The 72,089-nt window shown below is 37.8% G+C and overlaps 3 protein-coding genes and 1 long non-coding RNA gene across 6 annotated transcripts; all 4 read right to left on the bottom strand.

Annotated features, from left to right (window-relative positions):
* Nucleotides 1-21,250: 21,250 nt before the first annotated feature.
* LOC132272569 (uncharacterized) lies at nt 21,251-22,495 on the bottom strand. Its single transcript, XM_059773693.1, has one exon. It carries the CDS (start codon nt 22,493-22,495, stop codon nt 21,251-21,253), a length of 1,245 nt encoding a protein of 414 aa, XP_059629676.1.
* A 3,042-nt stretch (nt 22,496-25,537) lies between these two features.
* On the bottom strand, nt 25,538-28,059 carry LOC132273814 (uncharacterized). 2 transcript variants are annotated; one of them, XR_009470263.1, is made up of 3 exons: nt 26,108-28,059; nt 25,947-25,999; nt 25,538-25,852 (listed from the first exon to the last, which is right to left on the bottom strand). It is a non-coding gene; the product is annotated as an uncharacterized LOC132273814 (long non-coding RNA). The 2 variants fall into 2 exon arrangements; XR_009470262.1 differs by having other exon boundaries at nt 25,538-25,999.
* Nucleotides 28,060-34,616: 6,557 nt separating this feature from the next.
* Nucleotides 34,617-35,634, bottom strand: LOC132273813 (probable E3 ubiquitin-protein ligase ZFP1). The gene has a single exon (XM_059774888.1). The coding sequence runs from the start codon at nt 35,419-35,421 to the stop codon at nt 34,741-34,743; it is 681 nt and encodes a 226-aa protein (XP_059630871.1). The 5' UTR covers nt 35,422-35,634; the 3' UTR covers nt 34,617-34,740.
* A 1,325-nt stretch (nt 35,635-36,959) lies between these two features.
* Nucleotides 36,960-62,779, bottom strand: LOC132273811 (protein PSK SIMULATOR 1). Of its 2 annotated transcripts, XM_059774887.1 has the most exons (14): nt 62,449-62,779; nt 62,315-62,373; nt 61,465-62,049; nt 57,712-58,037; nt 57,501-57,593; nt 57,328-57,418; nt 51,826-51,919; nt 44,192-44,289; nt 43,826-43,895; nt 42,885-42,979; nt 38,559-38,675; nt 38,295-38,371; nt 37,889-37,933; nt 36,960-37,803 (listed from the first exon to the last, which is right to left on the bottom strand). In XM_059774887.1, exons 3-14 carry the CDS (start codon nt 61,774-61,776, stop codon nt 37,281-37,283), a joined length of 1,941 nt encoding a protein of 646 aa, XP_059630870.1. In that variant the 5' UTR covers nt 61,777-62,049; nt 62,315-62,373; nt 62,449-62,779; the 3' UTR covers nt 36,960-37,280. The 2 variants fall into 2 exon arrangements, with proteins under 2 accessions (XP_059630870.1, XP_059630869.1); XM_059774886.1 differs by lacking the exon at nt 62,315-62,373.
* Between the last annotated feature and the right edge of the window lie 9,310 nt (nt 62,780-72,089).

Here is a 72,089-nt window from a genome sequence, read left to right as displayed (position 1 = left end):
CAATGATTTTTTCAAGGCTCTCAACTGAGTGTTCAGTTTCAAGCTTGTGATCTCTTATCCATCCGACTACAGCCTTCAGAGCAGCTATGGTCTTCTTCCAGTACTTGGGATTAGGGAAGGGAATGTGTCTCTCTCATTTTTTGTTTGATGGAATAGATTGTAGAAAGGATAGATTGTAGAAAGGATGAATAGAGTAACCTCATTATATAAAATTATAACATGGCAACAAATATTTTGGAAGGTTTAAAGTGAAAATTACATATTTGTTGGTAGTTAATAGTTATCCTTCTCTCTCCCCTCTTCCCCCCAATTTTGGGTGGATAGCAAAACACAAAGGAGGGAGGGATGCTTCCTTCCTTTCTTCCCTTCTCTCCAACCAAACACAAAAAAGGTTTTTTTTATCCCCCCATCCATCCCTCCTCAATCCTTCCCTCCTCAATCCTTCCCTCCAACCAAACATACCATAAAGACAACTCCTACTATTGCCATGACATTTTCAGACTCCTACTATTTAATAGTCTTTGACTAAGAGCTTTTCAAGACACTATTGACTGCCTCAATTTGACTAGAGATACTATTGATTATTTGCATCAGAGAGAACCCTAAAAACTTAGATCTCTTGGTAAGATGCACAACAAGAATTTGATCCATTCTCCCGTCTCCAAATTATATGTATGTTGTTTGGAATACTATGTTTTGGAATATAGAAACATAGCATTCCAAATCATCTCCAAACTTGAGATTCTTTCAAGGCTTTAAATGGGAGAATCTGATGCCTTCTGAAGGCACACATTTGGTAGCGATTTGGTGGCTCACTATTTCTTCTGAGAAAAGCTTCTCATGTTCTGATGTCAAACTTCACAGTTAAAAGTGATTCCTCTTCAGGGATTAACTGGATTAAGAAGAGAGATGCTCACCTTTAAAAGGAGGTTTCCAAAAACTCCTCCTCTTTGGGTGCTTCCTACTCTCGGGTCCACAAATTGCTAATTTATAAGTGAATTCATGTCTATAAGACAGGGAACTTCTGCATAAGATTTTTTTGGGAAACTACAACCACTAAGATTTACAGAAGTATTATTCACATTAAGTGCTTTTTTTTTTAAATCAAAACGCTAGAAGGAAAAAAAGAAAAAAGAAGAATAAGGTGTTTGTTCTTAATTAGTTGTTGCTTTCTGTCATGACAAACGCATCGAACCCAAGATAAAATTAAGAATCACGACAGAAAAGTAAACACACCACACAAAGAACACAAAGATATATACGTGGTTCGGCAATAACCTACGTCCACGGTTGTCGGGTCATAAGCGGGTCGCGTTGACACCAAAGTCGAGCCACAACATTACACTTTCTGGATCTGGCTATTTATGTAAATATGTTTCATGTATCTAAGTTAAATTATTTGTACATTTAGTTGCAACTTGGGCAGCTTGAAGGATTAGTGATCAATTTATCTGCCTCTTCGTTTGCTCTTTCCCTCATAAAATTCTTTCTTATTTTAATAATAAAAATTAAAAAGAAAAGAAAGAGACACATAAAAAAGCTATCATTGGCATGTGCATGTCATTGAAAATCCAGAGTCTAAAAGAACAGTACCACAAACCCGGAAAATTTCATATTACCACATCTATAAACAATAACCACAGACTCACCAATGAGAGTAACTGATGAAAAAGGAAGAAGAATAAAACAAAATCTGATAACAGACCTACTTCTAATTGCATCCATTTCTTCAACAAGATCAACAAAAACTTCATTGTTGGCATGCAAGATGCTGTCACACCATCCATTTTGCTAAATTGATTGAGGTAGCACAACCCAAGTAGCTAAACTCTATATTTCCGAATAACTTATTTAATGATAAATTAAATTGGACATATTGTGATATAACATCTTTTTAGATGCACTAGTTATACCAACTCAGAGCCAAAAGAAAGTAGTTTACTTGCTACTATCGCGACACAAAAGGTGCACTATTACATGTATGGCCTGCCCATGGGAGTGCAAGGAGGGGGAGACTCTTGTGAGTGCAAGGAGGGGAAGACTGGAGAGTCCTAACCTTTGGCATAATTTACACAAAATTGATGCTACGAGACTTGAATCCACATGCTAAAGCTTATCAGCCCAAACTTTTACCATTACACCAAGTAATGTCCTTTTTTCAAAGTGAAACTACAATGAAACATAAAATTAATAAAAAAACCTTCAACTAAACCATAATCCTTGACCGAAATTCAAAAAAGAAACAGTTGGGATTGCGTAAATCATACCCTTAAATGTGGATAAAATGATATAGTTCATTTTCGTCATCCCATTTTCAGAAACGTTTATCACAGGACAGCACATGAGTTTGTTACATATTCTAAAAATAGCACATTTAAAGCTTGTTATAGCTCATTGTTTGTGTAAGAAACTGAGCTCTAGTCAATGTATCAAACTCCTTCAATAAATGAACTAAGCTCGAACAAGACCGAATGTGGTTTGATTAAGCCCGGTTCGGTTATGAGAATTATGATAAACATGGCAAGTTCTCATATTCCACCTTTTCCACAAGGCTCTTTCGAGTATTAATACTGGAAGAATATGGAATAATTTAATATTTTCTTGCGAATGATGAATATAATTACTTATAATTATGTGGACAAAGTTTCTTGGGAAATGGAAAGGACAAAGTATTGGAGGAAGGAAGAGGAAAGACGTATGAGAACAGATGATGCACAAGAGAGAGAAATGGGCAAAGGTTGTGAGCTGTTTTTTTCTTTTTATTTTTGGGCGGGGGGAATTCAAGTCTAAAATCTACGCCTTGTTTTAACAAAGATGGAAAAAGAGAGAAAGATTGTTACCTAGTACTAATATGGATTTTGGAAGATGAAGATTAGAAACAAACCTAAAATTTGTCATTATTTTTCACAAACTAGCTGTTGTGTCCTCGGACTTATCAGTTCGAGCTTGCCAATGATGTTATTAAGTTAATATGGTGGATAATGGGTTGGTAAGGAAATTGAACCTAATTATATTAGATTAAAAACTGAATAAGGGACCAAAAAAAAAAAAAAAAGGCACCAATCTCAACAAGATGAGACAAAGTTCAAGTTCTTACAATTGCAAGATTTTCAAATAATGCAATATCTCTCATTAATCAAGTCAGGAAATAATCACCGTTCTGAAAAGGAAATTTTTAGACCAGAATGCAACAACTCATCTCCATTCCCATTAAAGATGGCATTTCAACCCGGGTGCATGCTAAAAAAGTTTTACCCTCGCAAACAACTTGGAAAAGGTAATGTGTCGGTGAAGCAATTACAGGTGCAACCTATTAATTAACAGCAAAGAAGTTAAAATGACGTGAGTGATCAGCAGACAATAAACAGGAAGATGACTAAATGAAGAAAAATACATGCGCTAAAACACCATTCCTAATATGAAGCTCATATATGTGGGTTTCTATGCAACTAGTACCACATACGACACTCAAAAGTTTCAATATCATGGTGCAAATCTTGCAACTGTTGGCCTTTCTAAAGTTAATTCAATAAACAAACAAAGGGATCTATTTGCTTTTTGCCTTTTCTCTATGTTGTTATTCCCAAATCATCGCAAACCTAAAATGGCAAGAAAGAGAGAGGTGAGCTTGACAAAGTCTAGTAAGAAACATTCTAACTAATCGAAAATACTTATCATATATAATAGTTATTACAATTAGATTAATTACTAATAAGTCAATGTCATTCAATAAATCTTATACATTGTAACCTTGTAATAAAATTGTATATATTAGTTGACATTTACATTACTTGGACAAATCTCAACCTCAAAATTACATATGCTAAAACACAATTTAATTAAATTTACTTATCACTATTTTATGACTTCAAATTATTATTATTTCATCTCAAAAGGGCCTGAAAGTGGACCAAATTTCTAGGCTGGGCGGGTGGGATCCATGGCCCAAACCGCAACACAACAGACCAAACCAGAATTTGCTCGCGCTCCATGTGCCTATGAAGATGCAAGAAATTTTCTCTCTCAAATTGACAGAATTTCATTACACTTCAAATATTTTTTTCTCCTCTCTCCTTTATTTTTGTCTACTTATAGGTTGTTTACAGTGTTCTAGAAGATTCTTAACTAACTTCCTCTATTGGGCTCGTCCTTGAGGCCTTTATAACTATAGGCCTGATCACCTTTAAGGGCCTCTAACTTCACTCTTCAGCATTGGGCTTGCTTGTTGGCAGCTTGATTCGGGCCCAGGTCATTTACTAGGCCCATTCTTCATCATATGGGTTGAATCCGGCCCATGCTGTCTTTGGTATCCTCAACTGCCCCCATAATCACTCCCTCATTAATTAGGGTGTGATTATCAATTGAGCTAATGATGACTTGATGGTTAATAATGATTTGACGGCTCGAGACGATCACGTGGGGCATTGAGCGGTCGGCTTCGGAATAAATTTCTTTGAAATTTGAATTTCTTTAACTTCCTGACGTCTCGGTTAACGTGACCACTTCCCTTTTATATATCATTCATTCACACCTACGGCCTTCCTTATCGCACCTATCATATTTCGCTGTCAATCCATTCACAATCCACTCTCTGCAGGTAAATCGAATCTTTTCTGGCGAACCCCATCATAGGTTTTTCATCTTCAGTTTTCCTGCAACATCCTTTGCAGCTTTCCATCCTCTCAAGGTCAGTGTCACTTGTTTCTTCTTCTTTAAATCTTCGCATACCTCCCCAAGGATAGTAGTCTTTATTACCATGCTTATAGATCTGGATGTTCTTCGCATGAAACTCCATCTTCCCAGTAACATCATTATTAGGGCCTGCCCCAGGGATGTGAATATTCGAACCAGCACCGGCCTTTTTCCCGGTGAAATATTGTTTTCTCACTTGCACCTAAACTTACTTAGATTCCCTCTACATCCCTTTTTCAGCTATGTCTTTAATAGGCTAAAACTTTCTCCTCTCCAAGTTAACGCCAATTTTCTTAGGGTTCTGTCAGTTCTGTTGCTTCTGAATCGTGACAGAGGCTTAGATCTTGATATTATAGATCTTCTCCTTTGTTACAAGGTCAGCAAAATTCAATTGAATGAAATGTATTACCACTTTTATCCCTTCGATAGAAGATCTTTCTGTACGGAAAAGCTTGACTCGGGAAGGGGTGGAGGAAGAACATTATGGGGGTTCGAGGGGGGCTTGGTTTGCTCCGGCGGCCAAGGATTACTCGATCCCGACCGCCTTTGGTGAATGCTCCGATTCGTCTTACCAAAAATATAAAACCCATAAGAATGATTGCCCCTGTGAAGTTTGCATTCCTTGTTACTGCTCTTTTCTTTGCCACTCTTTGGGTATTCCTGATAATGACCTCGATTACGGCATTTGCAGGGATCGGATCACACGCCTGGAATAATACGTTCTGAATGACGTCCCTTCTTGTGCTGACCTACTTACTTCTGAGAATCTTGAGAATATCTCACTCCTCGGCAGGACCATGAGTCAACTCAGAATCCCTTATTTTGGCAAAAGAAAAGACCCTTCTAGGGTCGTTGTGGCCCCAAGTCCGGCTCTTATCCCAGCCTCGGCATCCTCTTCTGCCACCACATCCGATACAGCTCCGAACGTTGTAATTGCCAACAGCTCTGTTGCCAACGACTCTCGCATTAACCCAACCGTTGCCCCTCGGGTCGGCAATCCCTCGTCTATTACTACATCTGCTCAAAACAAACAACAAGGGAAGAGGCCCCAACCAGACAGTAACCCCGACCCTGATGATGTTCAATTCTCAAGAAGGGTTCGGATCCTCAGGCCGAATGTGTCCTATTCCTCTCCAAGCAGGTCCATAACTCCTTCTGGGTCCGACGTGGTTACAGCCCCCACTTCTCAGAACATAACCACAGCCCCTTCTGGGCCCGACTTAGCCATCGCCTCTCCTTCTGAAGAGGCTCCTTGGACCCCCCGATTCGTCCAAGCGGATGGATCGTTTGTTAAGCTGAATGAAACCATGTTCAAAGAAGGCCAAACCGCTATGGCCTATTACAAAAACATGTGGTCCCACAAAGACGTTGAAGTTGCCAAAGCTCTGTCCCAAAAAGAAGTTTTTAGTCGCTTCCCTCTGGCCGCTATGGAGGTAATTCTTTTCTCTTCTGTCGGTTGCGGTAGGAATGCCTTCATATTACAACTTCTCTGGACACCCGTTCGGCTTAATTAGTACTCATGCATTATTTTGCAGACTTTGTTTGGTATGATGGCAATGCAGAAGCAGGTCGAGGCTGCCAATGCTAAGGTACGAAAGCTCGCCAAAGATGTTGAAGTAGGTCACAAAGAGAACAAGATCATCAGCACCAAAAATGCTGAACTCATGGTGCAACTCAACAGCGTTGAGAAGGAGAGGGACACCTTGAAAAAAGATATAGACTCTTTACAGGATGAGAAGAACGCTCTCCAGCTTGAGAGGAGCGTTTTACAAACCGAGCAGGAAGGTCTGAGAACTGAGAAGGAGGCTCTGAAAACTAAGAAAGAAAACCTCCAGCGTATGCTAGCCAATGAACAAGCCGAACGAATGGCTTTAGAAAAGAGGGCTCTTGTAACGACCCAAATCCTCATGGATCCGGATCATTAAATGGGTCCTTACCCGACCCGGAATCGTCCAAAGGTAATACGGTCCTTTCACGTTAAATTCAATGATCATGGTCCAAAAAGGGTAAGATGGTAATTTGCTACAATTCAAGTAGTTTAAGATTCAAAGGGTATAATAGTCATTTACTTGTATCAGGTAATAAATAAAATAAGGTCCGGGACAATATATTCTTTTCGGTGATTAAAATATAATTAATGCATTTTATTGGGTCATAAAATAATTATTCGCAACATTAATTTGGTGCTAGAGAGTAATTTGGGAAAGCTAAATAAAAAAAATTATATGTGGAATAGGAACCGGTCGATGTATATACATTATACGTCAGCTGGTTTAGGTTATGAATAGTGGAAAAACCCACTGCCGAGGTACCGGTCGACGTGTAAGAAGCTACACGTCGACTGGTTTGGAACGTGCACAGTGAAAAGCTTACTGTCAGGATACCGGTCGATGTGTGGGAAGCTACACGTCGACTGGTTCACGCAACTCGGTCGACGAATGGAATTTTACGTCGACTGGTTTGGGTCATCCTCACTCACTGTCACCGAGATACACTAACTTTGAAAGCCAATCACCCACACCACTACACTCACACACATACGTAAATACATTTCAACATCCACAATAACAATAACTACAACGTTAACATAATTTACCACACATTACCAAAATACACTAAAGGATTAAATGATGGTAAAACTTAATTACATTACCCCACTGGCCATGTACGTGCTAAAATCCAAATATTTTACATGTTACAAAAGTAATACATCCTAAGTCAACAATCTTTACAAAATAAGTTCAAGCTCTACAAAGATACATCCAAAATGCTTCCTAAGTGCTCTCAAGCATGAGGTGGATTATCATCTGCCAACTCCTTGCCGTGACCTTAAAAAAATTTAAATATGGTGGGGTGACCAATTTGCTCAGTAAGTGGTGCCTAAGACGCACCTCTTGAGTCCCCCTGAATCCAAAACAGAGAACAGAACCATAGAATCGAGGTCATACAATGTCGAGAAATTACAACATGGTTTCCAATCTCAACATAAATAATATGATGCAATGGGGATGCAATGCATGCCGATGTCGCTCCCTATTTTTTTCACATTTAAAATCATCACTTTCAAATTGTTAATATAACTCACCATTTGGTGACCCCGCAGCGACACGAGAGAAGGATTAGCTAGTGTCCCCGACCCTTGGTACCCCCGAGGAATCATTATGGGGCCCAGCTAGCTCAATCACGCTAGGGCTATTCTCTAGTTCCCTCTAGGCTATATTAACACTCCAGCCCTATAACGACCCGGTTATTTGCCTTCCTTTCCTTTTTTCCTGAAATTTTATGAATGAATTTTTTTCGTTTAATTTTCTTTTCTGAGCTCTGTTTCGTGTCGCTTAGTGTCATCTCGAGTGCTCAGAATTAGTTCCTGAGACTCTTTTCTGTGGATTGACAACTTCCTTTAAGGACCGAGTCATTTTCACATTTTTTGTTTTTCGACATTATGCGTTATTTCGTCCTTTTCCCTATTTCGTCTTATCTCCGTTTGTCAGTTTTTGGCACAACCTCACTTTTCAAGCTCGGAGTTGGTTTTTGACTTCGCTTATCCTTATCGTGAGTGGTTTCCACGAAATATGTATCTTTACTTTTGCAAGAAAGTACTCTGGTTGCTTCCGGTGCCCATATAAGGGCATGGATGCATAAATCTTTGGAATTAATTTCATTTCTTGGGGTGTTTTTCATAAATATCTTTTGAAGATATTTTATTTCAGGGGCATCTAAGAAAATATCTTTTGGAAGATATTTTCATTCTGGGGCAGTTTCGCAGTTAACCCTTTTTGTAGGGGCATTGTGCAGTTAATGAAAGTTATTGCAAAATGTCTTGTTTGAGCCTAGATTCTCGTACGGGATTCATTTTCACATTTCGTCGAGTTGTGTACTCTTGGAATTTCCTCCTGATCGATGTTTTCCAGTTTCAGGGTTTCTGGCCCCGGTTTTCGCCAAACTTGTTTTGAGCATAACTTTCTGCTCGGGACTCGGTTTTTGACGCCGTTTCTTCCATTGTTCATATTTTATCATTTTGAATCTTTTTTGTTCACAAAGTTTTGCCATTTGAACGCGTTTGCTCAAATTTTACTTTTTCAGACCCGGTGGGGCCAGTTCAGGGCACTTTTTGAGATTTCTATAAAAGGGGGGTGAGATATTTCATTTTTCATCTTCTCCCTTCTTCATGCATGACCTGGAGCTCCCATGGCAGCCCAAGGGGTGCTGCCATCTTCTCTCTCCTCTTTTGGTTCACTTTTCCTTGATGGAAAGTCTTCGGCCTTAACGTTTGTTGTTCCCCTTGCCGTGCTCTACCTTTCCCCCTTATTAGAATTCAGTTTTGACCATTTCTTGAGTTTGGTTTTGAGGTCAAGTTATGATTTTGATGGGGGTTATGTTCACGGTGTTGTCCCCGACAAAACCTCTCGGTATCGTCGAATTCGGAGCACTTTTATTTTGGTGGGCCTTTGGGATTTTCATCTCAAATTGAGGTAGGGGATGTTTTAGGTTTAAATTCTTGTTATATAGCATGCTTGTGATGCTTAAACTACTTGTTTGAATGATTAAATATAAAATCTAGAGATTTTATTATTTATTTTTCTTGTACGGGATCTAATTTTCTCGGTTGCTCATGACTTAGTTTAAACATGTAGCATGATTTTATATTGCACCTTGATATGCTCATTGTCGTGTATTAAAATTGAAACATCTGAATAAGTATTAAAGATTTTATTTAATATTTATCTTAGGTGAAAGATTAATTCACATGGCCTTAACTAGCTTAAAATCAATATGTGTTAGCATATTAAATTAGGCCTTTGCATGCTCTCCAACATAGTTGAATTTGAAAGTAATTGGAGGTGTTTTAAAAATTAGTAATTATTAATTAATTTGATTAATTAATTTGCTCCGAGTGCACTATTCACTCCATTTGAATTCCGACTTGATATTCTTGATCTACATACCATAAAGCTTCACATATATTTGATTTAGAATATTCGGTGAGGTTTTGAAACCTTTCATTTAATTAATTTCCTTGTTTAAGATTTAATCCTCATGGTGATATACAACTTGGAATTGAATTGTGGCATGCTAGAAAATTAAGCTTAGGTATAGTTGTTCACATATATTAAATTGGAATTAATTGCATGAGAATTGCAACTTTTAATTTATATTTAACTTTAGTGAAAGTTTAATTCACATGGTCTTAAATTGAATGAAATAAACTTGTAATGTGATATTACATTAGTTCTTGGCATGCTTTCCAACATAGGTTAATTTGAGAGCATTTGGTTAAGTTTGAAAATCTAGAGATTTTAATTAAAAGAATTAATTAAAATCTATTTTGTGGTCCCATTAGCTTAATTAAGGTTTTAACTTGATGTTTGTATTGGCCATGACTTGTTAACTAGTATATATTAATTGTGGACCATTTGAAGTTGCTTTAGAATCTTGGTAATTAAATTAGCATGATTTAATTTGAGTTCTACTTTGTTATTCCAATAACCTAATTGAGTTTTAGAATGGATATAGGTGATGACCATGCCATGTCCTTTAACATGTATTAAATTGAGGTTATTTGAAATTGAATCGGAATCTAGAGAATTTAATTGTGTTTATCTATTTAAATTCTATCAATTTGCTCCATAATCTAGTTGTGTTTTAGAAGTGGTTTCTATATTCAAATCATGGACTTGGACTTGTTGTATATTCATTTGGTTATGTTTTGAACATTGGATAACATAGTTGCTATGTTTGTATTCATAAGAATATGTTTTCTTTATTGAATATATTATTGCCTTGTGTAATGATTTGCACACTTCGTGTTTAACATCTTTCATGCATAGCGTGTAACGAATCGCACACTGAAGATTCGACATTCATCATATCATATTAGTTGTGAATTTAGAGCATGTATTGTATAGGTTTCCAAATTTGGTTGTGCTTAGTAGATAGTTGATTATCTTGCATATTCCTATTGATATATGCGTTGTTGCAAAACTTGTTGATTTTGGAAACTTGGGGATGTCGTTGTTTGACTATGGCTAGGACGTGGTTCTAGTACGGGAGATAGTCCCTCTATATGGTCTAGTACGCACATAGGGAGGTTACCCATGGGCTAGTAACCCTAAAGTAACTATGTTGTTGGTCTGATCTGGCGTGACGTCCGAGTATCCACTTTGTTTGATTTCGCACTTCATTTTCAAGTTGATAACTAGATGATGTTGTAACTTGTTGTTTCTTATTTGTCGTTCCATTTTAAGTTACAGGATGTTAACTGTGCAAAATTGTGCTTTATGCTTTGTATTAGAAGTTCTAATGTTGGTTAAATTGCATCGATATTGAAAATCGTGTTTTGACGTTCTAATAAAGCTTAGGATTGATCCTATTGATTCATTTATAACATAGACGTTAGGTGGCATGAACCACTACTATTATTTTGTGCTTTAGATTCTAAGTTGATGGCTTTGAGAACTTAAACCTTGTTGCATTGTATAACATGCTATTTTGTTGTTGAATTGCATGGATAATGTGATTCTTGTTAACTTGTATTCAAATATGCTTTTGTTATGTTGTATGGATTACTCTTGACCTAGTTCAACTGTATTGAAAATGCAATTCATGTTAATATATGCTCAAGCATTCTTCTTGTCGTGTTCTTTAGATTATCCCAACCATGATTCGGTTCATACACGTATGTATATTATGATTCTTGTTGCTTAGACTCTAAAGTAGCTTAGGATGCTCCCCGAGTCTCACTTGGACATAGACGTTAGGTGGCATGAGCCCCTTTAATATGTTTCACCTTAAGGTGATAAATTTGTAAAATGCTAGGTCGATACATGCTCATCTCCTACGAGTAGCTTTATGTTACTCACCCCTACGATACTGGGGCATATTTCAGGTACGTAGACTTGGTTCGTGAAGCCTAGCATTCCTTGGATGTCGAGTAGCTTTCAAGTTTCCATTTCATGCAAATGTTAACATGAAATGTCATTTTGTAGACTTATATGTCAAAATATGTATGTTTGATTCCATGTATGTAATGTGTACTTAAGTACACTCCTTTCAATGTATTTGATATGTATGAGATGAGGTTGGAGGCCAATGACATGTATATTGTATTCTATACAACTTTTTAACTTCATGAAATGTTATGAAAAACTTGAAAAATCGCAAGCCATTGCTTCACCACGGTTGCATCGGGTGTGTGAGTTCCATTTTCATTCTTTTATAGGGTCTTATTAATCTTGTATGAAGTGTGGCCAAGGGCCAAACGGTCATTTGATCCCGTTTTGCATTTTTGGATTCCATGTTTTCCATTCTAAGTCCATTTTTGCCTTTTTGCCCGTTGGGGGGTCGGATTTTGCATCGGTGTTATTTTTAAGTCGTGGACCATTATAGCACGTCTAAATAGGTAAGTTACGTTTGCGTGCATAATCGTTTCCGGGCAAAACCTCATCGTTTGCGTTTTGAGCCTCTTGTGAATTCATTTCGCATTTTTTTTTGCATATTCTGATCTAGGGGCATTATAGACCTTTCACATCAGTTTTATTTTCTTATTTTGACATGGTTGAATAGAAAACATGATTTTAGGGGGGGTTTCTTCTTCGTGTTTTTCCAGAAAATGTCGTCTTGGTACCGAAAATCCCTTGTGAAGTTTCAGCTTCCAGTTTTCATTTAGCAGCTTTATGACCCTCTTGTTCAGTTCTGATTTAGGGGCATTTTGGGGATTTCACAGTGAGTTTTTTTCGATTCCGTTCGCTATGTCGGGTAGAAAACTCGATTTTAGGGGGGGTTTCTTCTTCGTGTTTTTCCAGAAAAACTCGTATTGAACTCCGTTTCAAGCCTCAGTTCTGGGCAGATAAAAAAAAATGTAGCAGCAGCCAAGGGCTGCCACCAGCCATGTCTTTGGGCGCCGGCATGCACGCCAGTGGGCTCACGCATGGGCGCTGTGTGCGCCATGGCCCCTCGTTGGGCCGCCGCGACGTCAATTCTTCTTTTGGGCTTTTCTCCTTCGTCCGGACTCCGATTCAAGCGAATTTTTTTTTTGAACTTGACTAATTTTTCGCTGTCTTTCCAACGGTGTGCTCGGTTGCATCCGGTTCTTCCTGGATAATTACCAGTTTACCCTTTTTGCTTTAAGTGCTCATTTTTCTTTGTCATGCCGTTTCTCCTTCATTCGGACTTCGAATCATGCGATTCTTGAGTCCATCTTGATTAGTTTTTCGTTGTCCTTCCAGCGGTGTGCTCGGTGCCACCCGAATCTACAGTTTAAAAAAATAACTATTTTGCCCCTGGGGGCTTATTTGTCATATTTTTGATCTTTTGCTTTCGCATCAGTTCTTGTTGAGTTCTACGACCTCATGGAAGGTCACTTTGACTTCTTAGAGTCTTGTTTTCTATTTTCGCTTCCGCATTCGAATCCGTTATCGGATCATCCTTACGGTTTATCACAAGACACGCTGGCCTAAAAATTAGGGTCGTCACAGGCCCTTTGGTACCCCCGCGGCGACCGGGTTTTCTCAAAACCGATTTAAAACAATTTTTTTTCCCAAAAATCCCCTTTTTTACTTTATCCAAAACATTACCCATCATGAAAACCAATGACTTACATGCATTTCTCATACTTTTAATCCTTTAACAATAAAGGATTTTCACATAACACAACGAAGCATGCCTTCATCGATCATTCATAGCATATAACAACGTAATAAGCATAGAAATTCATCATATAAGCATGCTTTCTACATAATACAATTAATACATGTCCTCACATAACCACATATACACAATTAAATCATTTTTAACTATAATTAGCACAAATAAGCATGTTAAGTCACAATTCAAGTAATCTGACTCACAAAAGTACAAGAGTGTGGATTAGGAAGCCCTTACCTCAAGTTTGTGCAAAATCCTCAAAATGGATTCCAAATTTTGAAATCCCTATGGAAGTCCTTTGCTGAAATTGTTGGTACTCACGTGTAGAGCTCGTCATGCTCTCCGTTTTGCCTCAAACGACACATAAAACTTCCAAGTAGAGAGAGCAAGGAATCAAAGATCAAAGCTTAACACAAAATAGAGAAGAAAAAGCAAGGAACTAGAGAGAGAAAGGGAAACTTACGGGAGAGAGAGATAAGAGACCAAAAATGTGGTCTCTAGAAAATGAACGGGATAGTGGTGGGTCCCGCCACCACTTTTGTTTTTCTATTTTTCTCTTTGCTTTAATTTACACCACATGAATACATGTAACACACCATCATACAAATGATACATAGCTCACATAATGCAAAATGTAGGAAACGCAAATGGACTCAACTAAATTCCCGTACGAAAAATGTGAAAAGACAAAAATGCCTTCACGGCGATGAAATTTCCGAAAAATTAAAAAATGCTGAAAATCAGAAACATCACAGCTCTTGATGAATGCAACGTTCTGCTCGGTGTCATTAGCCGGGTTAAAAGTGGAATAAGAGCTCTTCATACCCGCTTCTCTTGGACCGGAGCTCTTAAATACGCACAAGGGTATAGGGATGGCTATACCGATCGATCTCCTCCTGAAGGTTATGTTAATTCTTATGCAGGTCCTGATGATTATGACAAGGAGTTGAACATTAACCCTCCCGGGGTTTATATTGATCCAGAGTCTACTCCCGCTGAACACATCTTTGACGAGTGCCGAGCGATTGTTGCTTCCGGGGTCATTTTTACCCCCTCGGCTGTCCAGCCTCTAGATGTTCCTCCTTTGACAACTGTGACTCCTTCCGTTCCTGCTGCCGAGGATGAAGCTCAGCAAAACGATATAATCATTCAGCTCGACTCTCCCCCTCGCGAGGGGAGTACAGTCAATGAAGTTGATGGTCAATCCCTCTGTGGTCAGGAGACCGAGGGAGTAGGCAGGACCGAATAGCACCTTGTAAACATACCATTTTTTCTTTTGCATTGTACTTACTTTATCTGAGTACTATTTGTAAATGTATTCTGATCAAGAGTTCAATAAAATGAATATTCTTGACCAACTTTTGTCTCGTAGTACTTTTACCATCTCTTTACTGCCCCATCTTTTTTTTTTTCATTTTTATGCAAATGTTTTGGCATCCAGCTTGTTATGCAACTTGCCAATTTTTTTTTTTTTTTTTTTTTTTTTTTTTTTTGCAAGTGTTTGGCGTTTGGCTCATAGTGCCAGCTGCCACTTACCTTTCTTAAGTGCCTGGTGCTCGGCTAGAATGCCACTTGCCACTTGGCTCTTATTTTTTAGCAAGTGTTTGGCGTTTGGCTCATAGTGGCAGTTGTCACTTACTTCGCTTAAGTGTTTGGCGTTCTGCTAGAATGCCACTTGCCACTTGGCTTTTATTTTTTAACAAGCGTTTGGCGTTCGGCTCATAGTGCCAGCTACCACTTACTTCGCTTAAATGCTTGGCGCTCGGCTAGAATGCCACTTGCCACTTGGCTTTTATTTCTTAGCAAGTGTTTTGCATTCGGCTCATAATGCTAGCTGCCACTTGCTTCGCTTAAATGTCTGGCGCTCGGCTAGAATGCCACTTGCCACTTGACTTTTAATTTTTAGCAAGTATTTGACGTTCGGCTCATAGTGCCAGTTGCCACTTACTTCGCTTAGTAAGAATAGTGCTAATTATGAAATTTTAAGCAAAACAAACTTTTTTCATGAATCTTGAAAATTTTATACATTTACGAATTACGCAAGTCAAAACGAACATTACTCGGAATAAAACTCTACTCTACTGGTAGTACTTTTTCAGAGAGGTGGCATTCCATGGTTTGTTGACTAATCTTCCGGCCATGTTTTCTAAAACATATGCCCCCTTTCCTATAACTTCTGCAATTTTGAATGGTCCTTCCCATGGTTGTAACGACCCAGCTTCTCATGGATCCGGATCATTAAACGGGACCTTTCCCGACCCAAAATCATCCGAGGGTAATACGGTAATTTTACGTTAAATTTAAATATCATGGTCCAAAAAGGACAAAATGGAAAATTGCCACAATTCAATAATTTGAGACTCAAAGGGTATAATAGTCATTAACTTGGATCACATAATAAATAAAATAAAGTTCAGGGCAATATAGTCCTTTCGGTGGTTAAAATATAATTATTGCATTTTATTGGGCCATAAAATAAATACGTGTAACATCAATTGGGTGCCAAAGTGTAATTTGGGAAACTAAAATAGAGTTTAATTAAAATGCAGAAACCGGTTGACGTATGTATACTATATGTCGACTGGTTTGGGTTATGAACAGTGGATATACCCACTGCCGAGATACCGGTCGACGTATGGGAAGCCATACGTCGACTGGTTTGGGACGTGATACCGGTCGATGTATAGGAAGCCATATGTCGACTGGTTTGGAACGTATGCATAATGACCCATTCTGCCAAAATACCGGTCGACGTATGGGAGGCCACACGTCGACCGGTTCTGGGAAATTTGCACTTCCACTTCCCACTGTCCAGTGATAACTCAATTACACCAACATTTGGTAATTAACCACCCTGCCACTACATTCACGTACAAAATTAAATACATTTCAACACTAAATTGTAATAATAACAACCATGACAAACTGATTTTGAGTGAGTAAAACTTAATTACATTACCCAATGGCCATGTACATAATAAATCCAAATATTTTACATGTTGCAAAAAAAATGATGCATTTTGATTCTACATCTTTACAAAATTAAGTCCAACTACAAAAACTAGCAAAAAGACATTTCCTACTCCAAGCTAAGTCTGAGTGGGATTACCCTCGGCTACTTCTTTTCCATGACCTGAAAAATGTAGAATATGATGGGGTGAGCAATATGCTCAGTAGGTGACACTTAAGACACGTCTCTTGTGTCCCCGTGAATCCAAACATAGAATAGATCAATGGAAGTAGGGATCATACAATGTCGGGGTAATACAACGTTCCAACCAAACACTAATACAAATAATGCAATGCCATGGAATGCAAATGCATGCCAATGTCGCTCCCCATTTTCTTTTCACAAAACCATCTCTTTCAAACTGTTAATGTAACCCCCTTTGGTGACTCTGCAGCACCGATGGAAGGATTGGCTACTGTCCCTGACCTTTGGTGACTTCGCAGCGTCATTATGGGGCCTAGATAGCTCAACCACGCTAGGACAATCTCCCTAATTCCCTCCAGGTTACATTAACCTACCGGCCCGTTGGTGACTCCGTAGCGACCGGGTTTTATCAAAACACTTTCATCAATACATTCTATCCCAAAACTCCCCCTTTTCATTTCAAAATCAATTCTTCAATCAATTCTTCCCATTTCTTGCCCAATGTAAATGCATAAATGCATTATATCATGTCAATGTTCATCATTTCACAATTAACTCAAATTGAACTAGCAAAACACAATTCATGAGAATTTCCAAGAAAGCTACAACATGCTTTCATACAATATCATCTAGCATAATAGGCATGTAAAGAATCAACATATAGGCATGCTCTTCACATAGACCATTTATCACACATTATTGCACAAAATTGATAAGTATACATCACAACTAATCAATTGGCTAGAAACTATACAAATTGAGCATACCAAAAAATCATTTAAGAGAGATTAACTCACAAAAGCATAAGAACTTATGGATTAAGAGCCCCTACCTTGATTTTGAGCAAATCCCTTAAAATAGGCCAAGAATTTCGAAAATGCGAGGAAGCTCCAAATCTAAAATTGTTGGTATGGATACGTAGGCCTTGCCATGGGCTTCGATTTGCCTCAAACGGCACTTCAAACTTCCAAGAATTGAGTGAGTAATCAAGATCCAAAGCTTGCTTCTCAATTTGAAAGAAAAAGGAAGAGGAAATGAGAGAGAGAGAAAAGCCATGGGGAGAGTGAAAAATAGGTGAGAATTATGGTCTCTAGACCACTTAGAGGTGTGAGTGGGGGCCCCACAATTTTATTTTCTTTTCCCTTTTTCTTTATTATTTCATTTTACACCTCATACACATAAATGCACCACATACAAATACCACTTAACCCACATAAATTAAAATGCACAAATGCAATTGGGCTCTACTACAATCCTCGCACGCAAGACGTGAAAAGACGAAAATGCCCTTGCGGCGATAGAATCTCTGGAAAAATGAAAAATGCTGAAAATCAGAAACGTTACAATGGTGACTTCATTTTCTTGATAATTCCAACTTTTCTTTTTAGAACCAAATCATCAGGTGCAAAGTCCCTATGCCTCACCTTTTTGTTATGACTGTTCATAACCGTCTGTTGGTATGACGCGAGCCTTATTGCTGCTGCATTCCTCTTCTCTTCAAGCAGCTTGAGGTTGAATTCCAACATGTGATCATTCTGCTCTTGATTCCATGCTAAGCTCTGAACAGTGGGAACTTGATGCTCAACTGGTATTACCGCCTCAGTACCATATGCCATGGCGAATGGGCTTTCTCCGGTCGGTCGTCTCAGAGTTGTTTTATATGGCCACTGGACATTCGGGAGTTCATCCAACCACTTCCCTTTCTCTTCTTCCAGCTTCTTCTTTATGCAAGCAAAGATCATTCTATTTGTGATCTCAGCCTGACCATTCGCCTGTGGATGGTTGACTGCTGCTAACTTTTGATTAATTCCATATTCTTCTAGCAACTCTCTCACTTGCTTCCTATCAAGATTAGTCCCATTATCCATGACGATTGACCTCGGCATCCTAAATCGGCAAATGATATTATTCCAGATGAAGCGTCTCACATGAGTCTGAGTCACACTAGGATACAGTTCTGCCTCCACCCATTTGGTAAAGTAGTCTGTTGCAAGCAGGATGTACTTATTTTGCGATCTGGCGGTCGGTAATGGGCCATACACATCCATCCCCTATTGCGCGAAAAGCCATGGTTTGGCCATTACGTGCAAATCTTTTGGTGGTTGGTGGATCAGTGGTTCGACGCATTGCATGCTAACTGATCAGCATCTTCATTACGCTCCCTCGGCAATTGAATGAACTTGATCCGATCGAAGCTTCTAGCTTCTTGCATAACAACGGAGCGGTATGCCTCCATTGTCTCATCCTTTATTCAATATTCCCCAGTCACTTGCCGAATTATTAACTGCGAATCACTGAAGGCAACTAAAATTTTGACCTTTAGCTTCTTGGCCAACCTTAAGCCAGCCAGCAGCACTTCATACTCTGCTTCATTGTTGGTTGCTCTGAACTCAAGCCTGATCGCTTGGCTTAGCGTAGTGCCTTCTGGTGTTTGTAACTTGATCCCGATTCCTGCCCCCATCTGATTTGAGGAGCCATCAACGAAAAGCTTCCATGAAGATTCTTCAAGGCATTCATCTGGCTCATCTACATCACATTCCAGTGAAAAATCAGCCACAGCTTGCCCTTTAATAGCCGTTCGGGGTTCATAAGTTATGTCGAAAGAACTAAGATCTATTGCCCACTTCGTCATTCGTCCGGACAAATCAGGCTTATGCAGGATCACCCTTATAGGAAATGTGGTTAGGACGACTATAGGATGAGACTCGAAGTAATGCTCAAGCTTCCTCTTTGCGTTTACCAAGGATAAGATTACTCGTTCGGCCTTCAAATACCTTCTCTCTGGCTCGGTCAACGTTTTGCTTACATAGAAAACCGGGAATTGCTTACCCTCGGCACATCGTATCAGCACACTACTGGTCGCAATGTTAGAGACTCCAAGGTACAGGAAAAGCTTTTCGCCTGGCACTGGGGCGCTCAGGACTGGTGGGTTCCGCATATATTCTTTCAGCTTGATCAGTGCTTGCCTTTGCTCATCCCCCTAGGACGTTTTCCATGAAACCTGATTGTATCGAAGAATGGTTTACATCGGTCGGATAACTTAGAAATGAATCGACTCAGTGCCGCTATGTGTTCGGCGAGAGCTTGGACCTCTTTGATAGTACTTGGTTCATCATTTTTTAACAAAGCTTCCGCTTGGGCTAGACTAACCTCAATTCCTCTGTTGTTGACCACGTGGCTAAGGAATTGCCCAGATCCCACGCCAAACGAGCATTTAGTTGGATTCAGCCTTATTCCATACTTTCTTAACACACCGAACACTTCCTGTAAATGCTGTAAGTGATGGTCCTTCTGTCTGTTTTTGACCACCATGTCATCGATGTAAGCCTCTACAGTCCTGCCCATTTGATCCTTAAAAATCTTGCTAACCAACCTCTGGTACGTGGCTCCGGCATTCTTAAGTCCGAACAACATAACCTTGTAGCAATAGATCCCTCGTTCGGTGACAAAAGAGGTCTTTTCCTCATCGCTTGGATCCATTGGGATTTGATTGTAGCCTGAATATGCATCCAGAAAGGTCAGCCGCTCGTACCCGGTTGTTGCATCCACCATTTGATCAATTTTTGGAAGTGAAAAACTATCCTTCGGGCAGGCTTTGTTCAGATTAGTGAAATCAATGCAAGCTCTCCATTTTCCATTCTTTTTTTGCACTACAACCACGTTCGATAACCAGTCCGGGTACTGTACTTCTCTAATGAACCCAGCCTCCAACAATCGATTAACTTCGTCTGTAATGATCTGATTGCGTTCTGGGGAGAACTTTCTCTGCTTCTGCCTCACAGGTTTGACGCTCAAATCTATAGTAAGGGAGTGACAAGAGACAGAGGGGTCGATCCCCGGTATGTTCGAATGGCTCCAAGTGAATACATCTGCGTTCTGGGAAAGAAAATCAATCAACTGGAATTTTTCTTCTTCGGCAAGGCCTTAACCTACCTTTGTGGTTCGATCTGGCCTCAAATGATCATTTTGAACTTCAATTAGGGGCTCCTCGGTTAGCATTGGAAGCTCTTCCTCCCCTTTTGTATTGGGGGGAGGTTCCTGTAATTGCTGTTGTGTGCTAACAGATCGGATGGGAGTTTTGCCCTTCCCTGCAGCTTTCAGAGTCACCGAGTAACATTCCTTTGCTGCAACCCGATCCCCATGGATCTCAATCACTTTGCTCCCGTCCGGGCTCAGGCATCTCATCACTTGGTGCAGTGTCGATGGGACTCCCTGTACCCTATGGATCCACCCTCTCCCCATCAACAGATTGTAAGAGAGATGGATCTCTACCACCACAAAGCTTTCGACAAGCTCCCTTTCGGCTGCCCGGACCAGCAACTCTACTGTGCCGATCGGTTCAACTCATTTTCCATCAAATCCCAACAACGGATTCTCAGTACATTTGAGTTCATCTGGCTTGATTTCCAGCCGATCGAAGGTGACTCTAGGCATGATATTGGCACTGCTCCCTGGATCAATCAGCACCCTTCGTACCAAACACTCTGCCACTGTCAAACTAACGACCAGGGGGTCTTCATGAGGAATCTGAACTCGCATCATGTCTGTTTTATCAAATCTTATCTGTGTTGATACATGCTGTTGATGCAGAGCGTGCACACTGCCTATTCTCCTCTTCAGTTGTGCTTGACGAAGACGCGTTCGGAGCAACTCCTCGGACTCAGTTGTCTGCTCAAGTCGGCAATGAATTGCATTTATTATCCGAACGGGCTGAGCATTATGATGGTTCGGCTTTTGGGTTCTTTTGACTTGTTCTGCCGGTCAACTCTGCTCCTGTGCTGGCCCTTGCACGTATCTTGCAAACTCTCCCCTAGCGATCAGCATCTCCACTTGTCTCCTTAAGTTTCTGCATTCATTAGTCTGATGACCAAAATCACAATGAAAAGCACAATGTTTAGATTGATCCCTCTGCTCAAGAGGTTGTCTAATTGGCAAGGGAGGGTGAAACTTATCTTTGTTCTCTTGGTACAGCCTTGCCAGTGTAACTTTGAATGGAGTAACCAAAACATCCTCCCTAGGTCCTTTCTCTGCCTTCCAGGAGGTCTGACACTGCGTAGGAACTTGCTTCTGTCGTATCTTCACTTTGGACTTCTCTTCCGTGGAGATGATAGATGTCTTCCCAGCATTAGCTGCTTCTTCCTCTTCTAGGCGCACAAAACCATCAGCTCTCTCATTTAGCTCGTCCATTGTCTTCGGCGTGTTCACCACCAGACTGGTATAGAACGGTGTCCCTCGGGTCATTGCTAACTTGAACGTTTGAACTGCTGCGGAAGGATGACACTCTATCACCATGCTTTTGGTTAGGTTAAACCTGGTAAGAAAAGCTTGGAGACGTTCATCATCATGCTGTTTCATGGTGAACAAACTAGAGATATCTTTTGCCGGGCGCTTATTCCCATAGTACTGGCCTATGAACCGATCACACAAACTACGGAAACTGTCCACTGAGCCCCTTGGCAGGTTCTTGAACCAGTTGAGCGCTGGTCCGGCTAAGCTTGTAGGAAAACATTTGCACATCAAAGGATTATTCTCTATCTTCAGTGCCATCTTCAACTGAATGTGGTATACATGATCAATTGGATCGGTCGTTCTGTCGAACAGAATGAAAGCAGGCATAGAAAACTTCCTCAGGCTTGGAGCATTCAGGATCTCGTTAGTAAACGGCGAATCAACCATCTGCGCTGCCGAACGGAGGGCCTCATTCTCTTTTTCAAACCTCGTGACGACTCTTTGATCTGTAGATCTTCTTTCCGAACTCCTATAATCATATGTAGCCATTGAAGGCCGATAAGGTGGATCGAATGACCTTTCCTTAGTGAACTTTTTCTGCCACGGTGAGTTAATCTTATGACAATCAAACTCCATATCCTGTTCGCGATTATGCCTTTCCTGATGCGGATTAAAAGCTGTATTTTCTTCCCGCCGGATATGCTCACGATGTGGATCGAGATGTACAGATCCTTCTCGATCCTCAGCTCGACGAGCGTTTGGCGGTAAATTCTCCATCCTAACCTCCTCGTGGTGGAGATCAACGTGGTTATCTTCCTCTTGCTCGCCTTGATGTGCTTTATCGGGTCGCACGCCTCTTTCACCCACCGGAGGCGGTCACAGCGCAACCGGAACCTCTCGGTGTTCCATTCCAGCTCTCAACTCTGCATCTTCTTTTCTCAGAGCCTCGATCATGTTCATCACGCTTCATCTGCTGGCCATTCTCCACGGGATTCGAACTCTCTCCTCCGATCATCATTCCGGATCGTAGCAAAGTCATTAACCGCGAATTTCTGATCAGATCTGAGCTTTGCTAATGCAGACGCTCTAGATCTGGATTCTAGCTCAGTTGAATTTCGATCGCGATTAACCAGATCTGAGTTGCTCCGGCGACGAATCTGCCAAATTCAGCAATCTTAGCAACTTTCGACCGCACAGCTCTCCAAAACAAGCACAAATCAAAACTGCGTAGATCGAACGCCGACTTCTCCGATCACGATTTCACCGACCATGATTCTGCCTTCAACGATCAGGCTTCGTCTTCATGCATTACACTACTAGATCAAATCAATCTGAGCGAAACATCAATGAATTCTCATCGATTCCCACAGACGGCGCCATTGAAGATGTAAGAAATTTTTTCTCTCTAAATTGACAGAGTTTTATTACACTTCAAATATTTTTTTCTCATCTCTCCTTTATTTTTGTCCACTTATAGATTGTTTACAGTGTTCTAGAAGATTCTTAACTAACTTCCTCTATTGAGCTCGTCCTTGAGGCTTTTATAACTATAGGCCTAATCACCTTTAAGGGCCTCTAACTTCACTCTTCAGCATTGGGCTTGATTGGTGGCAGCTTGATTTGGGCCTAGGTCATTTACCAGGCCCATTCTTCATTATATGGGTTGAATCCGGCCCATGCCGTCTTTGGTATCCCCAGCCTAAATAGCGCGTGGCTGTCGCTGTGCTAGGTCTCTTCTTATTCCCCAACTGACGCCCCAATAAGCACAGTAAGCCCTAGGTTCCGATTTCAGTCAAATCCAACCTCCATTATCCTCACATCCTAATAAAATAATGGACTTATTAATCTTAAGATCACTTTGCTTACTGGGGCGTCGCTGTGAATTCAGGCGAATGAACCACCAATCTCTACAACCACCACAACCACCATCCCCATTGCCAACCTCCCTCACCAACACCTCATAACCGAAGGTGATTTGGTGGTGGACTGTTGGTAAGATAGAGAGACAATAAGGCTTGTGATTCGGGATCTTAGGAGAGAACGAGGTCTAGTGTGATTCAAGGTGTAGGTTGGGGCTTATGCTTTGTTCGATGGAAAGGAAGAGAGGTGGAAGGAAAATAGAAAAGAAGGAACAAAATTCTTTTGTTTTTGTTTGGTAGAGATGCGACAAGAAAAGAAAAGATAATAAGATGGATACACCATCCTTCCTTTTTCACAAATTTTCATCCCATGAAATATGAACAAAAGAGAGGAGGGGGATAATTGGGCCTATTAAGAAGTTTTAAATTTGACGGGTTTAATGAAAAAAAAAAAAACCCTCTCCTACCTTTTATCCTACCGACCAAAGTAAATTAATAATTATTCTCTTCTCTTTCATCCAACCAAATAAAAAGAGGGAATAAACACGGTCTCTTTTCTAGGATTTCTCAATCATCCTTTCTTCTCAATCATCCCTTCTCCTTCCTTCCATCTAATTTTCTTCCTTTTTCATTATGTTTAAAATTACATTTATACCCATATTTTTATGATGTGTTATGTACCAATGTGACCTTTTTTGTCCAACAAAACTTGGGACAAAGCTTAGCTTTCCCCATATATGTACATACATAAGATAAGATTCTTCTTCCTTCGGCAGTAATGTCCATCCATCAATGGCCACCTTCCCTTTCTATCCCCGCCGCCGCCATCTTCTCTCTCTTACAAGATACTCTCTTCTCTCTCTCTCTCTCTCTCCCAGGAGTTTCTCTCTAATCATACAAATTGAAAAGGCTTCAACACTGACCTCTGCAAATTGAAACCCTAAAAATTTGTCCATTTGATGTGTGTATACAAATCGAAAAGTTGAGAAGTGAATCAGTAATTTCCTCTCCAATTCTCATCAAGACCAAAATTGAACCCTAGAAATCGACCAATTTAAACCCTAATTTATCAATCTCTGATTTTCACAATTTACAATGATTCGGTCTCAGACACAACCTTTGCGGTTTTTTTGTGCTGTTCTTTCAATCAATCCCTCTCCAAACACCAACCTCAACAAAATTGATAGATAGAGATGGAGATGAATAGAGAGAGCTGAATGTTGAGAAATTCAGTTCTGTTATTTTACTTTCCCCCGTTCAGTCACCCCTCAATTTAGGATTTAAAATTGATAGAAATAGAGATGGAGATGGAGATGGAGATGGAGATGGAGATGGAGAGAACAAAGCAGCTGGGACTTCTATTCGGTTAGGGTCTGTGAACAAAATCTCTTCAGATCCAACACATCTCTATCACACAAATGCAATTGCATGTTTGATTAAAGATCAAATCTATATATATATATATACATATATATATTAGACATACTGTCTTTAAGTCCAGCAAGCATGGTATTGAGAGCAGGATTCAAAGCAAGAAGACAATGAAGAGGTCATGTAACCACAAACCCAGATCGAAGGTGGCGAGGAAAGTAACCTCCAGATTGATCGAATGGTGGCGAGGAAGGTAAAGAAGTCTGATACAATTTAGGGTTAGAACTCATTAAACATAGTAACACTAAAAAGGTTAATTTTGTCATTTAAAGTTTATGCTTAGGTCACGTGACTGACACACTTTAATGTTAACACTCCATGGAACTTTAACAGTCGGGGTATTCGCAAAGAAATGGGACAATTTAGAAAGTTAACTGCACAAATAATAGTTCAGAAGAATTTTTTGAGAGAGAATAGTTCAGGGGTTTTATGCAATTAATCCTAAAAATGGTAAACAGCATTAACTTTTTACTTTCTTGGTGTTCACCTTGATTTTCTCAACACAAACCATTATTGAAACAAAAAGAGAAAAAAATGATAATACAAACTTATTTAACTTGTTTACATACAATCAATAGGAGAAAAAAGATAAACTACAAAACAAACTTAGTTAAGTTGGTTACTTCAAATGAACTCCATGTTTCACAATATTTAAATCAAACAAAACAAAATACTTCCTACAATAGAGAAATAAAACAAAAGCATCATTTAAATGACAGTATTACTAGGTTGTTACATAAAGGAAAATCACAAAACCTGAACATACATTAACAAGGAAATGACCTTGGTTCCTTTTCATAATTAGCACTTTTCATCTATCATCCCATTTTCATCAAAAGGATCCCTGAGCATTTAAAAAATAAGAAGAAAACAGTAAGAATCCCTGAGCATTTAAAGGAAAATCACAAAGCCTGAACATCCATTAACAAGGAAATGACCTTGGTTCCTTTTCATAATTAGCACTTTTCTCCCATTTTCAGCAAAAGGATCCCTGAGCATTTAAAACATAAGAAGAAAACAGTAAGAAAAATATGACAATTCCTTTGTGATGAGAAATGGAAATAATTCAACTAATTAAGATGGAAAACTAGACCTTTACCTTTAAGCAGACAAATTACTAATACCCGAGAGTAAGTTCAGCATCTTTTCCTGTTCTCTTAGACTTCATGCAGTATTCATGGGCCTCCAATAATTCATGGCAGTATGCATGAACTAAATGCAAAGGTGAAATACTCAAAATATAGCCAAAATTGATGCAATATTTTTTCAAATGAAGGACATGAAGATGGAAAGATTTCAGGATTTACCGAAAGAATGTAATTTGTGTTTAGGTCTCTAATAGAATATGAACTATAGGGATAAAACAGATAGTCTTATCAGCAGAGGATTAAAACGTAGATGATGGTTACTGAAACTTGGAGAAAACTTCCTGATACATGTGTAATCTAGCTTCCACGCTATCATCAACCCCCCAACAACCCCAATAAAAAACTTTTCTAATCCAAGCGAAGAAATAACTACTATCAACTTACAAGAACATACCATGACAAATGATGAAAAGAGAAAAAAGAAAGAAAAAAAAAACATAAAAACGAATACACTCCGACCAATGTATCTTCACCAAGATTCTGTAATAACACAAGTTCATGTTTGAAAAAATGCTTTTATGGTTCATAGCTAAGCAAGGAGGGGGAAGAGTATACAAACTAGAAGAAGAAGAACACAACGTACTAAAGAGTTGATCCTAGCTGATACAAATAGTGAACTCCTACAGCAGCCAATCTCCATGGATTATGCTGAAGAAATGACAAAGAAAGATATTTCACATCTTAAGCACCTAAAAAAAAATAACATCACTAAGTAAACCAAGGCACAAAATTACAGAAACATTAATAGGTATTTAACCAGTTTTAAAACATTATACGAATATGAGAAACATCCATAATCAATCAGAACTGTGGAAGTACTATTGTAGCATAAACGCAGAGCAATTAGAAACAAATAATGTTCTTTCAGCAATTATTAAATCAAAACATCACAATTGCAGTTCATTGGATTTTGCAAGCTAAAATATATCTCATAGACCACCAAAAAAAAAACAAAAAAACATTTATTTGACAAATCATAAGATGATTATGAATATGCACATACACAAACAAATCAACATCAATGAAAATGCAAACAAAAAATTCAGAAAAAGAGAAAGGATTAACAAAAACAAAAACACCATGATCCCAGCAAATAAGACAAGGGCCACAACCACCTGAACCACAGCACTGCAATTTCTTATTCAAAGCCAGAACCCTGCACACACAGCCCCAGATGCAGAACGACCAACGGTCAACAATTAAGAAGACCAATAAATCCTGCAGCTGCAATCCCAAAGAATCAGATACATTCCACATAACTTGTTTAGCAGCTTGGGTAGGAGCAGAGGAAACATCAACATGGAGTCTTCTATTTCTAGACCACCACATATGCCAAATAGTAGTGGTAAAAATCTGTTTCATAACCTTGCTTCTCAAATTATTACCAGCTGATTTAATTGAAAACCACTTAACCAACTGCTCAAAACAACTCACACAATTCCAATTCCAAAAGAAAATATCAGATAACCATTTCCATATCAGTGAGCAAAGTCACAGCTGAAGAATAAGTAGGAGCAAGTATATTTTTCATTAAAGGAAAATCCTTATAACGAAAGCTCTGACAAATTATTAAATCAAAACATCACAATTGCAGTTCATTGGATTTTGCAAGCTAAAATATATCTCATAGACCACCAAAAAAAAAAAAAAAAAAACATTTATTTGACAAATCATAAGATGATTATGAATATGCACATACACAAACAAATCAACATGATGAAAATGCAAACAAAGCATCAATTTTTTTTTATAAATACAAACACAAAGCATCAATGAACTAATGCAAAGCCTTTTTGCACACATCAAGAAAGCTTGCAAAAGTAAGAAAACCCGTTATACAAAATCTATAAAATTTGCATTTTCATAAGCAAAAACTACTATACACATGATAAGAACGGAAAAGTATTAGGATAATTCTTACACATCATTCGATTCTTGAGCTTCAATAAGAACTTATCATTATCTTCTTTCTGCAACTTACAACCACCTCATCATCAAATTCTACCATTCATCATCTCAGATTCTAATGCTACATTTCTCTCCTGCATATAACAAACTTATCTTTCCTTTTGTTAGACAATGATATATGTTGAATAATGTCTATTATCATCATCATCCTTGCCTTGATTCCACAAAAATGGGGTCGGCCACATGAATTCCCTCTCTCCAATATTTCCTATTACTTGCCATTTCCCCTACTATGTTTAAACTTGGTCATTTTTAATAACCTCATCCCATGTTATTTTGGATGCCCTCTCCATCTCTTACCTTCTATTACAACTAGTCTTCCTCGCTTCACCGGCGCGTCGCTAGGTTTCTGGTATATGTGTCCAAACCATCTAACCCAACTCTGTCTAATTTTCTCACCTATGGGTGCTACACCTAATTTAAACAACAGCATAGAATTATATAAAAGAAACAACAGATAATATAGGGAACTAGTAGTTGGACATGGAAGGTGGATATAGCAGTGATCCACTCTATCATCAGCACTATAATCTTCATTGGAGGACAAGCAACAATTTCCAAAGAATATTATTGCTGCAATGTACATGCAGTTTCAAAATATGATCATTCACAGGTATTCAAACATCAAATTTACAAATTGCTTGGGGTTTAAAATAACACTTGAAATAGGACTTAAAATTAATTTTGACAAATGACGCAAGTAGAAATTGACATACTTTGCATTATCCACTGCTACACACATCTAATAAATTCCACAACTTCACATTCTTGATTATTCATGCCATGTAAAGTGCAATTTCTTTACCAAAAACCACAATACAAGTGTTTGATGAAATTTTCTTTGTTTGAAAACTTAGAAGTCTTACTTATCAAAAAAAAAAAAAAGACTTAGAAGTCTAAAAATTCCCACTCAACCAATCCTAATACAAGGATTTCATTTGGTTGAGTTGAGTTCTTCAATTAAATTCTCCGAAAAAGCACGGACACGCATACCATGAAATGTTAAGGTCACAGTACAAGTGTTACTTTTAAATGTTTTGTGCATTAACAAGTGTTTTACTAGTTGCATGATTTGTGTTTAGGTATTTATTTATTTAATCACCATCATTTATTAAGAATTTTGCTGCCAACTACAAGAGCCAGACCCAAGGTAGTGCTATGCTAATTTAGGAAAGATTTGAGTGAGAGAATTTTTTAATTTAAGAAGAATAAATTGGTATTTTGAAATAAGAGTTCAGAGGGTCCTTTGGACCTGAACAATAGTTTTCGATGAACATGTAATTATTTTGCTAAATTCAATTAAAGATAAAAACAAACTCTTTAAATAGACCACTTTGTTATTTAGGCCTCGTAATTTTACCTAAGTCTAGTTTTCCCATAAATTAACATCCCCAAGTAAATTTAATTTGAATTATATCTAAATGCTAAAACATAACGGGGAAGAACTGAAATTGTAACCGAAACACGCAAATCACTACCATTTCCTGCAAAGATAGACAAACAATACATCTTCATAGAATGGATTTTTCTATTAAGAAAAAACTCCAAATATAATGCAATCTTTAATTTATTATTAAATTTTCAAAACCTGGCAACCAAAATTACAACACATTAGCTCAATCCACTGATGACCCCCCCAAAAAAATAATAAGAAATAAGAAAAACTGATATTGACATATCAGTGAAACAACAACTACAACTGAAATATTATTTCAAAAAAAAAAAAATCAGAGTTTTTTTAATCGTTAATGACACAATTGAGAGGATTTCTGAGTTCCCAATCATGCGGTCATGGCTTACAAATTCCCAACCGCAATTACTGCTACATTTATATACACACACACACACAGGTATACATGAGTGTGTGTGTGTGTATATATATATATATATATTCATATCTTACATATATATACAAACGTATATGCATAAACATAATACTCGTGAAATTTAAATAATCCAATTCAGCAGAATGAATCTTCATACCAATAGCCAGTTTAATCGTATCACTATAATCAATTCAATAGTTGTTTAATTGTCTAATATGCATATTGAATTAAAACAACAAAATGCATGTGATGCATACATTTTAATTTTCGATATTCTCTTGGTTTCTTCTCTCTTCAAAGCTTCCGCAGACAATCTTATGTATAATGGGGAAAGCTAACTTACCCACCTCCATGAGGAGGTTTGAGACTTATCCCCGTTTTTCTATTCCTTAAATGTCCTCAAACATAACAAAAATTACTTATTTTAGTAGTATAATGTATAATTAAATTGACGGCATGGGTGTAATATCATGAAGATTCCAAAAGGCAATTTGAAAATTCAAGGAACCAAATGGTGGATCTTTTCAACGTCTTCTTCATCAGTGAAGATGACACTACTGGCATCTGGCACGAAGAATGTAACACCAAGGACGACGACGACTTGGATACTTGACCAGAAATAATGGACAGCACTGGAAGAAAAATGCTTGGCTGGAAAAAAAATGGACAACATTGGCAAAAGGATTCTTGGCCAAAATCATGGATGACTGCGCCGATGATCTGCGGCAAGATTTATGGTGGCCGGTGCCAACATAAATTTCGCCGCTTCCATCGCTGCAAATCCGGCGAATGAACCACCCATCTCCACAACCACCATAGCCACCATCCCCATAGCCGACAACCACCACCAAAACCTCATAACCGACGGTGATTTGGTGGTGGACTGTTGGTAAGATAGAGAGACGATAAGGTTTGTGATTTGGATCTTAGGAGAGAACGAGGTCTGGTATGATTCAAGGTGTAGGTTGGGGCTTACTGTCACACCCCCGCAACCAGAGGTTACGCCAAGCAAACGCCCAGGTCCAAGTCCATGACATTATGCTTTGTTCAGTAGGAAAGGAAGAGGGATGGAAGGAAAATAGGAAAGAAAGAACAAATTTTCTTTGTTGTTGATAGAAATGCAATAGGGAAAGAAAGGATAATAAGATGAATAAATCATCCTTCCTCCTCCACAAATTTTCATTCCTTCAAATATGGGCAGAAGAGAGGAGGGAAACAAGTGGGCGTATTAAGAAGTTTTAAATTTGATGGGTTTAATGGTAAAAAAAAATTTAAAACTCTCTCTTACCTTTTATCCTACCAACCAAAGTAAATTGACAGGCTCTTCTCCTCTACTATCCAACCAAACAAAAAGAGGGAATGAACACTATCTCTTCTCTAGGGATTTCTCAATCATCCCTTCTTCTCCCTTCAAATATGGGCAGATGTATGTCTTTTTTTTTTTTGGAGGCCCAGACTTGATGGTCTCCATTTTGAGGCTATTACCGAGTTTGATAGAGATAGGATTGAGAATCCTTTCACTGAAGAAGAAGTTCTTAAAGCTTTATCAAGTTGTAATGGAGACAAAGCTCCGGGACCTGATGGCTTTACCATGCGATTTTTGACGGAAAGTTGGGCAGTTGTAAGAAATGAGGTAATGGGTACTTTTTAAGAGTTTCATTCTTTTGGCGTCTTTGAGAAGTCGCTTAATGCTTCATTCATTGCCCTTATTCCAAAAAAGTGAGGCGCTTCAGATATAAAGGATTTTCGTCCTATCAGTTTGGTGGGCTGTATTTACAAACTTATTGCTAAGGTGCTTCCTTTAAGGATGAGGGAAGTAATGGATGGGATTATTTCGGATTCCCAGAATGCTTTTGTTGGCGGACGACAAATTCTTGATTCAGTTCTTATTGCTGGCGAATGTGTGGACTCCAGATTGCGGAGTGGTATTCCTGGAGTTTTATGCAAACTTGATATTGAGAAAGCATATGATCATGTGAATTGGAATTTCCTACTCTATTTGTTACAAAGAATGGAGTTTGGAAGTAAATGGAGAAAGTGGATTGAGACCCATCTTTCATCTGTCAAGTTTTCAGTTCTTGTGAATGGTTCTCCCGCTAATTTCTTCAGTTGCTCTCGGGGTATAAGACAAGGTGATCCTTTGTCATCTTTCCTTTTTCTTGTTGTTATGGAGGGGTTAAGGAGACTTACGCGCAGGGCAGAGGACCTTGGTTTTATAAAGGGATTCAGGGTGGGCAGAGATTCAGTCCATCAGATGGAGATTTCTCATTTACTCTTTGCAGATGATACCCTGGTTTTCTGTGATGCTGATGTGTCTCAACTTCGATACTTGAGGTGTGTATTGACTTGTTTTCAGGCAGTTTTCGGGCTAAAGGTCAATGTGGCTAAGAGTGTGCTTGTCCCAGTAGGGAATGTTCAGGATATTTCCTCTTTAGCTGCAGTCCTTGGATGCAGGGTGAGCTCATTCCCTATTCCTTATTTGGGCTTGCCCCTAGGGGTCTCTTCAAAATTAGTGGGGAGTTGGGATTCCGTGATTGACAGGTATGTGAAGAGATTGGCAAGATGGAAGAAGCAATACTTGTCAAAAGGGGGTAAAGTTACTCTTATCAAAAGTACGTTATCGAGCCTGCCCACTTATTTTCTTTCTATGTTCCAAATCCCTTGTTCCGTTGCAGATAGGATTGAAAAAATTCAAAGGGATTTCCTTTGGAGAGGAAAGGGTGATGAGTTCAAGTACCGCCTTGTCAGATGGGAGGAAGTTTTTAAGCCTGTGAAATTGGGTGGACTTGGAATAAGAGTTTAGTTCCTTTCAATCAAGCTCTCCTGGGTAAGTGGTTATGGAGATATGGGAGGGAAAAACATTGTCCATGGCGCAGGTTAGTCTCTTGTCGGTTTGGGGAAGAGGCTGGAGGGTGGTCTACACGTCCGATTACCCTGGTGGGAGGAGTAGGGATGTGGAAGGCTATTCGAAAGGGATGGGATGTTTTTTCGGCTCATATCAGATTCAAACTCCATGATGGTCGTTGCATTCGGTTTTGGGAAGATCTCTGGTGTAGGGATCAACCACTTTCTCATACATTTCCTAGATTATTCAGTATTGCTATTGATAAATACGCCTATGTAGTTGACTGTTATCGGCTTGATAGCAGCGGGATTACGTGGGATGTGCATTTTCAGCGCTCTTTTCAGGATTGGGAGATGGAGGTGGTATGTGTTTTTTGGATTTTCTGTATCGGCAGGAGGGCGTTGGTAGAGGTAATGATGTTTTAATTTGGGCTCCTTCTTCCCACGGTCGCTTCGAAGTTAGATCCTTGTTCTTATGTTTGTCTCATTTTGTTAATCGAGACTTCCCATGGAAAAATATTTGGAGGTCTTTGGCTCCAACTAGGGTGGCTTTCTTTGTTTGAACCGTTGTGTGGGGAAAGATTCTAACAATTGATAACTTGAGGAAAAGGGGCAATTGTATCGTTAATTGATGTTGTCTTTGCAGGATGATGAGGAGTCCGTTGATCACCTCCTTTTGCATTGCCCTATGGCGAACGACTGTTAGAATCTTATTGTTGGGTTGTTTGGCATGTGTTGGATTATGCCACGATCTACTAAGGAATTGAATCACGGTTGGAAAGGTAGTCGAGTGAGGAGACATTTGCGATTTCTTGAGAATTATACCATATTGTGTATGGTGGTGTATTTGGAAAGCGAGAAATAACAGAATGCTCGAAGGGAAAGAGTCGCCCACGGCAATAGTCAAACTTTACATTCTTCGTTCTCTTTTCAACTATGTGAAGGGGAGCTTTTATTCTTGGATTCTTTGGGGCCTTAGTCCCAGTTCCTCTTTTGTAATTAGGGCGCGTTCCCCTTTTGAACGCCTTTTTTAATATTATTTTTACTTATGAAAAAAAATATATATGGGCAGAAGAGAGGAACGAAGACAAGTGCACCTATTAAGAAGTTTTAAATTTGATGGGTTTAATGGTAAAAAAAATAAAATAATAATAATAATAATAAAAATAAAAAAAACCCTCTCTTACCTTTTATCCTACCAACCAAAGTAAATTGACAATCTCTTCTCCCCTTCCATCCAACCAAACAAAAATAGGGAATGAACACAATCTCTTCTCTAGGGATTTCTCAATAATCCCTTCTTTTCCCTTCCATCTAATTTTCTTCTCCCTTCAAATATGGGCAAAAGGGAGGAGGGGAGACAAGTGGGCCTATTAAGAAGTTTTAAATTTGATTGGTTTAATGGTAAAAAAAAAAATCTAAAACCCTCTCTTACCTCTTATCCTACCAAACAAAGTAAATTGACAGTCTCTTCTCCTCTTCCATCCAACCAAACAAAAAGAGGAAATAAACACAATCTCTTCTCTAGGAATTTCTCAATTATCCCTTCTTCTCCCTTCCATATAATTTTCTTCCTACCTTTCAAAGAAGAATTATGTTTAAAATTACATTTATACCCATATTTGTATGATGTGTCATGTACTAATGTGACTATTTTTGTCCAACAAAATTTGGGACAAGTCTTAGCTTTCCATACATATAAGATAAGATTCTTCTTCAAAAAATTTATTTTAATTTCTATTTTTTTTTTTTTTCATCTTTCTCTCTCTTTGGGAATTGGTTCATAATCTGTAAAAACAAATTTATCTTTGGGCATAGCAAATAAAAGTGAAAGAATATATACATTTCATTAACAAATTGAATTCTGTTACACTTAATGCATCTCTTCCATCTATGAAGAGTGGAAAAAAAAAAAAAAAAAAAAAAAGAGAGAATCTAATCTTTCTTCAAACTGGAATTTCGAATCGACATACCGGACAAGAATGATTTGCCTGCAGCCAAGGAACAATGCACTCTCCGTGGTACATATGGCAGCATGGCATTCGAGTGACCACTTCTACTCCCAGATGAAACTTCAGTAAGCAAATCATGCACTCATCATTCACTGAAAAAGAACCATCATCTATTTCCATCGGATCTATCACCATCTTCTCCAACGCAGAGATTGATTCTTTACTTGCTGGCAGTGTTTTGGGGACAACTTGAATGGATTCCTCCAAAGCCCTGTTCAGTGCTGATGTAGACGATGAGTGGTTGACGTAACGGACGTGCAAAACCATTGCTTGTACGGGGTCAAAGAAAACCCATTTGCGATTTCCTCTGGTACAACGAATAACATCTCTAGAAACAGAGATCAACTCTTCCATCATATCCGCGTTCTCTGGAACTCCATTCGCACGAAGGAATCGAGAGAAGAATGAATGATCGGATTGTAACTCGCTAAAAGACACGTCTTGCTTAAACGAGATCTCAACGCGACGATCTATTACTCTAAAATCCTCATCATATGTCACCTGATAAACTTTAATTCCCACAAGCAGCCAATCAAGTCCCATTTTGGACAAATCGTATGAAGGAATTTTTTCAGCAGCAATGGCAAATTGACGCAAACTCCACGAGTCAAACATCGCAGATACAGAACGAATGAATGGCGGTTAGGGTTAGGGTTAGGGTTAGGGTTAGGGTTAGGGTTAGGAGATAGCTACACAAGGTTAGGGGGCGGTGAAGGAAGGATAAGGTTTAGATAGCAGTATTATAGCGTTGAAGACACGCTAGATTTTCTTTTTTTTTATATATATTTTTTAAAATAAAACTCATCCTTCATTCATTCTCCAAAAGGGTACATTAATTTGCGTGGGAGAAAGTAAAATTTAGGGTAGGGTAAAATACAACGACACCTTCCAAAATTTAACATAAACACAGGAGTATATAAGTTTGCCTATTTTTTAATAATGACACTTTTCAAATAGGACATTGATTTTGCAACAGCCACAAATAAAAAAAGTAAATATTTAATTTGAGACACAAGTATTTATTTATTTATGTCTATATAAAACTTTTTAGAGTACCTTACAATTTCCTGCTTGAGCACGGAATAAAGAATAAAAAATGACCTTGCATAAATATCACAGTGTTGAGCCCATTTTTTCAGCCACCGGTTACGCGAATAGTTTTAGTTACTCAATAAAATTTTCTTACAATATAGGAGAACTTCCTATTGTCATTGATGTTTTATGTATGATATAATTGAAGGGAAAAAAAAAAATTGGTAAATTTTTTACATAGATTAATTTGATCTTAAATCTGACCATAGGCTATTTGTCAGGAATTTGATCTTCTCTGGTATGAGCTCAGACGACTTTTAATAAAAGGGTACCTGTACCTGAAACCAACATAAGTGGGTAGGCAGAGAATATCTAAAGACGCGAAACAACTCTCTCTACGGAACTCGGCAAAATAACTCCGTAAGTTTGGGAGATGGGGTGCTCCCTCACAAAGGGACAGTGACGAAAATTTACCAAAAACACATTTCTACAAAGTTCTAAGATCATTAATGAGGATTGACGCTTGCCTAGTGCCATTACTCTACTTTTAATACACACGAGCATTACGTCACCTACTTATTAAAATGATGTTTTGCGCTTTGAATTTTACCAATTTAATTGTGAATTTCACCTCTAAAATTAGATGAAATTTCACGACAACAAGATGCTGCCCCTCTCAGATTATTTTCCTGAGTCCATTGCTGCTGGAGCAAGACCTGATACAAAATGTGAAGTTGAGATCCATGCCAAAACAAAATTTGAAAGGGTTTGATACCTTACCTTGATTCAAGTGGAAGAAGAAAGTGATTTTGGAACCAAAGGCATTATAATTTATGTGTACCACTCTCGCTTCCAATTATCTATACAAAGACTCGAACTCTGGACTTTTTATTTTGGAGGGTCAGAAAGTACCACAACAACATTTGGTGGGATTGAGTAATCTGCACAAACCAGTATTGATTCATAAAGTCCTTTTACTCAAAATGTTTCTGAGCAATTTTAATTTGCTCAAAAAGATTGAATTCATCTTTCAAATAACATTCATGACAGTTGTTTGATCAAATTGATCAAGGCCCACAAATTAATTTACAAAAATGTTGGTTCGGGAAGAACATCTGTCAGAAACAGAAACATGACAATAAATTATTGGGAAACTTAAGAGAGCATTCTGTACATAAACATGACACTGCCGAATGATAACCAATCGATCTCTCAACAGTAAAAATTCCCTTTGAACAATACTACAATTTCACCCATGATCATTTCTGAAACTCACATGCAAAACAGTATCGGCTTACATTACTCGCCATCTTCTACCTGCCTCACACAGCTTCAGCGCTGCAACGAACTAAATGAACTTAATGTGAAAAAATGCAGCAGAAAATGGCCACTCTGGTGCATATACAAGCCCCCTTTGTCTGTGCATTGACTCCGTCGTACAATTATTGTACACTCCGAATTGTGTCCACTCTATCAATGACGTCCAACGCTTTGACCTTGTCAAAAGCAAAGTCGATGACAGGAAGAAAAGATGGCCGCCTAACATAGAAGGGGTCCTTGTTATTTTCGCTGCTTGGGGAATGGCTGCTACTCTTTGTCAGCCTATGGTGTTTGCTTAACCTGGATTTTGCAGTATCGAATTCCTGACTCTTGCTTATTCCAGGTGTAAGCTTCCTCTTACTTACGTCCCGAAGCATTTCCTGGTCTTCATCCGTCAGCGTAGGCAATGCAGAGTTGGCCTTATGTGAGGACAACTGTATTCTTTTCTGATTGGGAGAAAGAACTGGGGATTTAACAGGGGACCTAATTCCACTATTGGCAGTAGCCCTTGATTGGCTGACAAGATGATGAAGCCACACCACCAGTTCAAGAATATAAGTTTCAGTTCTTTCCTTATCTGCATGGTAGAGTGTCTCTATCCGGAGTAGGTCAGCCTGGCCAGCAGGTTTCCGGTTCACCTCAGATCTAAAGAAATTTAACGAGTCTTTAGTAAATAAAAGAAGTGGCATATTAAAAATATAGCAATAAGCACCTAGTAAATCAAACTAACCCTGTATTTGCCCATTCGCCAACCCATCCAAAGCCATGATGAGCTCTGTTGCATACCAAGTTCGATGACCACACAGAAGGATTAGTAATCAATAAACAAGAAGAAAGCAAAATAAGAATTGTAAATAACAAAATTGATGCTACAGTAAAACATACTGCCCCCAGTTAGCAGTTTTATAGTCTGTCATGTTCCCCAAGAAAGCTGCCAAGACACTGATTGGAGCAAATGCCAAGAATCTCATGAAAGATGCATGTTCAGTGAATTCCTAAATATCCTTGCAGTTCATGAGAAGCTGACCATGCCCCACCCACCCCCGCGGCAAGCAAAGGACTCTAAGAAAACTATAAATTTGGGTTCACAGACAATAAAATGTAGTTGTTTACAAAGGCCAGCAGATTTCATTTACTTGGTTGTGTTTGTGGCAATGGGAATAAGCCATTGCAACGTTTTCTCCATTTCAGCTTTGATCTGTGGGACACTAAGCTGCAATAACAACAATGAAGAGAGTGGTTACAAATGAATATAGATGCATCAAAATTCAAGAGCTTAGGAAGGATGCAAAGACAAGCAAACCAGTTAAGGGCATATTAAAATAAAATTAAAGGAATTTTTTTTTTCTTTTTCTTGAAGTATTTACTGAGAAGTTTAAGGCATTCAAAAGAACAAATACCTCTTCCTTGATCTGAAATGACTGTAATTTCGAGCGCAAAGCTGACTTTATACTAGGTGGCAAGCCCTGGTATAAAGCATCCCTTGTATTGGAAGGCACAGAACTGGAACGGGTTACCTGATTACAATCAAGATGTTTTAATCAGGAAAATGCCCAAGAGCATATCATTTGCAAAAAGGGAACTGCTGATCAAACAGAGATATTTGCTTTTTTTATTATTAAAAAAAAAAAAAAAGACACAAACACAAGATCTGATGGAAAAGCATCATTTCTCATTCTCTGAAAATGGGTGGGGGTTTGTTGGACCATAAGCCACCATTCAGGGAAAAAAGAAAAAAGAAAAGGTTTGTTAGACCATAACCCAATGCTGTGATAGAGAGTTGTGCGAGGTCCGTGAACCTAGAAGGGAGCTGAATAGGTCTTGTTGGTTGGTCTAATTACTCATAACAATTTTTTGTATTTTAATGAAATTAATAAAAATTCAAATTCAAATTCTGAACAAACTCTCCCCATGTCTCCAAACATATGATCCCCTTAGCAACCTAGGTTAACAATTTCCTAAAGTCCTAGAAAACCTTTACTTAGATCTTGATACAGATGGATTTACCAAACTCTCCCCAAGTCTCCAGACATATGATCCGCTCGTCAACCAACTTCGCTCCTCTCGAATCTACTTCTCACACCAGTGATTCAGTCTTAGCAACTGGTCGTCTGAATCACTCAGTTGAATGGATTAGCGATAGTGTTGAACTCTCGGAAGAACCCCACAGCAATACTTGTCAACACTATGACCACACTGACCAACTCTAATTCAAGAATGATAAATGTAAAAAAATAAATAAAAAAGATGCACTCTAGAACTCACATATATGCTCTGTCAATTGTATTCTAGATGTATGCAATTTGACCTATAGTAGTGTGTATTTATGTAAATTAGAAGTATAGAAAGAATAGGTTTATTAGTGTTCTAAATTGGAAAAAAAAAAAAAAAAAAAGGAAGTATGGAATTCCAAAATTGAGGAGTTGGTTGATTGATCGACACAACTCAAGTGGCCCTCGATTGATAGCTCCATGAAGTGAACTCTAGTGCAGTTCTATACTAGCAAAATTTCAGGTGTTAGTTTCCGAAAACACTTTTGCAGGCATAGAATTAGGATTCTGAGAATAAAATCAAGTACAATTAGAAGAGTAATGCTATTAAGAGAGTTCTTTTTATGAGACTTTCTTTTTATTTTTTTTTGATAAGTAATGAGACTTTCTTTTTATATTTGTGAAAAGTCAAATGAATCATTAAATACATCTTTCAATTCAGTGGTTAAATATGGAGAGCTCATGTCTCTTGTCATGAGGATATCCTCTTGCTAGTGTTACTCTAATAAGAAGCCCTAATGCTTGTATGCATGAACCCTAAAATGTTGAGTTCATCGAAGTGCCAAATTACCTTTTTCCACTTGGTGTATAAGATTATGCATTTACCTTTTTATGTAACTCCAATTGCATCATCGACCATGAGGAAGAGTTAACCACTACCACTAACTTTTGAAATTTATAATCTAAGCAAGAGATTAAAAACAAAAAATAAATAAATAAAGTTACAGACTCCAGTATGATTTCATCATACGAAATTTGCCAATGGAAGTCGCACTGACCTAAAAAGGGGGGAAAAAACTATTTTAAAGTCATTATTTTATGTTATTTTAATCACAAACTTTCTATTCTAATCCTGAAGGAGGATTAGTGCACTCATCAATACACATTAAATTATGACATGCACACAAAAAAGTCCAAAATAACCATGAATCCATATAATTTAGTACCAGAGTACCACATGTCAAGTAGATAGTTCTCGTTTTTACATGTAGATCTGGTGGAATAGTTTGTCATATTCTTCTAGTAAGTGACATGCCATACAATTTTCTAAGAAAGTTCATATATGTAGTCATCTCTTTTAAATAAGCATCTAATCAAGGATGGAAAATTTGACACGAGCTGACAATGCAACTCAAACCCAACACGATTTGTAAATCGATTGTTAAACGAAGCAAGTCCTGTTACCTTTTTAATAAACGCCGTGTTTCGAGATTACATAATTAATTAGCCTATGCCTTGATCAAATAAAAAATGGAGCTTGTCTTCAGTAAAACTAGGTTGATTACACCTTAAAATCTTTGTCCCAACACTTTGGGGTAAACTACATAAATCTTGTTCCATCATTTTATTCTACAGCCATTATTTCAATTAATGTACAAGCTATCATATATTTCATTAATATCTCAACTGATGTTAATTTTAATCTACCATGCACCTGGGGTCGCTCGCAATATGGACCACATTACCTCACTGGTGCATTAATTGGTCCACACTGCACTGCACATTGCAAAATCATCTTAAACTATTTTTTCTCAATTTATCTCAAAAATTGGTGCTTCTACAACCATTTCACAAACGTAATCACTTCTCATTTTATCCATTCATGTTAGATTGGACTAATTAAGAGCCGAAATTTCATATTACAATTAATTTTACTCCTAGTTTTGAGAGGATTTAAGGAAGTGTAATTCGACTCCTACCATGCTTTTCTGGAGCTCTTCTATTTTGCAGTTTATAACAATGGCCTTATCGTGGACTACATGGAAAGATTTGTTTAGGAGGAGGTTTGGGATCCTCGCTTCGATAGGGGAGTGACAGATTAGGAGTTGAAGTTTGGTTGAGGACCTAGTTAATTAGGTGTGTGAAACTTCCTACAATTCAATAGAGATGATAGCTTGGGGTGGTTGGCCTCTGGGAATGCTGCTTTTGGGTAAGGTCATCCATATAGAATTATGCATAGTGGGTGTTTCATAGTTCCTTCGGGAAGGTATTTGGGAAGCCAAAGCACCTCCTAAGGTTGCTTTTTTTACATGGACACCCTCCTCTTGGAAGAAGATCTTGACGAATGAAATTTTAGCAAGTAACAATTCAGTTAGGAAGGGAAAAAAATCTAGCGAATTGGTGTTGCATCTGTCAAAAAGCAGTGGAATCTGTAAATGACCTTTTGAATTGCTGAATAGTTATAGTAACGTGGAGTCTGCTTCTATCTTTATTTGGGGTCTACTGGATAATGACATGCTCAGTGTTAGAGGTGCTTGGGAGATAGCAAGGGGGTAGTCCAAATAGGAAATTTAGATCCGCCTGGAGGGTAGCTCCCTACTAACTTTTTCGGTGTATTTGAAAGGAGAGGAATCGGAGTTCATTCAAGGGATAGGAGATTTGTGGTCACAATTTGGAATAGTTGATCCTGACCTCCTTTTTCTGGTCCTCCAAGTGATTTCAGGGTGGATGGATGCTGTATTTTTTGTTGAAGCCTTTACTGATTTCTCAAGTGGTATGAGTTTTTGGTGTGAGTTTAAGACATGGAGAGTTGTAGCCATCTCTTTTCTACGTGGAATGTTCCCTCCGTGCTTTTGTGTATACTTATGAGAGAAGATTTTTTGCCTCAGCCAAATGAAAGCAAGACTATGAATAATTAAAAATAAAAAATTAGTAAATAAAAAATCACATTATACATAATTATTCCCACTTTTGAGAGGCTTTATGAAAATCTAATATTCACAAAAGGCTCAAATTTCAGTTTTAGGAAATAATCATATGGTTAATTTCCACTAGTGCTAGATTAGCCAAGTGCTTTCGGACAAAGATAACTCTAAGCCCCACAGAGAGGGCCAAACAGGAATTTGACCAGCATATTTTCCATATTACTTATTTCCTTGAAGCTTTTGGTTTTCTTCTTCCAGATGCTTTTCTAGGTTCCACTCCAATGAGATATATTGCAATTTTAATCAGCTCTTAAACTTCTTTAAAATTAAGGCTGAGAAAAGGGACATCTTGCTGCTGTTGGTGCTGTTACCAATGAATTAAGTTTGGAAAATCCAAATAACTATTGAGGATTCATATTTCAATCTTCTCATGCAATGAGTGAGGACAATGGTTGATATATTCAATTGTGTTGTTAGGAAAAAGGCTATTATTTTTTCCATAATTTTCAATGGATGAACTACTTGCTCCATTATGCCATAAAGTGCATTTAGATGCGGTTATTGGAAAGTATTGAGCCTAAATTATTCAATGGTATTTTTTTTTCACTTTTTTTAGCCTAAAATATTATTAGATGTGATATGGAAAAGAATTGTTTTGCTGAGTTTAGAGTGTAATACTCTTTGCACTATTGTTGAAAAGACGTTCCACGATAAGTGACGGTAAACTAACAGCCTTAGGCACTAGATAATGATAGTTATGATGATAGAAGAAGTAATATAATACAAAAATTAAATGGGATGATAAACTCACAAGCGTATCAATTTGAGTTATAATATTTGCATAATGCAATGCAAGACCTGCAGATCCCAATCTCTGATGGTTGTTTTTTAATGGTTTATCTCCATCTGCAAGTGAACGCCAAATCATTAACTCAAAGAAAAATTTATACACACACTGGAACTGTACATAGTTTAATGCAGAACACCATGTGCACAAGATACAGAACAAAGAAACATGGAGTACCCATACAGGAAAAAAAAAAAAAAAAAAACCAAAGAAGTATACATGTTCTCTTTCTGTTTTTCAAGGAAATAGCATTTTCCAGTGAGACTGGTGCAGAATCCAATTCAATTGTAGTCTTGACCCCTCTATAAGGCTCAAAGATGAGCTCATCAAGCATCTATAGAACTCATAATATAAAAGGAGGTGAGAATGAAGTGCATTACCCGGTGTAAGGGATGCCTATATGGGTTGCTCAGAGGAGAAGTTCGGAGACATAATATGTTAGGATATTTTGCACAAAGCGATTGCTCTGAGACTCGAACCCCATGCTTGCCAACTCAAGTTGAGCATAAAGATGGCAAATACTTGCACAGACCATGATTCTAACACTCCCTTGTCCTTTATTTTTCGGAATGCAGTTTTTCTTTTCTTCTTTTTTTTTTTCTTTTTTTTTTTTTTCATGATGACTTCATTAAAAAAAAAAAAAGGAAGATAAATTGTTTATACTGTACGAAGGCAGGCTGATTGGTGCTCACCAATTGAATAATGTTTTAAATTTTCCCTATTTTACTAATACTCTAAAATGTTCAGTTTCTTGAACCCAAGTTGCAAATACATTCTGGAAGTGTATCAGTGAAACAACTATACAAAACTAAATTTTCCTTCCACCCTTTACTGCATCAAGCAGAATAGCAGACTAAAACAGGCATGCCACAAGAAGAAAATCGGATGGAAGTTTGAATACATACCAGCACTACCAAAAGCCTCATGGATCTCCAAATGCAAGAAATGGACAATATCTACAAGCTTCTCCATCACCTATAAAACGATATATACAAGAAATTAGCATTTGCTCCTCCAGTAAGAAACTCCAGAAATCATTAGAAACAAGGTTAACTATTCAGATCTTCTCAAATAAGATCTCTGTTTGCAATGATTGTCTAAACATTGCACACTGCGTAATGAGCACACAACTGTTACCCACACTAGCGACAATATTTAAAAACAATATTATCAACAAGCTCAACTCAATATTTAGAACCTACCGAATTAGTATTAAAAAAAAAAATCATCTACCCAATGCAGAAAGAGACAAAGTCACACAGACTAGCTACCTCTTCCAAAATCTTGGACCAGAGTGATTTCTTTTTCAAACTTCTTACATGCTTCTTTTGTTGCTTCACTTCTGCCCTTAAGATTGCAAGGCTATCTCCTACATGTCAGTATATATATAGACACAGTTAAACAAAATTACAAGCAAAGCATGATACTCCTATGAGAAAAAGATTAAAAAAAATGATTAAAAATAATCAAAGGAAGTATATCCTACATAATCTGTCAGAAATTTCAGATTTTAGAACTAGGCAGGACACAGTACCTTAAATGGGGTAAATTACAATGACCTCTATTAAGGTTTAGACAAATTACACACAGGTACACTGTTCAGCATTTATAACTTTGACCTCCCCTAAGCCAGTTCGCCGATGGCCGGAAAGTGACACTAAGTGTGAAAAATCAGCAATGCCCTTATATTATAATAATATATTATATTGCATTTTATACAAGGGAAGGGCAAAATTGTCATTTTATAAAATTTGGTCAACAAGCCTTTCGGAAATAAAGTGCTAGGGGTGTCATTGAGCACATGCACCAAATCTTAGGGGAGGTCAAAGTAATAAATGCTGAATGGTCTACTATAAAGGTGGCCACAAGCTAGAATAAGCACCATATTAGATTGGGACAAGCCAAGCTTGAGAAGAACTATAGTCCAGCTCTAATATAAACTGACTAAGGTGGGTATTGCTCCCGCTCTCAATGTGCATCTTAGTAAATTTTTTTTTTTTTTTTTTTTTAATAAGTAAAAATCGATTAGAAGAGCGTTCAAAAGGGGAACGCATCCCTAATACAAAAAACGAAAGTTGAATCGAAGGACCAATAGAGTCCAAAACCTCAACTAAGTCATCAGTTGAGGAGCAATCGTTTCCTTTCACATGACAGAAAATAGAACGGAGAATATGCATTTTCAAAGTCGCCAAAGACGTTTCCTTTCCTTCGAAACTTCTGTTATTCCTCTCTCACCAAATGCACCACCAAAAACAGTGTAGAAGTATCCTCCAATAGTCACGACCGTGGCTTTTCACTGGGCATCTTCTCCACGCGTTAATCAGTCCTATGGAGGACTGAGGCATTACCCAATGGACGCCAAAAATGCCAAAGATAAGGTTCCAACAATCATATGCCACAGGACAATGCATAAGAATGTGATCCACAAACTCACCGTCTGTTTTACATAGACAGCACCAATTAACAATAGTGTTTCCTCTTTTCCTCAAATTGTCCAACGTCAAAATCTTGCCACAAAAGGTAGTCCAAACAAAGAATGCGACTCTAAGTGGAGCCTTAGAACGCCATATAGCTTCCATGGGAAATCCTAACTATCGAAATTGGACAGACAAAAGAACATGGACCAAACACCAAATCTACCATGGGTGAAAGGGACCCACAAAATGTCATCACTACCTCTACCAACTTCCTTCTGCTGATACAACAAGTCCAAAAAAACACATACCTCGTCCATCTCCCAATCCTGAAAAGAACGCCTAAAACGTACAACCCATGTAACCCCGCTACTATCAAGCCGATAATAGTCAGCTACGCAGGCGTGCCTAGTTTCAGCAATGCTATAAAGTCTAGGAAAAGAATAAGACAACAACTGATCTCTACACCATAAATCCTCCTAAAAGCGGACCCACCTACCATCACAAACCTTGAATCTGATGTGTGAGGAAAAAACATCCCAACCCTTCCGAATGAATTTCCACATGCCGACGCCTCCCACAACGGAGATTAGACGAGAGGACCAACCTCCACTCTCCTCCCCAAAACGACACGAGACAATCCTTCTCCATTGTCGATGTCGTTCCCTGCCGAATCTCCATAACCACTTTCCCAATAAAGCTCTATTAAAAGGAACCAGCTTTCGGATGCCTAAACCGCCTAACTTCAAGTGTTTGCAAACTTGCTCTCAGTTAACAAGATAATACTTGAACTCTTCCCCCTTTCACCCCATAAAAAGTCCCTTTGAATTTTCTCAATCCTTTCAGCGATAGAGCATCGGATTTGAAACAAAGATAACTAGTAAGTGGGAAGGGACGAGAGAGTACTCTTTATAAGAGTGACCTTCCCCCCCTTCGACAAATATTGCTTCTTCCATCCTGCCAACCTTTTCTCATACCTATTGATCACCAGATGCCAACTCCCCACCCTCTTAGAGGAAACCCTTCAAAGGCAATCCCAAATAAGGAATAGGAAAAGCACCCACCCCACAACCAAGAACTGCAGCCTAAGAGGAAATATCTGGAACATACCATACCGGGACAAGCACTCTCTTACCAATATTAATCTTTAACCCAGAAAGCACCTAGAAACAAACAAGAATGCACCTTAAATATCTAAGTTGGGAGACATCAGCATCACAAAAAACCAAGGTATACACAAGCAGCAGATGGGAGATCTCCATCTGATGAGCTACATCTCTGCCAACTTTGAACCCCATGATATAACCCAGCTCCTCCGCCCTCCTCATTAGTTTGCTTAACCCCTCTATGACTATAAGGAAAAGAAAAGACGACAAGGGGTCTCCTTGTCTCAAACCTCGAGAGCTCGCAAAGAAACCAGGAGGAGATCCGTTCACTAGAACAGAGAACATGACAGACGAAATACATGTTTCGATCCATTTCCTCCACCTAACTCCGAACCCCATCCTCTGAAGCAAGTAAAGGAGGAACTTCCAATTGACGTGATCATAAGCTTTCTCAATGTCAAGCTTGCATAAGACACCAGGGACCCCACTCTTCAACCTGGGGTCTACACATTCCCCTGCTATAATAACAGAATCCAAGATATGTCGTCCTCCAACAAAAGCATTCTGGGACTCCAAGATAATTCCATCCAATACATTACTCATCCTAGGAACAAGAACCTTGGCAACAAGCTTGTACATACATCCCACTAAGATAATTGGCCGAAAGTCCTTAATATTAGAGGCGCCGCCCTTCTTAGGAATAAGGGCAATAAAAGATGCGTTTAGTGACTTCTCAAATATGCCATGAGAATGAAATTCCTGGAAGGTACCCATCACCTCACTACGCACCACTTCCCAACTCTCCCTAAGAAACCGCATAGTAAACCCATCAGGCCTCGGAGCTTTATCACCATTGCAACTCGATAACGCCTTCTGCACTTCCTCTTCAGAAAAAGGAACCTCAAGTCCGTCTCTATCCAGCTCAGAAATGGCATCAAAGTGGAGACCATCAAGCTTAGGTCTCCACCCCAATGTCTCGGTGTAAAGTTGCTGATAAAAAGAAGCAATCCCCCCGCACACCTCATCCTCTCCCCACAACTTCGAACCATTCACCCAAATACGCCCCAATATGATTACACCTTCTATAAGTATTAGCAAGCCTGTGAAAGAATTTTGTATTGCGATCCCCTTCTTTAAGCCACAAAGCCCGAGATTTCTGACGCCACGAAACCTCCTCCATAGTAGCAATCTCAGCAAAAATTGCCTGACAAAAGGCTCTCCTAGAGCGCAAAGACTCTACATCCTGTCCCAATTCTTCAAGGTGATCAAGCTCAGCGATATCAGTGAGAACTCTATTCTTCTTCCATTCAAGGTTCCCAAACACCTCCTTGTTCCACCTCTTAAGCTCAGTTTTGAGAATCTGAAACTTCCTAACTAATACAAAGCTAGAGGAACCTGTAACAATTGCCCCCTCCCACCAAGACTGGACTTTCCCTTGGAAATCCTCTTATCTCAACCACATATTCTCAAAACGGAATGGGGTGCGCGAGATCTCAATCCCCCGCAATCAAGAACTAAGGGAACGTGACCAGATGTCACCCTTACGAGAGCTGCCTGAATAACATCCGGGAATTTCTCTTCTCACTCCCCAAAAATCAGGAATCTATCCAGCCTTGAAAAAGTAACCGGATCCCTACCAATGGACCAAGTAAAGGCTGCCCCTTCCATTGGTAGATCAATAAGAAAATGACTATCAATAAACTCTGAAAACTGGGTCATTTCCGAGGACCACCTAGCCCCGGTGGACCTCTCGAACAAAGACCTGACAGAATTGAAATCCCCACCCAGGCACCACGGCAACGACCACAATCCCTTAACGTAGCAGAGCTCTTCCCAAAAGGCATGTTTTTCACTATCAATACCTGGCACGTAAACCCCAGAAAAACCCCATCTAAACCTCCATCTTGAACTCGCATGATAGAGTGATTTCCTTTCTAAATGTTCATCCTTGATAGCCACCTTCGATCCCACATTACTAGGATTCCACCAGAGGTGTCTGAGGTGTTTAGTGCTTCCCATTCCACGAACCTTCCTCCCTAAAGACTCCTAACCATCCCGTCAGAAATAGAGGCCAACTTAGTTTCTTGTAAGCAAACAACATGGGCACTCGACTTCCTCACAGCTACCTTAACCACCCTCCTCTTGTCCGGATCATTTAGACCACGAACATTCCACGTAATAATTCGTAGCTTCATTAAGAACAATAAACGATCATCTCCCCTCCTCCCTGTTTCCCACTTCTGGTCCTTCCCCGTTCCCTCGCCACCCCATCCTTCCCCTCACAGTTAACGTAAGAAATGAGATTCTTGACCTCCTATTCCCCCCTTCCAAGACGTTAAAGGACTCCTGCTTTTGACCTCTTTTGTGCCTTGAATAATCTCTGCAACATCTCCCCCTACCACAATTGCGTGAAGAATGGACAAGGCTTGATCATCTTTGCCCTCTGTGGAGACACCCAATGCTTCACTAATAACACTAATATTCTCTGCCTCCCAATCCTTGCCCAAATCATTAGTCGTCTCTAAACTGTCGGGTCGCACTACTGCCAAAGGTTCCACTATTCCCATCCCAGATTGGTCCGTCTCCATCCATGGAAGTAGATCATTGAAATAATCCTGCTGAAAGGAAGCTCCTCCCCCTCACTCTCCTTGCCATTCACATATATATCCATCTACAAATCCATATCTATAGCAGAATCACCCGAGTCAAGTGTCGTCGAACTATGAACATTGTTCGTCTCTAATCCCTCGGTAGGCAAACAATTTAGACCTTTCAAAGCTACAAAAAGCTGAAGCTCTTTAAGCAAGGCCACAGCTGATTCTCCGGTCAATCTAAAGTGGAGATCATGTCCCACACAAACCGTCACCCCATCAGAGCTTCCTACACTTCCAGATGTTTCCTTTGCAGCCTTAATCACTAACCCATCAAACTGTGGAACAATAGGCCCAGAAACATCCCTCTGTTTAACACCAACATCCTCCACACCACCACCACTTCTCAACACCCCACAAGGAGTAGAAGAAGAAGGAGCAAAAAGAGAGCTCCGAGGATGAATGACAGAGGACGTACCCGGACTAACGAAAGCATGAGAGCGTGCTATCCACTTCTGTTTATCATTGCGAGACCATCGAGAGCCATGGCGAGACGGTTGGTGTCTCCAGTTCTCTTCCGCGTTCGAACCAGTCATGCTTACACTCATCTTCCTCCACCTTGTTTTCTCAGTCAAGGACCAATGTCAACTGGCAAATGACAACTCCGTGTGTGTAGCACGCTGTGAAATAGACTGACCATGGCCCTGGACCTACACTGATCTTCCATCATGTGGCTCCATTAAAACATTTGGGCCGGGCTTATCATTTGGTAATGAAATGGACAAGGATTGGGCCCTCTCTGGACCCTCCTTTTAATCCCTTGGGGGACCCGAAGCCCAGGTCTAGCCATAGGCTTGGGCCTATGAAGCCCATGTTCAAAACAGGCTTGTCATAGCCATATACCAGCCTATCACAAGCTTGTCCACGTGTGTACTACTTATGATTCCCTTTGCCCCACTCACGGACGGTGTGTTGAAGCGCACACGTCTCTTTCCTTGAGGATCGAGAATGATCTGAAACTCCAGCCGGGAAGAAGGACAACGATGCCTTCCATTACTCTGCCCCTCGCACCCATCCTGTGGTGTGAATCTGACATATGGAGCGATGGAGGCTTTCGGAAGGATGGATGATGATAATTCTACCCGCAATTCAACTTTAAAGGCCACTCTCTGATCTTCGGCGTAAATGAATTCCAGGATCAAACCTTCATCAGAAACAAAAAGAACAATTCTCTCTCCTACCACCATATCATCCACCTCCATGTCTCGAAAACCACCACACAGATTCCCTATAGCTTCGAACAACATCTGGCATCGAATATGAAGAGGTAATCCGTATATCACCACTCGTCGACCTCTTCCACTTGGTCTCACCGCCGAGCAACCGACTGCAAAATACCATACATCAATGGCCAAAGAAGCAGTGCCCCAGTTCTTCCTGCCGTAACGGAGAACTTTTGTGCTTCTTTCTCCGATGGTAATCTACATCTTAGTAAATTGAGAGCAGATTCACAATGAATCCATGGACTAGCAATTCAAAGCACAAACTATGTTCTTCGTAATATGGATCCATGAGGCTCACAAGTTTTAAAGACAACATTGACGGTCAATGTTATGATAGACTCGTAGACACTGGATCAACTCCTCATGCCAAGTGGGCATACTGAAAGGTAATAAAAATGTTTTGGCATTTGCTTTCAGGGGGCTCGACCCCATGATTAAAACAGTTTTCAGAGAATCGCCAATCGCTGGACCACAAGATTGCTTGTGAAATTTTTTTATAGAAATTTCTATCAATATACCACTCATATATATATACCCGTTAATTACTATAATTGAAAATAATATTTACAAATTATGACACATTGACTATTTACAAAGGGGTACAGTGCTTGGTGCTCCAAATCTTGATAGCAAAAACTTTCTACAAATAATGTCAAAGGCTAGGTCTATATCCACACTTGGTAATGATCCTTTATTTGTTGAATGTGTAAAATTTATGTACAGATAAATATTTGTAAACTCTCGCTTGGAAACGTACTTGCTCTGATATATTTGAAGTTTTTTCTCTCACACAAACTTGCTCATGCTCCCTTTTTAACTCCCACTTCCACTCTTTGTGACGTAGGTCCAACTTGAATATTTAACATGCCAATAATTTCAAGTCAATCCTATGGACCTATACGCATAAGCTAGAAAAGGAATTGGATAAGTTGATTATGAATTCATATAAATAAATAAATAAAATAAAATAAAAAATTGAAATTAAAATTAAAATAATAAAAAAAATCAATACGCTTATGTTCTTAAACCACCACCAAACCTCTAAAGGTGTTAAGAGACAATTCTCCAGAAAATTCAAGATATAAGAAACAGCAAGATTAAATGGCTTTTGAATAATTAACCTATGAAATTTGACAAAACAATTTAAAACATACATACTCCACCATCTTTGGTGGCTAGGAAACAATAAACCTCATGACTAACTTAGAAAGAACACTATTTACCACTCCCTATGTGACCTTCTCAATTCAATTTCAGTTAAGTGAAACAAATACACCGAATATCAATAGATAAACAGCCATGGTAGTTATCAGGGTACGGTGCATCTCAAACAAAATAATATAGGAATCCTGAACTTGATACACTAACTGTAAGATTCTCAGTTTTAATACTCTATAATGATGTAATCATAGTATAATGAATTACTTCAAGTTATTCAATATAGATTTTTAAAGGAAAAAAGATAAATTGATTTAAGAAGATTCATATAGGGAAATACAAGCCCTAAATACCTCTTTGAGCAGCGTTTGAATTATCCTCTTCTTGAAGCTTACGCCGGTAATCTTGTTCAAATCTATCCAAGGCATGCAACTCATGATATAATTCCTGAAACAAAAGCAGCTCAGTCTTCCCTCCACTAAAGCTTTAAAGCATTACATCGATGTTTACTTCAGCTTGCATTTCATGGATCATATATCATAATCATCAAGGCTTTGTTTTTCAAGAGAACCAAAAAAAAAAATGGGAAAAAAAATTTCCAATAGTATTCAGTCCCACCATTCTAGCATACCAAGAAACAGTGTTGTTAAAGGCACACCTTGGCTTGAGGCGCAGGTCTAGCAAAAATAAAATTTGTGCATCCAAGAAAATAAAATATTCCTGTATTGTCTTTCAAGAAAACAAATTTGTGCTCTGCTTTATGGTTCTTGAATGCTTATGTGGTTGATGGATTTACTTTTTAAAATTTGGTATTAATTTTTTGAATATTGATATGACCTATGAGATATGAATGCTTTTATGGTAGTTTAAAATTTCAATTGTGCGCCTCACTTCACTCAGGCGTGCGCCGCGCCCCACGCCTAGGCTTCAAAGGACCTCTAGCACCTTGGTGCGCCTTGAGCCTTTAATAACACTGCCAAGAAATACCATATATTTGGTTCAATGGGGGACTAACGTGCGCATAATCGTTAACGACTTAAGCCACACCAAGGCGCCAAAGGTCTTTTGGAGCCTAAAGTACAGGGGGCAATATAAGACACGAGCCTGATCAAAGTAAGGCACGTGTGTGATATTAATGCATATTAAAAACGTAAGTATATAAAAAGTACTTAAACCATGAAACAAAAATTAGTCAATATCAAAATAAAGAAATTTTTTTAACACGTTAATTCAATGGATTAGCTAAATCAACATATATATATATATATATATATATATATATATATATATATGTTCAATTTGCATGTGAAATCATTTAAATCAATGTACAATTGAAGATATGAACACAACTAATCAAAAAAATTCTAAAAATGGCACTTTTGATACATCAACTAAGAGGACCAAGGAAATTAATGCACATAAATCCTTTCATATGCATGTATCAATTTGCATGTGAAATCATTTAAATCAATGTACAATTGAAGATATGAACACAACTAATCAAAAAAATTCTAAAAATGGCACTTTTGATACATCAACTAAGAGGATCAAGTAAATTAATGCACATAAATCCTTTCATATGCATGTATCAAAAGTGCCATTTTTAGAATTTTTTTGATTAGTTGTGTTCATATCTTCAATTGTACATTGATTTAAATGATTTCACATGCAAATTGATACATGCATATGAAAGGATTTATGTGCATTAATTTACTTGATCCTCTTAGTTGATGTATCAAAAGTGCCATTTTTAGAATTTTTTTGATTAGTTGTGTTCATATCTTCAATTGTAGTTGTGTTCATATCTTCAATTGTACATTGATTTAAATGATTTCACATGCAAATTGATACATCAACTAAGAGGATCAAGTAAATTAATGCACATAAATCCTTTCATATGCACATGCATTAACCAAATTAAAAGTGAAGCAATACAAAAACATAATCATGCAAACTTTAAGCAAATATTATCATAAAAATTCAGAATCAAACACTAAATGCAATCGATGTAAGTAGTAAACTATAAAATTTATGAATTCTATCAACGATTTCATAAGGTTGAACAATATGATCATATTAAATTGGGTAAACTACAATGGACAAATTATACACAGATAGACCGTTCAACGTTTATTATTTTGACCTCCCCTAATTCCGTTGACCGGTTGCCGGAAAGTAAGTTTGAGTGTAAAAAAGTCAATATTATAATAAATATATAATATTGCAAATATCTCGTAAACTAAAAAGACTTTTATGCCCATACATGTTTAAAAGGATTCAAGTGTTAGAAACAGATTCATTAATATCTCTCCCGAGCGAAATAATAATCTCTCTCTACCCTGCAAACGTGCACCGTCAGAGCACATGAGAAAAAGAGACGCTCATCAATATCCTTCTCCCTCTCTAAACCATCATCCTCTCTCTCTCTATATATATATATATATTTACCTGAGCGAGTCCTTACATGGCCAGAACAAGAATCTCCGGAATTGGACCAGAGATCTATTGGACAAACAGATCAGAAACTCTCTATCGGTGGCTGCTGGTGAGCACACAGATCAGGAACTCTCAGATCCAACATGAATTATATATCATTTTCTACGTATAATATACATATATGTATATGTGCGCATATTTATATGTATTACAAAGATCTATTGTACAGATCAAATATGCATTACTAGTGATTCTTATATTGTTGTATTACTCACTAATCATCAATCATTAATAATCATTCCCAAATTCCTAATTCCCCCTCTTCTCTCTCCTCCGTCTCTGCGTTCTCTCCACTGCTGCACCTCCTCCACCACTGTATCTCCTCCGACCATCCACCATGACCACCTATATACTCTCTCCTATCAATGGCCGACAACCATCACTGTTCGTTATCCCAAGAAATTCATATACTCACATCATCAGCAAATCAGGCCAGCTCCCACTCTCCTTCCCTATCTTCTATTTCTTCAGTTCGCCATCGGGTAGTCGATTTCTCCCTTCTCTACTCTCAGTTCTGAACCATCAGAGTTCTCCTCCCAACTATTCTCTCTCCCCACTCAACCCGATCGGGGATTTCTAGGGTTTCCGTTATTTTTTTATTTTTGCCCAATCAATTGATCAACCATAGCATAACTCTAAAAATAGCATTTCATATCTCTTAAACAATTTTTTTTGGAAGGAAGGAATAATTGTGGCCATTTTCTATTATGAAAGTGGGGATGCACAATTACTAATATATATATATATATATATATATATATATATATATATATATATATTGTGGTATGTTAATAGGTTTTAATTATTTTCCTTTTTTGGGTGTTCTGGGTTTTGTTTTAATTTTTTTTCCTCCTCCACCACTGTATCTCCTCCGACCATCCACCATGACCACCTGTATTCTCTCTCCTATCAATGGCCGACAACCATCACTGTTTGTTGTCCCAAGAAATTCATACACTCACATCATCAGCAAATCAGGCAAGCTCCCACTATCCTTCCCTATCTTCTATTTCTTCAGTTCGCCATCGGGTAGTCGATTTCCCCCTTCTCTACTCTCAGTTCTGAACCATCTAACTCTTCTCTCTTCCCACTCGACCCGATCGGGGATTTCTAGGGTTTCCGTTATTTTTTTATTTTTGCCCAATCAATTGATCAATATATATATATATACATATCGTGATATGTTAATAGGTTTTAATTTTTTTTCCTTTTTTGGGTGTTCTGGGTTTTGTTTGTTAATGGAAGTGTTCTGTTGGATACTTATATATATATATATATAATATCCCTCTTCTGTAGAAAACCCATTAGATCGACCCAGTAAGGGAAAAAAATCAAGAGACCACGCATAAACACAGAGACGGTGGGAGAAGTAGGTGTTGCTGGCTGTAGACAGTGACAGTGGGAACAGAGAACAAGAGGTAACTTTTTCCGGGTCTTTCAATGAAAAAACTTGATAAAATGTAATTAGTAAAAAAAATTTCAATTAAAATATTTTGTTTGATATAATTAATAGGGTCATTACACATAAGTTAACCCAATAAATACATAAATTTTCAATTAAAATATTTAGCTTAATATGATTAATAGAGTCATTACACCTAACTCAATATAAATATACATATATACAGTGTAATATATATCAAGGGCATTTTTGTCTATGTATTAGTGGGCTTATTGTCATTTTATGGCAACACCTAAAACTATTATTGTCATTTCATGAAGTCGTTGAGCAAACGTGCCAAACCTTAGTGGACGTCAAAGTAATAAATGATGAACGCTCTATCCGTGTGTAATTTCCCAAACTTCAGCGTGGTCAGTGTAATTTATCCTATTAAATATGACTATGATATGACACAATATATAATTTAATAAGATGAATAAACGATAAAAAAATAAAAGCATGCTTTTTTAGCACGGAGCCTACAAAAAAGTGCGAGCCTCGGGGCTCTGTGGATCTAACTGATTGAGGCGCTCTTAGCTGAGCCTTGACAAGCGTGGGGCTTTTTAAAGCCTAGAGTTAGACGATTCTTGTCCCACATCGGATCCGGATGGAATCTTAGGCATTTATGGGTGGGTATGCAGCACTACCCAATAGCTTAAGCTTTTAAGTCATGTGACAAGCCTTGGCCCATTACAAGTGATAATAGAACCGGCCCCATCCTTGATCCAGTGTCACGCCAAGCATCCACCCAGGTGGAGTCCAGGTCCGAGTCCGAGTATTGGGTCCTCCCGCCATCAGAAGGGGACGAGTAGGCAGGGTGCATCAACAACAACGAGGGCATTACGAGTTCGGATGGAGGAGAATGTTAGAGGGTTCTTGTCCCACGTCGCATCTGAACGGAATGAATTTAGGCATATATGAGTGGGTATATAGCACTACTCAACAACTTAAACTTTTGGGTCAGATGGCAAGCATCTACCCCGTTAGACTAGGCATGTCTTTAACAACTATAGACATGCGTAGTGGCCTTTGGTTTGGTGGAATCTAGTGTGATCTTTTCTCACCAACGACATCCACATTGTCTTCAATCCTTGCCTTGCGATAACAACCTTCCAAATTATCTTTGGTTGTTCAGTAATCTATCCAAGCAAAATTTTTAAAATCTCCATCCTTCAGACAAAATTTTATTTGAAGTCATCTATTTTACGTAGAATAGGTGACTCACATACAAATATCAAGTGCAGTTGCCTGGGTAAGTGTCATACTTTCCTGAACCCCAAATACAATGACTTGCTTAAAATGTATCCAAAAGCCGGATATGAATGCATTAATACGTTGTATGCGTTGATACGTCTTGCACACATTAGAATGCATTATATGCCATATAATAGTGTCTTTAGGTAAGGATGTACCTCATCAGAATTTTGGTTTAATGGAATATGGTGCAAAAAGATATCTCTCCATGTGAAAAGAAACCCTCATCTACTTATCAAATTTGAGCTTTTTCTACTTCTATCATCACACAAAGAGGTTGGGGCGTCCAATATAGTTTGTGTATCAGACACGTGACACATGTCACAAGGCCCACAACCATACCCCTCTACCCATGTCTTGTCATGCCAATACAAATACCCTAAGGGGAACAGGAGAGCTCCTTAAGGTCTTGTGGTGGTTTGGGGTTGGTTTGGGTTGGTTCTCTCTTCTAGCTTGCAAGAAGAGCTTTCTTTCTATTAGCATCCTCCCTCATTCCATTGGTTCTCCATCTTTTTTCTCTGTTCCATTCTCTCCTTAAAAGATTTCTTCAAGGTGCTCATTTAATGGAATAAAAAAATATAAATAAATAAATAAATAACTATTGAAATGCAGGACTGCACCGTAAAGGAGCTGCTCCCTCAGTACAAGGTTAGGAAATACTCACAGCAGTATACTGAACCATAGTCATCAATTGCTGCATTATGGTTTCTGCTTCTTCTTTCAATTGGTTTTGGGGTATAAGTTCTGATCCCAACCTAAAAACCATAAAAGCACTAGTGTCAACGTGAGAACTTAAAAGAATAAATAAAACCAAATAGATTATGCCGTTAGATATACTTCTCAAAGTAACGGTCCAAGTTGTGCCATTGAGGATCTTTACAACGATTTCCGAATCGTACCACTTCTCCAGAAAATACTTTTAGTTCATCCCTGTTAAAATTTTAAAGTCAAATGATTTTCTATGTCTTCAAATAGCAATTGAAACTTTAAGCATATTAAGTATATATATATATAATTAAAGCTATCCAGCTGTTTCTGCTATATCCACCTCTTGTCAGCAGCAGCAATTCTCAGGAGTTCATTTACATCTTTCGATATTAAACGTTGCACTCCTTCTGAGGGAAGCACTACCTCTTTCAAATGACCAATGCTCTCTTTAGAAAGGGATTGCATAAGATTGGCACCCTTAACAACTGTGTTCGCAACTTCAAAAGCCAAAATTGAAATTTTGTTTCCCTTTGTTGTCACCCCCGACACAAAACCACCACTAAGGTTCAAATTGGTCATGCTACTACCAAGTGTATCCAAAACATCTACTGCCTTCCCTAGCCCAGCAGTACCTGCTCTGCCCAAAAGTGAACTCACTTCTGAAACCTGTGATAGAGGGAAAAACAAATCAAAAGCTAATTGGCTACATCAATATACAAAAATGGCAATGATCTTGATTTTGTTAAATAGATAACATCACTTTCAAATAAATATTGAGAAAATGCACATAATAAAATAAAATAAAATAAAAACATAAAGTAAATATTCAACCAAAAAAAATTATAAAAAAAATAAAAAAAAAAGCAGAAAGTATAATTTAAAATTATATTAACAACATGCATGGCAAATTATGTGAGAGATTTATGCACATAAAGCGAACAAAAACAGAGACTGGCAAGCACGTAAAGGAGAACAGATATGTGCAGTGTGGCAGTGCCTCAAAGTAAATGGCAATGACGTTTTTAGACACAGAAAAGGCGCTGGATAGCAATATGAAGCAATATCCCTCGGTTTGTCATTCACATCAATGTGAAGCATGCCGGATTACATCCATTTATGATCAATCATGAAGACCTTCAAACACCAAATCTACCATGAGTGGAAGGGGCCCACAAAATGTCATCACTGCCTTTGCCAACATCCTTTTGCTGATACAACAGATCAAAAAAACCACATACCTCGTCCATCTCCCAATCCTGAAAAGAACGCCTAAAATGCACTTCCCACGTAACCCCACTACTATCAAGCCGATAACAGCCTGCGTATCAGCTACACAGGCGTGCCTATTTTCGGCAATACTATAAAGTCTAGGAAAGGAATAAGACAACAACTAATCTCCATACCATAAATCCTCCCAAAAGCGGACACGCCTACCGTCACAAAATTCTCTATTATTATTGCTGGGTCTTACTGTTGAGTTTGTTTGGGGTTCAGTGGGTTATGGCTAGATCCCCCAAAAATTTGATTGAGGCTTAGCGAGGTTGTATAGTGGAGGCCCAGGTCCGTGATTTTTGGAGGGTTACGCCTCTTTGCATTTGGTGGTGTTTATGGCTTGGAAGAAATAGGAGGCCCTTCGAAGGAAAGGAGACTCCTGTGGGGGAGTTCAAATTCTCTATTATTAGCACTCTTTTTTGTTGGGTTATAGGGAGATATTGTAAATTCATGGAGGAGATAGTTGATTTTTGGACTCTCTAAGAGTTTAGAGGCCCTATTAGGCCTTGTGTATTTTCTAAGGGATGTGTTCCCCTTTTGAACGCTTCTTTATACAATCTTTACTTGTCCAAAAAAAAAAAAAAATCTGCTGAGGATAAAGGAATACCAAAAGGTAATACCAGAAACTAAGATACACCATCATATTTATTTGTCTGCATAAATACAAAGATGTTTGATTTGAGTAGAATTTGGTAAATATTTCAAATAATTTCCTTCCTATTTCTTATTTTCCTCAACAACAATGTCATTCAGTTTTCCTATTTTTCAACACCTTGGAATCTCAACCTAAGGCTTCACCAACATGCCACCGATGCACTTATTGACGATGTCATTCGGTTTTCCTTAGGTGGGGGGACTCTTTTTGACAAAATGCCAACCTCAAAGTTATTTGATCTAAGAATTCCATGAAAAGAGCACGGCACAAAAGATGATAGGTCCACCAACTCATAGTAAAGGCAATGAAAAAAGGGCCAAATAACCAATATTCTTCAACGACAAGTTGATATGAATTCTTCAATCTACATTCCTAGGCTCTTACCTTAGCTAGGCATGGAAAAACAGAAATGGTACCGTCATCATCTATGTTAGATGGACTCTTCAAAAGTATGTGAAGTACTCATGTCGAACCCATAATACCCGAATATAGGTATCAGATATGTATCCAACATGCTCTGTTGGACATATGCTTAAAAAACACATTCAATTTTATTACATTATTACTGCTTTAAAATGGGTGAAATGCCTGCTTTGAACACTGTTATATCAAAAAATCATTTTACTCAAGAAAATAAAAGAAAATATATAAATATATATATATATAAATATTAAGCTGTGTCTCTGTGTTCTTCTATTCTATTCAGGGATCTGATCCATCTAATGCTTAGACACATATCCTCACTCAACACTGGTACATAGGTCATCATGACCTCCACACATACATTCGCCACAATCTGCAATAGTTCCTAAGTTGTCAAAATTGTAACTTAAATACCATAATTTGGTAGAATTTCATCATTGAACTACAAAAATAGTTGATTTTAACAAAGGAAGTAATGCAACACTTCCTTTCTCTAATAATAGTGGGAGTGAAATGACTCTGAACTCAAGGAAGCATAAGCCCATGGTAAAGGAAGTACTTTAGCTCTTTTCTAGACTAAATAGTAGAATCCTGCATGTAGTAAATATACTCTTCCATCCAAACTTCACTTTTGGATCAGTTTCAGAAGTATTAGAAGTTTCCTTAGTTACTAACTTGTCCTCCAATCATGACAGTATTCATTTGGAAATCCTGTGCAATACAGGTAAACCGGAAAAAACAAATAAAAATTATACATTACTGAAAGAGCACTTGCTCTTGAAATCTATACTTATTACAGAACCTTCGATGCAGTTTAGGGCCCTGCTTCTGATGCCAAAGGTGCAGTGACAACCAAAAGGAGGTAAGATGATCCAGTCTATAGCATTCTGCTTTAGGAATTTGTCCACGTTCAGAGACGGATCTAATGTACATAGAATTGCCCCCACTGAATTTTTTTTTTAGTTTTATATAATAGTAATTTTTCCTTTTTTGAAATATATACCTATGGAAATTTAATGTTGCCCCCTGCCCCCACCCCCCCCACACACACAATAGAAATGTTGGTCCTTGACCACATTGTTATGTGTGTAAAGCTTTATATTGAAAAGGACATTTATTCTTTCTTTGTTTTTTTTCCCGCAAACTCTCACTTAACTCTTAAATCAAATAATGCATGTAAACATTCAAGGAAAGGGGGGTGCCAAATTGAAATACCCAAATGGGGAAAACTATGGCTAGCCAGCTGCCATTTATCACTTGTGCTAGACCTCCTCCATCAGTTATGCTTCTAACCCAATGTTTGGAATAACTTTGTGGTGCTTTGGAAAATATAAAATGCTCCTAACATTAACACCTTTTCTAAAAAGAAAATGAAATATAAGTGCCAAGTCCAGAACTAATTTACCCCAGAGATTTACAAATAATGTGGATATGAGGCGTGCGTTTTCCATTTTTCATGGCATCCTAATATATGATACATAATCAACAATTGAAAACTTGTAGGCATTTTTTTAAGAAAAATTAACTTCACTGGTTGATGTTTTATCGTTTTTCATTACTTCATTTTGAAGGATGATGGTTCTGATTTCCATACTGGGTTCCATTAAAGGAAGTGTCTATGCTACAGAGAACAAGCATTGCCACCACAAAAGTTCAGTAACCCTTCATGCAAATATAATCCAAAAAAGTGGAAGCAAAAAGAAACGAAATAACACTTCCAGAACCTATCTAGATATGACATACCTTTGCAACAGCAGCCTGCTTAGACTTTGTTGATCTAGATTTATTTGATAAAGCCCTAGACAAGCGAGGAATCCCATCATTTACATCATCAGGATTTATCCCATTCGAGATGGGGTTCATCTCCGGAAATGAAAAGGGTTCTCTTAATTGTTTACCCATGCTTTCCCCAACTGGTGATGGCATCGAATTGTTATTCGCTTGCGCGGCCTGATAAACCATTCCAGAACTATAATTAAAATGACCATTAACATGTGAAAGGTTTCCCCCGGATGAACCATCTTCAGTTGATCTCCTCGAACAAAACCCACCCATTGTATTGATTAGACGCAATTATACCGCGATTACAGTACAGTTTGTCTCAAGCTTGCCAAACAAAACCATTTATTTGAAGATTCAGGAGCTCGGACCCAAGTTATCACTAGCAAACCAAAGCCGCCGCAATCAGTTAATGACAAGAATGATCTAGCACAAAGCTGGGAATTCAAAAGTACCACTTTGACCTCAAAGATTCAACTTTATATTCTATCAGAATTAACACGGTACCAATTCTGACCACTACTGAAAATCCAATGCATTTATACCAAACTGCAAATCAAGAAAATCAAATCCAATAAATTAAGAAACATGCTTGTCATACCCAAAAAAGAAATGACAAATACCCCATCATCAGAAAATACAAGTAAACAAAGAAAAAGAGAGAGAAATACCAAATACTAGAACTGAACAAAACCCAATTCAGAAAAACACAAAACAACAAAAACTATTTTGCACAAGGACCAGAATTAGGGAAGATTGGAAACAAGGGAACTCTATAACCACAATATATAAGGCCAACTTAGAATGTACTGACCCAGGGGAGCAATAGAAATCAAAAGATGGAATTGATCACAAAAATGAAGAATCCAATACCTATATATAAACGCATATTAGAATTTTAACAATAAAAATGAAAGTAGAAAGATAGAGGAACAGAGAGTAGCTTACCAAGCACGAGAGAGATGGAGATGATGAGTTGGATCTACAAGAGCGTAAAAGAGATTCTGTTATGTGTTTATTTCCACCAAGAGCAAGATACAAGGGGGACAAGGAGAGAGAGGACGATCATCATGATGGGATGATTACGATGATGGTGATGGGAAGGGATCGTAGAGAGAGAATTTTAGACAGAGATAGAGAGAGGAGGTGTAGTAGAGTAGTGAGAAGAGGAAGTGAACACCCAATGATCCCAGCCCACACGCACTCAAAGTAGGCGCAGTCTCTCTCCTCTTTTCCGCCTCCAAGAGTCTGACTGCCGCGCCGAACAAGGCCATAGATGATAGACCCCAGTACTCTCCGGTCAAACCCCAAAACACTCCCACTTAATGTTTTTTTTTACCATGGTTAAGTTTAGAGTTACTTTTTAACCTCACTCACTCTTCATGCTACTCGTATTTTTGGCGCGTGTTTTCACTCTCACTTTTTAAAAATTATTGAAATGCATTATAATTATAATTTTGCACGGTTACACACGACAAGAAAACATACAATTAATATATTATTTCCTTTTTAAATTATCAAATTGCTAAAATATTAAGTTGAAATATTTTTAAAAAGTTATAAACATAATTATAAAAAGAAAGGCAATATTTGCAGTACACTTACCTTTTTTCTTTTAAAAAAAATGACAAGAAGGCCATTTCATTAATTAATGTATTATCTCTTATTTTATAATATCATAATTATCCTTTATATAACTTGAAATTTTCTTTTACCTTCTTTACTTCCTTTATTTATTTATTTATTTATTTATTTTGGGGATGTCCTTTCAAAGAAGAAAATTAATTCCATATTGATAATTTTATTTTTGGTAATCAAAAGAAATAATCTATTCAATAATAGTGTTTTTTTTAATAATCAAAACAGATAATTTTATTCAACAAAGTTAACTTTTTTTTAGTATTGTCAAATGGGTCAATCAAAATAAATAATTTATCCAAATAGAATTTTTTTTTTTGTGTGTGTGTGTGTGTGTGTGAGTGAGTGTTTGTCTTATCAAATGAAATAATTAATTCAATAGATAATTTTTTTTTTTAATCCTCTTTTTTTTTTTTTTTTTTGGTACTTCTTTTTTTCGTTTTTTGGGGGGGGAGGGGGGGATTTTTTTAATTGTTACTTTTTTTCTTTTTTTTTTTGTTCTGGTCAAAAGAGGCAATTTATTCAACATATTTTTTTTTTTTTTTTGTCTTGTCAAAAAAAAAACTTAAAATATTAAAAATTAGAGATAAGGTGAGGAAATTTGAAAGGATAATTGTGTTATTTAAAAAGTAATAATAATTTACTTGTAAAGTTAAGTTTATTATAATTGTCATTTCATTTGAGATTCTAATGCAAACGTAAAAAAGTAAAGTACGAATATCACATCCCTCGTAAAAATATTACATTTAATTTGTTTGACTTTTTAAAATGGATAACTAATTCTTTAATTTTTTTTTTTTTTTTTTTTACCTAAGAATGGTTAGAGAATCATTCTTAAGTATAAAAAAGATAGCCCCCGGGGGCATAGCAGTGATGGTAGGAACTCGGCGCTTGAACTCATCAGGCCAGTGTTTGAACCTCCCAAGCCTCCTATGTTCTCAACTCATCTGGTGTGTGACTATAGGACTATATTACATTACCCTCAGTTTGGCGCCATGAGGTGGGGTCCCTAAGGGACCTTGTTTCATGGAGTTCTGGGTCAAAAAAAAAAAAAAATGAGTGGAGGGCACTAAGGCCCTTTTTGACTTTTACCACTCCCACCTATGAACAACTAATTTGAAAGACTCTAAAATAGAAAAATATATTATTAATATGTGATGGAGGAAATCGAGGGATTTATAAATTATATATGGTACAATATCATTTTCTTTTTTTCTTTTCCTTTTTTAAATAAATAAAGTTGTGTATAATTTTACATTAGTCTCTATCTTTTGGGTTGAAGATTTAAGTCTTGATAGGAACAATTTATTTATCGGAATAAAATATAGTACACATATCATTATATATATATATATATATATAGGAAGTTTTATGTTTAATGGAATGGCATGTTACCTTGATGGCAACAAATCTTGCTCATGTAAGTTGTTATTTGTAATAATGGTTATCACAAACAAAAATATATAATAAATTGATTTAAGGTTTCAAAACATTTTATCTTTTTTTTTTTAATGGTATTGATGTTGGATCTTATATAGTATTATATAATCCACCACCGAATATTTGTAATCCTCCCCATTCCAATGCACAGAGCAATTTTCGAAAAAATTTCTTTAAAATGTTCAAAACTTAAATTTTTTTTATAATAAGTTGGAATCCAATAATGATTTTCTTATATTGTGTTTGAACTAGGAAAAAAAGTATTGTATTTGAGAACGACTATATTGAATATTAAGTCAATAATTTCACATTTTAATTGCTATATTTTTCACATGTATTTATTTGAGAGATTAATCTTTTCTTTAAAATCCCTAAAAATAAATCAAAATCCCTGTGAAATGAGCCTCTTAAAAATACTAACTTATAAAATAGTAAAAATATTTATTTTGTATCCCCTTCCAAAAAAAATTAAAATTCTTTTTCTAAAAAATAAAATAAAATCCTCCTATAATTAGGGAATCATAAAATAATACGAGATCTTTTATATAAACATTTACATTTGAAGGAAATGGATAAAATTTCAACTATAATACGTACACTTATTTCTCTTCTTATGTTATGCACTCAACAAGTTATGAAATGTTTTTACTTTATTAAAAAAAAAAAATCTTCCAAACATCCTTTTTTTTATCTTAATAAAGACTGCAATAAAGGATTATTTTGGAACACAAGGTATAAAGATAATTCATCAAATTGAAAATAAATATTTCTGAAAATTTTATTGTATACAAAAATGAATATGTGTAATAATTTTTTACTAAAAATTACTTGTACCCCAGTGATATCTCTTATACTTCCAAAGTGGATGGTGAGGGTTTAATTAATTTTTTACTATTATTTTGACCGCCTCAATATAAATTTTTTTAGTCCACCAATATTTACAGGAAAATACTATTTTTTTAAGGACAATATTTGCCTCCTACCCTATAAGAATGATCTTCCTTTTGTTACATGAAGTGGTCCAATAAAAAGATAATATGTGTAGTAAAAAAATTATATAATATGAAAAATAAAAATAAGTAGACCCATTGGGTTAAACGGTAACTTAAACCCAACTAAAAAAAAATTCTCTTCCAAGCAAATCTTCATAGCCAACCCTAATCCCTCCATCCGCTGCTGCCACCACCACCACCACCTCTACTCTCCATCTTTCTCCCTACCTCCCCCTCTCTCTTCAATTCTCAGTCTATTGCAGTTTACATAGCACACACATATATATATATTCAGGGATGGACTTAAATTGCCCCCCTTAAAAAAAAAAAAAAAAAAAAAATTAACACTAAATACTAGGAATTTTTCCATATTACAATTATATACTAATGAAATTTTAGGGTTCTCTAACAGATAATCGCACTAAAATTCCAAAATAAAAATATCTCTAAAATATAATTACACTAAAACCCCAAAATAAAAATATCTCCAAGACCTTGAAAATATAAATGTCAACCAAATGAAATCGCACCCCTAAGCACCAAAAGGTAAAGTATAAACAAGTACAACACAAATCCGATTTGACACGAGGGTCAAACACACAAGTATGAAATAAAAGAAGTGTCGAGAACTATTCCCAAGCACTTGACTCGATCCGGTCCGATCAGACCTGATCCAAAAAAATAAACAGAAAAAGAAAATTTCAAAAAATGAAAAAGTGACAAGTCCTCACAACCTACCCACCTTAAAGGGATTTCGTCCCCAAAATCAGGGTACATCCCCAAGGAAAACCAAACTAGAACATAAATACGAGTCAACATACCTAGGACACAACATCAAGCCTCAAAAGACGACACCCTAAATCGTGATGTCACACAAAAGAGACGGAATAAGTACAATCATCCATCCTACTACCATATCCTCAAAAAATAAGAAAGTGTGCGCCAAGCGTCAGCTTGAAACGACCTCAAACCAATCACCTCACCAAAGTGATTACAAAAGACTCGCCGATATGAATCAAATCACCAAGCATGTCAATAATTGTAATACCCCTAATTTTCAAAATATATGTGTTGAGGGTGAAATCCATGCGGTCCGATACGACACCATTTTCCTACAAAAAAGAGAGTAGAAGATCGATGAATCTTGACGGCACCGGTGTGGTGCCTGCCAAGAGCTCTCCGACGATCAAGTCAGTCACCGGAGGTCTAAAAGAAAGGCAGGGATTTAATAATAGTTTTTTGTCGTACCTTTATTGACTGGTAGGATCTCATTCTTATAGTTGCTCTCCCTTAGTTCATTTGCGGGATCAGAAGAGATCCGATTGTGCGAGATCAGAGGAGATCCGCTTATGCAAGATCAGAAAAGATCCATTTGCTGCCAGATTTGTCGGGGATATGATTTAACCCTTTTAACTTCCTCAAATTGTGCCAAAGTTATCCTTACCCTGTTAAACCACGTCATATTTCATTATCCTTTATTTCCATTGGATAAGAATGATGATATTTCATTATCTTCATTATCCTTGATAATGAAATATCATCATTCTTATCCATTGGAAATATCATTGTTCGAAAGTCGAAGAGATCTAGCGGCTGGTCAACACTTAGTTACCTCTACCGTTAGGTCAAGGTAGGTTAGGTTTATTTTTCCCTATCAGTTGCCCCCCATTCCCAAGCTTGCTCGTCTAGCTTTGGGAATGTGAATTTTTTCTTCTTTTTTTTTTTGTCTTGGGGAATAGTGCCCGTGGGTTACTGTTCACATGAACAGTAGATATATATATATATATATATATATAGTACTCTTCCCTTGGATACTCTTCCCTTAGGTAATGTTCTCATGGGTACTTTGCCCTTGGGTAATGTTCTCTTGGGTAATGTTCCCGTGGGTACCCTTCCCTTGGCTAATGTTCCCGTGGGTACCATTCCCTTGGGTACTCCTCCCTTGGGCAATCTTTCTAATGATGGAATTAATACAGATACCAAATTAAGGTTCTGTTCTAGAAGGGCCTGGATTCAAACCCATGGTCAATAACTCTTAGTGATGTAAAACTAGATTTTTCTTTTGAAAATCCAATATACTAATTGTAAATTTCATGGGTTTCAGTCAGCCCATCCCTTGGGTACTATTTTTGGTACCCTTGGGTATTATTCCCGCGGGTAAGTTTTTTTTACAAGCTTTGGTCAGCCCATCCCTTTGGCAAGGGAATAAATTTTACGAGCTTCACTCAGCTCGTCGTCCCTTTAATAAGGGAATTAGTTTTTACAAGCTTCACTCAGCTCGTCCCTTTAGTACAGGATATTTATTTACTATCCCTTATAGTAGGGGGATATTGATTATGGGATTCATTAAGCCCGGATCCTTTTAGTACAGGACATTTATTTACTATCTCTTATAGTACGGGGATATTGATTACGGGATTCATTCAGCCCGGGTCCTTTTAGTACAGGACATTTATTTATTATCCCTTATAATACGGGGATATTGATTACGAGATTCATTCAGCCTGTATCTTTTTAGTATAGGACATTTATTTATTATCCCTTATAATACGGGGATATTGATTACGAGATTCATTCAGCCCGGGTCCTTTTAGTACAGGACATTTATTTACCATCCTTTATAGTATGGGGATATTGATTATGGGATTCATTAAGTCCGGATTCTTTTAGTACATGACATTTATTTACTATCCCTTATAGTATGAGGATATTGATTACGGGATTCATTTAGCCCGGTTCCTTTTAGTACAGGACACTCATTATCATCCCTTGTAATACGGGAGGTGGTCGTCTCGTTTCTCTAGTAAATGAAGGAAGCTTTAATTATCTCACCTTTCTGTGTAGAAGGAGTAGTCGGCTTATTGTCCCTTTAATAAGGGAAGAATGTGTTGTTAGCCCTCAGTCCCTTTAATGAGATAAATAGATTATTATGAGCTTAATATTACCATATAGGTAGGTAATTGAAAACGTAATATTTTATTGCGTAGAAATTGAGGGTCATCCATCTCATTGGTGATGGTGACTTTATTGGAAAATAAAATAACACGTGAAATGATGAACTAAGATGCCCCCAGTCTTTATTCTGAATGACTTGATAATGCTAATTCCAGCTGTAAGACAATTGTTAGTCGGTATACTTATCTGAGTCCTCCTCATGATATGTCCTATCGCTTTGGCTAAAGAATGATCTCTTATAGCTGGTATCCTTTTCATCCCTGTTGAGAGGGGCTGACCTCTTCTTGTTCTCTCCTTCCTTTCCCTTCCGTGCATTCATGGCGTCTTTAGCGTTTATGTGTTTCTGCGCTCTGATCAACAAATTTGCCATGCTAGTGGGAGGTTCTTTAGATAAGGCGAACAAGAATCTGGAGGTTTGGAGTCCTCCTATGAAAGCGGTCAACGCCACCTTGTCGTCCACATCTTCTACCTGCAACATCTCTGCGTTGAATTAGGTGATGTATTCCCGGATCGACTCTCCCTTCTGTTCCTTCACGGTAAGCAGGTAGGTGGCCGGCCTCCTATGCCTCTGACCTGCAATGAAATGGCTCACAAATTGCTTACTCAGTTCTTCGAAGGTGTTGATGGTTCCTGGCCTCAGCTTGTTGAACCAAACTCTTGCTGATCCCTTAAGTGTAGTGGGAAAAGCTCGGCACATGATTTCATCTGGCACGACGTGTAAATGCATAAGAGCTTAAAAAGTCTCCAGGTGATCGAGAGGATCTTTGGTTCCATCGAAACTTTCGAACGAGGGCATCCTGAACTTACTAGGCAGGGGGCATTTCATAATGGAGGGGCTGAATGGCAAGTTAGTCCTCTGCACCAGGTCATCTATGGCGGCATGACCTTTCCCTTTCATAGCCTGCATTACATCTTCCATTTTCACCTTGAGATCCTTAATCTGTAGGTCGAAATAGGTAACTTTCTCTGTCTTTTCCTTGACACAGAAGGTTGTGCCTATTTGAGACTAGGAATTCCGTGGAGGCGAGGAAGGAGGTTCTCTATGTCAGTTTCTGACTTGGCTTTGTTCTGCCTCGAACTTGTGAGAAGGATTATTTTCCCGGTCCTCCTCGTGTTGTCCCTTATCGTTTAGATTGGGAGGATATGGGTCGGATAATTCTTGTTGAAATGATGGTCCTACTGGGATAAGATGTTGCAGGATCTCTACATTTTGTTGGATCAACTGGTCCATACCCTAATTCAGAGTTTGGACCTGTAGTTCTAACGCTGCAAGCCATTCCTGGTCATTCAGGATGTTTGGGTGTTCACCCGACTCTTCTCTTTGACTGGATCCCTGCAACGATGTTTCTGCTCTAGTTACCATACCGGACCGCAAGTGCATATATCCAATCGAGTAATTGATTTAAGGGAATCGTCGTTTCCTATAGACGGCGCCAACTATTGAGGGTGAAATCCACACGGTCTGATACGACACCATTTTCTTGCAAAAAAGACAGTAGAAGATCGATGAATCTTGATGGCACCGGTGTGGTGCTTGCCAAGAGCTCTCCGACAATCAAGTCAGTCACCGGAGGTCTAAAAGAAATGTAGGGATATAATAATAGTTTTTTGTCGTACTTTTATTGACTGGTAGGATCTCATTCTTATAGTCACTCTCCCTTAGTTCATTTGCGGGATCAAAAGAGATCCACTTGTGCAAGATCAGAGGAGATCCGCTTATACGAGCTCAGAGGAAATTCGTTTGTTGCCAGATTTGTCGGGGATATGATTTAACCCTTTTGACTTCCTCAAATTGTGCCAAGGTTATCCTTACCCTGTTGAATTACGTCATATTTTATTATCCTTGATAATGAAATATTATCATTCTTATCCAATGGAAATATCATCGTTCGAAAGTCGAAGAGGTCTGGCGGCTGGTCAACACTTAGTTGCCTCTATTGTTAGGTCAAGGTAGGTCAGGTTTATTTTTCCCTATCAATATGTTTGGGATTTATTTATTTATTTTATTGCATTTTTAATTGATTATTTGATTACGTGGCTAATTGTTTATGTGTTTATTTTAATTATTTGTTTAAATTAATTATGTGTTTAAATTAGGTATTTTAATTAATTGTTGTATGAAATTGCTTCCTTAAATGATGTGTAATTATTTGTATTTATTTGTTAGGAATTAAATGTTTATTTTTATTTTGTTTTAAATGAGTTGGATTTGGATAGTGGTAATGGACTAACCCAATGGGTCACATGGACTACTTGGATAAGAGTTTTGATGGGTATGAATAATTACCCATGGATAAAAGTGTGTGTGTATATATATATATATGTGTGTGGGAATATATGTATGTAAGGATAGTATTATTATTATTATTAGTATTAAAGGAATATTAAGTTGTTAATATATATATTTATTAATGTTTAATTAATGTGTATATATATATATATATATATATATATATATATATATATATATTAAGTTTGGCAGACTTAGCTTATATATATATGTATATTTTCCTTTATTTTGTATTTTCCTTTTTTTTTTTCTTTGAAGTCAAATTTGGATTAGAAGTGGGATTAGGGTAGGATTGTAGAGCTTATATATATATATGTTATATAAGTTTGTAAGAGGGGTTTTGGTTTTTACGTGCACATTAGAGGTGGCAGAGAGAGAAAAACAAAGAGGGGTTTTGGCCAAAGGTGAAAGTTGAACCAAGAAAGAGGAAGAAGGGTTGCTCGTGGGTTAGACCAGGAGCCCAGAGGACTACGAGGGCAACCCAAGGGTTGCCGGAATCAGAGAAAGAGCAGAGAGAAGAAGTTTAAGGTTTTCAACCCGAAATCCTTTAGGCAAGTTCTTTTTCTAACTCAGCTCATTTGATCACGTGTTCTATATATGCCTAGGGAAATTATAGGATGATTAAACAGCAAAATCAACCATATTTGCATGCTTAATTAGATTAAAAATAGTATGTATGTTTATGTTTACATATTTGTTTGATTTTGAATCTAGATGCATGAAACATTGTTTTAATTCATTTTAATGATGCATAATGGATGTAAATAATGTTTGGGATCGTTTAAGACTTAGATCAGAACCATTAAGACCCTTAACGGAGGAGAATAGAGTCGCTAGAGTAGGAGAAGACGAACAACCACAGGTACACGTCGACCGGTTTATGCAAACCAGTCAATGTCTGCAGGTTTCACGTTGACCTGTTTATGGGCAAACCAGTCGACGTCTGCAGTGGACACATTGACCAAACCGGTTAATGTCTGCAGGTTTCACGTTGACCGGTTTATGGGCAAACCAGTCGACGTCTGCAGTGGACACATTGACCGGTTTCTGAACCCGTCGACTAGTTTGGTCCAATGTAGGGTTTTGGCATGTGATTTTGTGCATAAGATTGTTCGGGTCTGTTTTAATGATTTTAAGGAATTTTAATTGACTCAATGAAGGATTAGAATGCATAATATACCTTAATATGCTAAGTATGGAATTTAATTAACTTAAGGGTTAATTAAGGAATGATTATGTTATGTTAAACTGCTTTAAACAATTTATTGGATTTA

The sequence above is a fragment of the Cornus florida genome, unplaced genomic scaffold, assembly GCF_030987335.1.
Source record: "Cornus florida cultivar Cherokee Brave unplaced genomic scaffold, ASM3098733v1 CherokeeBrave_3.0.0_Hap2_Chr09, whole genome shotgun sequence".
NCBI lineage: Eukaryota > Viridiplantae > Streptophyta > Magnoliopsida > Cornales > Cornaceae > Cornus > Cornus florida.
Note: the sequence above shows the minus strand (reverse complement) of the source record. Positions and strands in the feature narration are given on the sequence as shown.

What these genes read in the sequence shown, in the direction of transcription:
- LOC132272569 (XM_059773693.1), bottom strand. Translation starts at nt 22,495, where the DNA reads ATGGAGAATTTACCGCCAAACGCTCGTCGAGCTGAGGATCGAGAAGGA.
- LOC132273813 (XM_059774888.1), bottom strand. Translation starts at nt 35,421, where the DNA reads ATGTTTGACTCGTGGAGTTTGCGTCAATTTGCCATTGCTGCTGAAAAA.
- LOC132273811 (XM_059774887.1), bottom strand. Translation starts at nt 61,776, where the DNA reads ATGGGTGGGTTTTGTTCGAGGAGATCAACTGAAGATGGTTCATCCGGG. An exon ending in TAACTCAAATTGATACGCTT is followed by an intron (nt 38,676 to 42,884) that starts GTGAGTTTATCA and finishes GATTGTAATCAG; the next exon opens with GTAACCCGTTCCAGTTCTGT. An exon ending in CATTTCAGATCAAGGAAGAG is followed by an intron (nt 38,372 to 38,558) that starts GTATTTGTTCTT and finishes TTGTTATTGCAG; the next exon opens with CTTAGTGTCCCACAGATCAA.